The sequence below is a fragment of the Apium graveolens genome, chromosome 4, assembly GCF_009905375.1.
Source record: "Apium graveolens cultivar Ventura chromosome 4, ASM990537v1, whole genome shotgun sequence".
NCBI lineage: Eukaryota > Viridiplantae > Streptophyta > Magnoliopsida > Apiales > Apiaceae > Apium > Apium graveolens.
The window spans coordinates 255,752,378-255,824,466 of NC_133650.1; positions in this window are offsets into that span (position 1 = coordinate 255,752,378).

Genomic DNA, 72,089 nt, shown 5'->3' on the forward strand with positions numbered 1-72,089 from the left:
AGTTACAAGATAATCGCTAATTGATATGGAATATAATTCTGCTTCCTAAAATATATCAATCAGATATCTTTTCTTCCAAGTATTCCATTCTTCACAGAACTCCTTCTTCATGCATATCTCTTCTTATATTTATCTCGATCTTCTTTCCTTTAATCAGCTACTATCCTTATCTAATCGTCCTTCAGCACTTAAGTTCTGATATCCATCTTCTGATGATTATCTCCTGATAATATAAGTACTGATATCCTTAAGTCCTGACTTCCAGTATAAGTACTGATTCCCAGTTAAGTACTGATTTGTCCTGTTAAGTAAGATCTGAAAACTAAACATAAATCATATTAGCCATGACATTATCAAATATATCTAACAATCTCCCCCAACTTGTAAATTAGCATAATATAAAAGTTTAACAGATATTTGATGATGTCAAAAACATTAAGTACAAATGCATGAGAATTAGACTAGATAACTACAACTTACAGTCCTTGAAGCTTTACCAATATTTAACTTCTGATAACAACTTCAGTATGTACAAATATCAGAATTTAAGTAGTTGTAGATCTTTGACTTGGCTTCATCTTCTGATCTCTCTGATGTCAGGAGTTGTTCTGAGATAGTTCTTCAACAAACATCTCTCAGCATATCTAAGTTCATCAATCATTCTCCTTTTGGCATCTTTAAGCTCTGCAGTATCTTCACCAATTTGAAAGATTGCAGCCCTGAGATCATTAATCTTTGCTTTTCTTATATCCTGATCCAGTCTGATCAAATAAGCTTTATCAGACTCAAGATTGAATTCCACAGCCCTGTAACCCAGAAAAGTAGTTATAATTTTAGCAGTGTTGGGCTTCATTTCAACTATATCACCATTGTGATCTCTGTACTTTGGAACATATGTGCTGTCAGATTTAATAGAATAAAGCCTTTTCTGTCTCTGAATATGATCCTTCAAATAGTTTGTAGCAGTTCCTGTCAATCTGTCATCCACTTGAAGTAAGAATAGTACATGCTCCAGTTCTTCAAAATACTTCAATGGAATGGCATTTTGCCTTATATGATAAACCCTACCATCTGTCATGAAATACAACAAGATGTATTCTTTCAAGTAGGTATGGTAAACCATTTGTACAGATTCCAGTTGATTCAATCTCTCAGGAGTTGCTCCAATACCTGGTTCACTCAAGGAAGTTGGATTATTGGTAGTGTTCTGTATTCTCCTTTCATCAGCACTTCCCAATCCAGTTTTATCTCTTGCTTCCTTTCCAGTAACTACTCTAGCTTCAAAACCACTTGCAGTGTTCTTCAAAGATTGAGTCTGTTTTGCTTTAGTGAATCCTGGTAAGAGTGTCTTTGGTCTATCTTCTGATATCAAGTTAACTTGAGCTATGTCAGAGGTTACTTGCTTCTTCTGAATATCAGAACTTACAGTTTCTTGACTCTGAACAACTTGAGCCATGTCAGAGGTTATTTTAAGAACTTTTCTTGAAGTCAGAGCAAGATCATCCTTTTCATCAGTAATTTCTTCATCCTCAGGAGGCACATAAACCTTGATAGGTTCACCAACCTTTTCTTTACCCTTGGATCTTGGATCTATCTGTGGTTGTGATTTAGCCAATGTTGCTTCAGTATGTGTCCTTTCTTTGATCACAATGCCTTTGAGTTTTGGAAGTGGCTTTTTACCAGAAGCTTCAGATTTAGATGTGACTTTCTCTGATTTAAGTCTGGCTTCTTCTTCCATTAAACTCTCCAAGTCCATTCCTGGATTTTCCTGAAGAAATAACTGTCTTGACATTTCCTCATCAAGATCTAAAAGTTCATCAGAACTTATCCTTTTACTAGTAGCAGAACTTATTCTTTTCCCAGTATCAGAACTTGTCCTGTGACTTGTGATTGCAGCTTTTCTTGATGTGAAACCTCTACCTTGACTATGACCTTTACCCGTTCCAGAGTTTCCTAGATCATCCTTTTCATCATCCTTCCCTTTCAGTGTCTTGTCAGTCTTGCATTTGGACTTAATTACTTTCTCCCCCTTTTTGGCATCAGCAGGTAGTAGAAGAGAGACAAGCAATTCCACTGAGGCTTGGATTTCATTAAGTTGTGATTTCTGAGAAGTTGATTTGTCAGAATATCATCAATCTGAGCTTGTTGTTTCTCTTGAGTCTTCTCAATAAAAGCAATCCTGTCAAAGGTAGGCTTGAAGAATTGTTTCTTATCAATCTTGTGAATTTAATCTTGTTTGATAAATTCTTCCCGAATCTTGTGTAGCTCTGCATGAGTAGTTGAATGAAGACCTTGGAGATGTTTAGTACTCAATGCAGTGACTCTAAGCTGGGTTTTGAAATCATCAGAATTTAACATTTCATCAGCTTTAGTCAAGTGCTCAGCAAGATGCTTTTCAGTTGGAACACAGGAAACTGAATTCCATTCCTTAGTCCACTCCTGACCTGCAGGAGTTTCACTCCAAGGCACTGGTACTTCTCCGATAACAAACTTCTTAACAAGTTCAGACTTAAGAATAGTTTGTTGAGGAGCATGTCCTGAAGGACCTGCTTCATCAGCATCTGCAGTTGGAGCAGCATCACCAGTATCTCCAGCATGTGCAGCATTAGAACTTACAGAATCAGTATCCTCTGATAAAACAATAGTGTGAGTAGCAATGGAGGCTTCAGCATCCTCTAATTGCTGATCTGGTTCTAAGTTCTGATCAACAGCCATATCCTGATACTCACCTAAAGTCTGATCATCAGCATCTAGATGCAGAGAAGGTGTTGTAGATAACTCTGGAGTTTGAACAGCATTAGTAACAGGGGTTGTTGAGGGATTAGTTGCTGTTGGAGCTTATAAGAGAATTACTTCAGGCACAACCAAGTTTTGAACATCAATATCATCACTTGTGCCTGGATCAACAGGAGATACAGATGGTGTGATAACATTTTCAGAAACAGCTTCCTTAGATGGAGTTGATGGAGAAGAAGTAACGTTAGCAAATTCCTTTTCTTGTGAGATCAGAGATTCCTGATCCCCTTCCTTAGCTGCTTCATCTTCATCATCTGAAACTGGCCTATTTGCCCTCTATTTCTTGTATCTCTTTATAGATTTGGATTCCTTGGGAGTTTCAGGAACAGTCATTCTTCTAAGCCTCTTGAGAAGCCTAGATCCCCCAATTCCAGAATCCTTCTGAGAAGTCTCTTTCTCAGCTTCACCAATAACAGGTTCTGAAGAAGGAACCTGTTCCTCAGTATCAGATTCATCTCTCAAAGCAATCTTCCTTTTTCTTCTAAAGTGTTTTAGGAACAGTCTTTGTCCTCTTTGGTTTGGAAGATGAAAGCTTCATAGTAGGTGCTGATGATGAGGGTTGAACTATCTGTGAAGTGGAGAGATAGGATTTGATATATTGTCTGAGGGTTGGTTGAGTAGAATGAGTGGTAGGTGCTGATGGTTGTTTTGATTTTTGGGAGGTTGTTATTGGTTGGACATCAGAATAAACAGATCTATAAGTATCAGGATCAGCATTTACTAAGATCTGTTTTACAGACTGAGGAATCTGTAAAGGTCTAACCACTGATTTCTTAGTGTCAGCATTTACCAGGTCATTAAAGTAGCGTTTTGCAACTTTAAAAGGTGGAGTTGAGGAACTGACTAATTGAGGTTCATCAGTACAAAAAGTATATATAAGTTGACAGAATCTAGCAAAGTACACAACATTCCTATCCTCTGTCATCCTATCTCCAATAAAACCAATTATACCAGTTGCAAAGTCAAAATGAGTTTGGTTTATAATAGCATACCCGATGTGCTGACTCAAAATTGGGATAGCATCAAAATTCGAACATTTGTTCCCAAAAGCTTTAGTGATGCAGTGAAAGAAGAAGCTCCATTCTCTTCTGATATGAGCCCGTTTCAACTGCCCAAGTTTTGCCAAACTCTTTTCATACCCCAAATTGACCATTAACTCCTGAAGAGCTGATTCCTCTGGAATTGAAAAGGTACATCCTTCTGGGAGATGGGAGATAGGATTTGATATATTGTACCAGGAGTGATTGCATATGAAGAATCACCCACTTCGAAAACAATACTAGGAGTGCCATGTCTACCACCATCATCAAAGTGCCCAGTCCGCCAAAATGTCAGAACTTGTTGGCTTGAAAAGACTGAAGGGTGGGTCAATGCATACCCAATCTCACTGTGTGCAAGAAGATCTTGCACAAAATACAATTCAGATGGAGCTTCAGCATGATCAAGAATTGCAGCATAGTTGTTTGGAACAAACTTAGCTCCATCAATGATTAAATCCTTAGGTGCCATGTGAAAAATTGAGATTTAAGCGTGCCTGTTAGGTGTTTGATAAAATGTCTGTATGAAAAACCAACGTGAGAAGAAGAAAGAGAGTAAAAGCAAGGAGAAAAAAAAATTTGAAGGGAAATAAAAGATTAAAAAAAATTCTCTCTTTCTTACTTATACTAAAAAAAATGTTACCGTTGGACACCTGTCAGACATGCAGTAATAACGGATAATTACTGGGCTCGAAAAAACAGTAATCATTACTTACCCACTTGCCGTTTTTCAAGGAAAAACCGTTCCACTTACCCAGATATTCCATTAATCAAGGTGAAACAGTTTTAATTCAAAATTGAAACCGTTCCCACTTATTTAATTATTTTTCACTGCATCATTAATATTCTGAAAATAAATCAAGTGAAAATGACCAAGATAAATCAGATGAGTAAGTACTGATAAAGGAAAATCAGAACTTAAATTAAAACAGAAGTTATATGGTCACCAGAAAATGACTATGTATCAGGATTTATCAATGCATTACAAAAGAACTTAGAGACAAAATCTTGAAACAAAAACAAATTTCATTAATATATCAAGTGAATACATTCATGAAATTGAAATTACATCAGAATTTATACAAGATTTCCCTAAGCTGCTAAAACTAACATCAACAGCCTTAGTCCTAGCTCAAGAAGCAGGGCAAGGCTGACGATGAAGAAAAACAGGAAGAAGAAAATAAATTATTTCTTCTTCCTACTCTCAACAAACAGAATGGCGAGTCGAATGATTCGCTCTTGCTAGCGGAGAGCTTCCAGCCTTTCCTCCTCCAATCGCTCCAGATGGTGATGGTAATCCATATAGAAGAACAGGAGGTGGGTGAGTACCTCCTGTGGGATAGAGTCCCATATCTCATCAGGAATGGCAGTGGCGTGCCATTCCCCCTGCCAATCGGCACAGCTTAGCTCCATACTGAAGGTTTCGTAGTTCAAAAACATGTTGTATCTGACCATGGTGTTTTTGAAAGAAAAAGTATGAAGGTAAGGTGAGGTTGGGAGTAAAAATTTGATGGGAAGGCTGATGTGAAGTGGTTGCTTATATAGGCAAGAGAATGCCAGAAGATGCAAAGGAATTTAATGCTGACAGGTAGAATTAATTCTACCTCGTCTCCCCAGACTTGGAAAAAGAAAAATATTCATTGGAAAGAGAAAACATGGTTTAATGCGCACAAGAAGCAAGTAAAAGTTGACTGTTCAAGTACGAATACCATTAACCCTAACCAAAGTGACTATTAATCTTCCACTTCAACATATTCTAGTTTGAACCGAGACTGTTATCAAATTTTATCCACAGATAAGTCAAGTAAAGAATTAGACTGTAATATCAGAACTTAGACTTATATCAGAACTTAACAGTCATCAGAACATAATTTCTTAACTCGAAAAAGGAATGCCTATCTTAGTAAGTCCTCATACAAGTTCTGAGTTATATTCTTCAGAACTTAATCATCAGAACATGCAATCAGAACTTGTCATCAGAATTTGTGCAAAGTGACACAATGACTGTTTATCTAAAACAACATAGACCACCACAGAAATTTTCATCATTCATATGGAGTGATTAATGTGTGCATTAAGCTAAATGTCAGACAAAGAGTAAAGTCTAAGTCACTTCAGTACATCTTAGAAATAAGGCATAACTAAAACTTTGCTAAAGAGTTGTCATTATTCTGAAACCTATTGTTGAATAAGTTCATGCTTGAGTCCACCTCAACTATTTTGTGCTAATTTTATGCATCTTTTTAAATTCCATTTCACAGTGGCTTCTCAGTGTAAGTGAGTCACGACTGCTTATCAGAATTTATGCTATTATCAGAGTATTTCTCCAGTAATCATATAGTGTGAAAAGTCACCAAGAAAATATTTTGCTTTTCTAATGCATATTTACTTAATACCAGCAATGCACTTGGGTCGTCCCTTCCACATTTTTATTCTAGATCTCAAAGGAGTACCTGATTTTATTCTTTGATCCTTTTGCTTTTTCTTTTGAAAAGTGAGGTTTATCAGCACTTAGTGCATTCAGCAGATTTACTAGTATCAGAACTTAACAGATGAGTAGCATTATTCTAATTTGTGACTTAGTAATAAGATAAAAAAAGTAAACTCAACTAAGCTCAATTACCAGAATTTGCTTGTGTCATTAGATTTCCACAGAAATAATTACTTCTTACATGGGATCATTTGTTTATTGAAGACTACTAGGTCAGCATCTAGCACAGTTATCCTCATAGGATTGAATAGTTACTTAAACAGACATATCACTTATCAGAGTTTAGAAACATATATCAGACAACAGTCAGTACTTAAACACATTTATCAATTAAGCACATAATACACAAAGAGATTAAATTCTGTAAATACTGATCATAAGGTCTGATATAACAGAACAAGACTAAGTAGATTTAGAGAAAGAATCTGAAACCATTCCAAGTTCATTTACCAATCTTGTAAAAGTGGCTTCACACAATGGTTTTATGAAGATATCTGCTAGTTGTTGATCTGTTGGAACAAAGTGCAATTCCACTGTACCTTCATCCATATGTTCCCTTATGAAGTGGTACCTGATGCTGATGTGCTTTGTCATAGAGTGTTGAACTGGATTACCTGTCATAGCAATAGCACTTTGATTATCACAGTAAATAGGGATTTTGAAATATGTTAACCCATAATCCAGTAACTGATTCTTCATCCAAAGAATCTGTGCACAACAGCTTCCTACAGCAATATACTCTGCTTCTGCAGTTGATGTGGAAATTGACTTTTGTTTCTTGCTGAACCAAGAAACCAATCTGCCTCCAAGAAATTGGCAGCTTCCACTTGTGCTTTTCTTGTCAATTTTGCAACCTGCAAAATCTGCATCTGAGTAACCTATTAGTTTAAAATCTGATTCTCTAGGATACCACAATCCCAGATCAGCTGTTCCTTTAAGATACTTAAAAATTCTTTTCACAACTGTTAAGTGAGGTTCTTTTGGATCTGCTTGAAATCTTGCACAAAGACAGGTAGCATACATGATATCAGGTCTACTAGCAGTTAGATAGAGTAGAGAGCCAATCATACCTCTGTAATCAGTAATATCTACTGATTTACCAGTATCATTATCCAGTTTTGTTGCAGTGGCCATGGGAGTGCATGCACTTGAACAATCTGAAAGGTATATGTCCTAAGTCCAATCATGTATTAGGATTTAGGAATAACTTCCTGTGTAATCTGTTTTGATTTCATTGATATTAATAAAAGACTTATTTTGTGACGCCCTCCAAACCCGGGGTCTAGATTTGGGGGTCACTCGCCAATAAACCAAAATAAAATAATCACAGCGGAATAATATAATAAATACGACCCCTTTACCTACACTGGATCGATCACAGGTTATAGTATGGAACAGGCACTAATACAAACCAACTGTTATTACAAACTATAAGTCTAATTAGTTTTACAGATTATTCAAATTTTATTACAAACCTCTAGACTATCCAAGCGTTCCAAACTGTCTACCTGTAAATATACCAACTATTTACAAGCACATAACCTCTGGTCAGACCTGGAACTTAAGCTTGCCCTGGCCTAGCTGAAATATTAGAATAATAAACAAGTATGAGCGAAAGAAATGTTCAGCAAGCAGAAAATAGCTTATGATTTGGAATAACAACAGTATATGTGATGAACAAAACCAACTACAATAACTGAAGAGTATCAAAACTGATATAAATTTGATAATAAACAACATTTGCAATATATTATGTTTTGGGATTGGAATCCTCGAACGACGGTGTGTTACCGCCGGTGATCAGCCGCGGAGCAACACCGGTATGCTGAAGCATATCCAACTAAACAAAAGGTACCCAAGGCACATATCGGCCTAGCAAGGTGTTATATCATGTATAACACATAGCTCACACTGGACCGCCGCCACGGCCTCTTACGCAACCATCCATCCCAAAAAAACAATTTTCCGTCAAAGGAGTCGAATCAAATGACATCCTTAACCACATAACTCCCCATTTCTCATGGTCCGGAGTTTTATCAACAACCAATGGCGAAATAACCAGAACAATTAGTTATTCGCTAATCTCAATTCAAAACTTCACTGTATAGAGTAATTCATAGCGAAACATAAAATGTTTAACTATTCTGAACTTAGAATAGTATGGATATTGAAAGAATAAAGTCCAGAGTCAATATCAATTGAATGATAAATAAAGATATAGGTACTTACATAATATGATTAGAAATAAACGTCACTTGAACAATAAGTGAAGTTAGGGGTACTTGCCTGGTATGCTCAATAACCTCTTACTATAACTCTGCTTATAACTGCTGGCTACTATCTTCGTCTAACACCTGACTGCACTCCTTGCTACTCGATTCTATAAACAAAAGGACTATCTTAAGTGACAGAACTAAACTCAATCGACGTAACTATACGTCTTGACATCTACCCGACCGTTTATAACTAAGCATGGCATATTAAACTGTAAACAGATAGCATACTTATCACATAACACATAATCATGACATTTTTAAATCACGTAATCACATATTTCATGTAACACAAACGTCAGATCATTACAAGACACGCCTCAGTGCGTTCAGAATGAAAATCAGGTCAATATTAGCATTTATCGATCAAATACCGACTCAAACTGATACACAAATCAAATGACATTGCAATACAAAAGAAATTAGGTCTTAAAAGTATTTTTATTGAAAGCGCAATATTTTTCTGAGTCTGTACGCGTTCGTTTCATATTAAACGGACAAACGGTTGATTTATTATGAATTTTTGAACATTTTTCAGAATAAAAACGGGTCTTCGAATCATTTAATAATTAAATAATAAGGCTCGAACACTCGAAAATAATTTTATAATTGATGGTTCCGGTCACGCCCAAATCTGTACCCCCAGGCTTCGATTTTAATGGTAATTGATTCTAAATTGCTCCTGAAACTCGACTAATAACTCAGCATCAACAGACAGCCCCGAGGTCGGTTTCTCCGACGAAAATCAAACAAAAACCGACGAGACCTTGAGTTTTCCGGTCAAAAACTCGAATTCACTTAATCCTCAACCAAAAATTACAGTAAATACAGCAAAATGAAGTTGGGAACACGTACAATCTAATCATATCATCACAAATAATCAAAAACCTCTAAATTATAAACCCCCAAAATTCGAATATAAACCCTAAATTACGAATTTTCACATCACTAGTCGTTTGAATGATTTGAGGGCATAAACAGAAAGAACATGAAAATCTGAACATTTTGGTTACTCATACTTCAAATTCTGAAGTCTGCATCACCCTCAAATTTGGGTTTGATTTTCAGAACTTTTCAAGAACACCAAGAACACATATTCAAAGAATTTTCAGAAAATTAAACCTCAATTTCTATATGATACCGAACCCTATTTTTGAAGTATAATATACCAAATTGACCAGAAAAACATACTCTATAAAATGGAAGCATCAAATCACATCAACAACATCAAGAACAAATTTTCATAATTTAATTATCAAATAATTCGAATATAAATAATTAAATAAGAAAATTACTGTGATTTCTGGGCAGAAACTGATGATTGATTCAGAAAGAAGATTTCGAGAGCTTCGTTTTGATATGCTGCACGCCCGAATCGGAATTCGATAACGCCTTCGTTCGTGTGTTTGATTCTCGGGAACGTATCGGTTTCTCGGGTTTTTCTCTGTATTTACGGTATTTTAACTGGTTGCAAATGAATAAACGGAATAAACGAAATAATAAATAAGCTATTTATATTTATGAAATATTGGATCATTCTGGATCGTTTTGGATCGTTAAATTAGTTGCTTAGCCGCTAAGTAACTGTAAAAATGATACAATTCAATACCAGAATTGGATAATTATCAAAACTGGGCTTTTTATAAAACACCATATACGAAAATAATGTAAGGATATCCCTTATTTTAAGAATACGGGTTTTGTTGATTACCGAAATGATTATCGTATTGAAAATATTGCGCCGGGTCGCGCACGGGTCAAACCCTAATCCGGATCGAAAAAGTCAAAACACGGAAAATGTCCGGAATTACCAAATTAGGTTAGGAAGGAGTTTTCGGAAGAGTTTCGGGTTTTAAAAACGCAAAACGGTTGAAGTTGGAAGATTCCCGGCTTTATAAATTTTTTTTATAATTATTCTGAAAATAATTAATAATTCATAAATCATTATAAAATCATATAATACTCCAAAAATTACCAGAAAAATACCACAATTATCTATATTTTATTCTGGACATATAAAAATTCAAATATTCAAATAATCTCACATATAAGCATTCAGATATCAATTCCACTTTTCAGATAATAGACTAAAATTCACATAAAATCACATAAACAATTCCGAATAATAATAATAATATTTGAAAATATATGGGATATTACAATCTACCCCCCTTAACAGGATTCTGTCCCCAGAATCAGCCTAGGAAAATAAATGAGGATACTTGGATCGCATTTCGCTTTCCAATTCCCAAGTCGACTCTTCAACCTTGGGATTCCTCCACAAGACTCGCACTAAAGATACAGACTTATTCCTATGTACTCTTTCTTTCTTATCTAAAATATGTACTGGTTGCTCTACAAAAGATAAATCTGGTTGGATCTCGATTGGCTCGTATTCTATCACATGGTTCGAATCAGGCAAATAACGCTTCAACATTGACACATGGAACACATTGTGAATATGTTGCATATGAGGTGGTAATGCTAACTCGTACGTAACTTTTTCCACACGCCTCAAAATCTCAAAAGGGCCAACATAACGCGGACTCAGCTTTCCTTTCTTTCCAAATCTTGATAAACCCTTCCAAGGTGAAACCTTCAATAACACTGCTTCTCCAATTTCAAATTCCATATCTTTTCTGGTAGGATCTGCATATTTATGTTAACGGTCTTGAGCTGCTGTTAATCTTTTCCAAATGAGTTCTATTTTCTCTTTTGTCTGCTGGATCAATTCTGGACCCAAAATCTTTCTCTCACCAACTTATTCCCAACATATTGGAGATCTGCATCTTCTCCCGTACAAGGCTTCGTAAGACGGCATTCCAATGCTGGCATGATAACTGTTGTTGTAGGAGAATTCAACTAATGGCAAATGCTCGTCCCAACTTCCTTCAAAATCTAGCGCACATACCCTTAACATATCTTCAATAGTCTGAATCATCCTTTCACTTTGACCGTCCGTCTGCGGATGATACGCGGTACTCATGTTCAGCTTCGTTCCGAGATAATCTTGAAAACTTCTCCAAAATCTTGAGTTGAATCGAGGATCTCTGTCTGAAACTATGGATACTGGAACTCAGTGTCGGGTCACAATTTCCTTAAGATATAACCGAACCAATTTATCCATTGAGAATCTTTCCTTGATAGGAAGAAAATGCGCTGACTTCGTCAATCTGTCGATAATAACCCAAATAGCATCATGATTTGCCCTGGTCCTCGGTAATCCAACTACGAAATCCATCGCGATATGCTCCCACTTCCATTCTGGAATGTCCAATGGTTGTATCAGTCCACTGGGCCTTTGATGTTCCTCTTTGACTCGCTGGCAAGTGTAACACTTACTTACCCATTCTGCAATTTCTTTCTTCATGCTTGGCCACCAAAAGTTTTCTCTTAAGTCTCTATACATCTTTGTACTCCCGGGATGAATTGAGTATCTAGAGTTGTGAGCGTCTCGAAGAATTTCATCTTTCAGCTCGGCTACGTTGGGTATCCATATTCTGGAAAAAAATCTTAATATCCCTTTATCATCCTTTTGACTCCCTATTTCTTCTCCTGTCAAACTGTCTCGTTCATGGCTCCTTACTTCTTCCTGACATCTTCTTATTTTCTCTAATAATTCTGGTTGAAAAGACATTGCACACAATACCTCTGTAGACATACTTGGAATACTAACCTCTATTTCCAGCTTCTCAAATTCCCTGATTAATTCCTCGGATGAAGTTATCATGTTTAACCTTTCTTTTCTGCTTAGAGCGTCGGCCACCACATTTGCTTTGCCTGGATGATAGTTGATAGTACAGTCGTAGTCCTTGATCAATTCTAGCCATCTTCTCTGCCTCATGTTCAATTCCTTCTGGGTGAAGATATACTTTAAACTCTTGTGGTCCGTGTAGATCTCGCACTTTTCCCCATAAAGATAATGCCTCCAAATCTTCAATGCAAACACTATAGCTGCCAATTCTAGATCATGCGTTGGATACTTTTCTTCATGTGGTTTCAACTGTCTTGAAGCGTAGGCTATCACCTTGTCATGCTGCATCAAAACACATCCCAATCCTTTGTACGACGCGTCACTATAAATCACAAAATTTCCTTGATCATCTGGCAAAACTAGCACTGGAGAAGATACTAATCTATTCTTTAATTCCTGGAAACTTTCTTCGCATTTCTCATCCCATTCAAATTTCTGGTTCTTCCTGGTGAGCTTTGTCAATGGCGTAGCTATCTTTGCAAAATCTTGCACAAATCTTTTGTAGTAACCTGCCAATCCCATGAAACTTCTTACTTCTGTTGGTGTTTTTGGCCTCTCCCAGTTGATTATAGCTTCAATCTTTGCTGGATCCACTTCCACTCCTTTATTGCTAATCACGTGCCCAAGAAATCGTACTTCTTTTAACCAAAATTCACACTTGGAGAACTTTGCGTACAATTTCTCCTGTCGCAGTATTTCCAGAACTATCCCCAAATGCTCTACATGCTCCTCTTCTGTTTTAGAATAGATCAAGATGTCGTCTATAAACACGATCACGAATTTATCCAAATACTTCTTAAATACTCGATTCATCAGATCCATGAAAGCTGCTGGTGCGTTGGTTAATCCAAATGCCATCACCAGAAACTCATAATGCCCATATCTGGTTCTGAACGCGGTCTTCGGAATGTCTTCAGGCTTGATCTTCAGTTGATGATATCCGGATCTTAAATCAATTTTAGAAAACCACACAGCGCCTCGCAATTGGTCAAACAAATCATCGATCCTTGGCAACGGGTACTTGTTCTTAATGGTTAGCTTATTCAGTTCTCGATAGTCGATACACAGTCGCATACTCCCGTCCTTCTTCTTGACAAACAGTACTGGTATGCCCCATGGGGATACACTGGGTCTTATAACTCCTTTCTCCAAAAGATCTTGCAACTGAGTTGCCAATTCTTTCATCTCCACTGGTGCCATCCGGTACGGAGCTTTAGAAACTGGTTCTGTTCCGGGTGCTAGATCAATTGCAAACTCAATTTCTCTGTCGGGAGGTAATCCTGGTAGATCATCTGGAAAGACATCTGAAAATTCGTTGGCAACTGGAATCGTTTCTAGTGCTGGAACTTCTTTGTTGGTGTTTACCACATGAGCCAAATATGTTTCGCAATTCTGGCGTAATAACCTTTTCACTTGAGCGATCGTTAAGAACTTCTTCTCTTGCCTATTTCCTCGAAATATCACTTTCTTCTTACTATCCAAGGTCTGAAGTCTTACTTTCCTATTCTTACAATCAATCTGAGCGTTATTTTCTGACAACCAATCCATTCCTAAAATAACATCAAATTCTCCTAACTTAAAAGGTATCAAGTTGGCATAAAAATGATGTCCTCATATTTCAATATCGCACCTCGGGCACACTCGGTCGACGAAAACTTGATCCTTATTAGCTAACTCTATCATCAACGCTTGTTCTAACAACTTAACTTCGCAATGCAGTTTATCGACAAAACTTTGAGAAATAAATGATCTTGTAGCTCCAGAATCAAATAAAACTTTAACATCTATGGAGTTGACTGGAAGCGTACCTGCCACCACGTCTGAACTCTGAACAGCATCCTTCATAGTCATATTGAATGTCCTAGCCTTTGGCTGGTCCTTTGCTGGTGGTCCTTCAATCCTTGGCACCTTAGCAGTTGGTTCAGTTGTCTGGCAGTCCCTGGCAATATGCCCCATCTTTCCACATTTAAAGCACATTGTTCCTGATTTCTGAGCTGTAGTCTGACTTCGACACTCATTAGCATAGTGTCCCTTCTGATTGCACTTATAACACAACACATTAGCCTTACAAATCCCAAAATGCCTTCTACCACAAAATTTGCACTCTGACGCAGGTGGACAATTGGGTCTACGCTGATTTGAATTCTGAAAACGGTTCCCATTTCCTGGATGTGGTTTCTTAAATCCCACACTCTTATTGTCCTGAAACTCTGGCCTTTTATTGAAACGGCCCTGAAAGTTACCTTGTTGCTGGCCTCCTCCTGAGGTTTCTATTTTCCTTTTCTTCCCATCCTTCCCTTTCTGATACATATCACTCTTACTTTCAATCACCATCGCTTTCTGCACTACTGCCACATATGAAGTCAATTCAAACATGGCCACCCTATTCTGAATCCAAAATCTCAATCCCTGTTCAAACCTTCTTGCTTTCTTTTCATCCGTGTCAACCTGGTCTGGCACGAACCTCGCTAATTCAGTAAACTTAGCTTCGTACTCAGCTACAGTAAGATCTCCCTGGGTCAAGTTCAAGAATTGGATCTCCATTTGATTCTTCATATACCTCGGGAAATACTTTTCCAGAAACAGCTCTGTGAATCTCTCCCAAGTTATAAACTCACCTCCTTCCAATGCTCGTGCGGATTCCCACCAATAGTTCGCCTCACCCTTCAGAAAGTAACTTGCAAACTTGGTCTTCTGCTCAGCTCCTGCTCCGACCAATTCAAAAGCCTTTTCCATTTCCTTGAGCCATGCATTGGCTTCCACAAGATCAGCACTTCCCTTGAACTCAGGTGGCTTCACTGCTTGAAACTGCTTAAAAGTCACTGCAGGTGGTGCTGCTTGCTGTTGCTATTGTTGTTGCTGCTGTTGTTGCTGCTGCGTAAGATGTAACATCTGCTGCTGCATCAGTCCCAACATCTGGATAATCGCTGGATCTGTACGGCTCTCGGTACTACCCTCTCCTGAATTATTCCTTCTCTTGGGTGCCATTATTCTGGTAAGAAACAAGCAACATATATAATAATCTGTCAAGCATTGTGTCAAATATGTAGCAATTCCTTAGCATATCAAAATTCGCAAATAGTATCTCTTCCCTGAATATCATAAACTTGCTACCATATTAACACAAGCGACATGATTATCACATAATCCTGCTTATTAACTCAAGAATAATAACACAAAGAAAATTACTCCGAATTATCCAACCCTTTTAAATCCTTGCTCGAAATCTTAACTAAACCAACAAAATAGCAGGGCAATGACACAAGGCCTAAAGCTAAACGCAAAATAGGAAACCTAAACAATTTAACTACAACCTAACCCAATAACCTAAATTTAATCCTATAAAAGCTAAACTACACGCGCCTATCTTATGTGATCTTCCTATGACTCATCTATGACAATCCTACGCCTGTTTCAGTGACCATAACCTGTAGCTCTGATACCAACCTGTGACGCCCTCCAAACCCGGGGTCTAGATTTGGGGGTCACTCGCCAATAAACCAAAATAAAATAATCACAGCGGAATAATATAATAAATATGACCCCTTTACCTACACTGGATCGATCACAAGTTATAGTATGGAACAGGCACTAATACAAACCAACTGTTATTTCAAACCATAAGTATAATTAGTTTTACAGATTATTCAAATTTTATTACAAACCTCTAGACTATCCAAGCGTTCCAAACTATCTACCTGTAAATATACCAACTATTTACAAGCACATAACCTCTGGTCAGACCTGGAACTTAAGCTTGCCCTGGCCTAGCTGAAATATTAGAATAATAAACAAGTATGAGCGAAAGAAATGCTCAGCAAGCAGTAAATAACTTATGATTTGGAATAACAACAGTATATCTGATGAACAAAACCAACTACAATAACTGAACAATATCAAAACTGATATAAATTTGATAATAAACAACATTTGCAATATATTATGTTTTGGTATTGGAATCCTCGAACGACGGTGTGTTGCCGCCGGTGATCAGCCGCGGAGCAACACCGGTATGCCGAAGCATATCCAACTAAACAAAAGGTACCCAAGGCACATATCGGCCTAGCAAGGTGTTATATCCTGTATAACACATAGCTCACACTGGACCGTCGCCACGGCCTCTTACGCAACCATCCATCCCATAAAAACAATTTTCCATCAAAGGAGTCGAATCAAATGACATCCTTAACCACATAACTCCCCATTTCTCATGGTCCGGAGTTTTATCAACAACCAATGGCGAAATAACCAGAACAATTAGTTATTCGCTAATCTCAATTCAAAACTTCACTGTATAGAGTAATTCATAGCGAAACATAAAACGTTTAACTATTCTGAACTTAGAATAGTATGGATATTGAAAGAATAAATTCCGGAGTCAATATCAATTGAATGATAAATAAAGATATAGGTACTTGCATAATATGATTAGAAATAAACGTCACTTGAACAATAAGTGAAGTTAGGGGTACTTGCCTGGTATGCTCAATAACCTCTTACTATAACTCTGCTTATAACTGCTGGCTACTATCTTCGTCTAACACCTGACTGCACTCCTTGCTACTCGATTCTATAAACAAAAGGACTATCTTAAGTGACAGAACTAAACTCAATCGACGTAACTATACGTCTTGACATCTACCCGACCGTTTATAACTAAGCATGGCATATTAAACTGTAAACAGATAGCATACTTATCACATAACACATAATCATGACATTTGTAAATCACGTAATCACATATTTCATGTAACACATACGTCAGATCATTACAAGACACGCCTCAGTGCGTTCAGAATGAAAATCAGGTCAATATTAGCATTTATCGATCAAATACCGACTCAAACTGATACACAAATCAAATGACATTGCAATACAAAAGAAATTAGGTCTTAAAAGTATTTTTATTGAAAGTGCAATATTTTTCTGAGTCTATACGCGTTCGTTTCATATTAAACGGACAAACGGTTGATTTATTATGATTTTTTGAACATTTTTCAGAATAAAAACGGGTCTTCGAATCATTTAATAATTAAATAATAAGGCTCGAACACTCGAAAATAATTTTATAAAAATTATCGAGCCGGGAAAATAATTTAAAATAATATTTTAAAGTTCGAAACTATTTTTCAAAATTTTTAAATCAAAAATAAATAATTAAATCTAATTAAATAATCAATTAAAATTAATTAATAACTAATTAAAATAATTAATCAATTAATATTTAAATTAATTGACTAATTAAATAATTAATTATCAACTAAAATTTAATTAATTAAATAATTTGGATTTATTTTTGAATTAAAAATAAATTTTCAGAATTAGAATAATGATTTTCAAAATAGAAATGAATTTTCAGAAATTATAAATAGGATTTTGAATTATTTTTAATAAGAAAATCTAAAAACAAAACTCAGTAATTGGGTTGGGGGTTCTGTGGATCGAAACCGGGTCAAAACCCCGGGTCGTGAAGAACACAACCGGGTTTTGAACACCCGGTACCTCCCCAGAATCCGGCAGCCGGCCGGTTAACCGGCGATGGTTCCGGTCACGCCCAAATCTGTACCCCCAGGCTTCGATTTTAATGGTAATTGATTCTAAATTGCTCCTGAAACTCGACTAATAACTCAGCATCAACAGACAGCCCCGAGGTCGGTTTCTCCGACGAAAATCAAACAAAAACCGACGAGACCTTGAGTTTTCCGGTCAAAAACTCGAATTCACTTAATCCTCAACCAAAAATTACAGTAAATACAGCAAAATGAAGCTGGGAACATGTACAATCTAATCATATCATCACAAACAATCAAAAACCTCTAAATTATAAACCCCCAAAATTCGAATATAAACCCTAAATTACGAATTTTCACATCACAAGTCGTTTGAATGATTTGAGGGCATAAACAGAAAGAACATGAAAATCTGAACATTTTGGTTACTCATACTTCAAATTCTGAAGTCTGCATCACCCTCAAATTTGGGTTTGATTCTCAGAACTTTTCAAGAACACCAAGAACACATATTCAAAGAATTTTCAGAAAATTAAACCTCAATTTCTATATGATACCGAACCCTATTTTTGAAGTATAATACACCAAATTGACCAGAAAAACATACTCTATAACATGGAAGCATCAAATTACATCAACAACATCAAGAACAAATTTTCATAATTTAATTATCAAATAATTCGAATATAAATAATTAAATAAGAAAATTACTGTGATTTCTGGGCAGAAACTGATGATTGATTCAGAAACAAGATTTTGAGAGCTTCGTTTTGATATGCTGCACGCCCGAATCGGAATTCGATAACGCCTTCGTTCGTGTGTTTGATTCTCGGGAACGTATCGGTTTCTCGGGTTTTTCTCTGTATTTACGGTATTTTAACTGGTTGCAAATGAATAAACGGAATAAATGAAATAATAAATAAGCTATTTATATTTATGAAATATTGGATCGTTCTGGATCATTTTGGATCATTAAATTAGTTGCTTAGCCGCTAAGTAACTGTAAAAACGATACAATTCAATACCAGAATTGGATAATTATCAAAACTGGGCTTTTTATAAAACACCATATACGAAAATAATGTAAGGATATCCCTTCTTTTAAGAATACGGGTTTTGTTGATTACCGAAATGATTATCGTATTGAAAATATTGCGCCGGGTCGCGCACGAGTCAAACCCTAATCCGGATCGAAAAAGTCAAAACACGGAAAATGTCCGGAATTACCAGATTAGGTTAGGAAGGAGTTTTCGGAAGAGTTTCGGGTTGTAAAAACGCAAAACGGTTGAATTTGGAAGATTCCCGACTTTATAAATTTTTTTTATAATTATTCTGAAAATAATTAATAATTCATAAATCATTATAAAATCATATAATACTCCAAAAATTACCAGAAAAATACCACAATTATCTATATTTTATTCTGTACATATAAAAATTCAAATATTCAAATAATGTCACATATAAGCATTCAGATATCAATTTCACTTTTCAGATAATTCACCAAAATTCACATAAAATCACATAAACAATTCCGAATAATAATAATAATATTTGAAAATATATGGGATATTACATATTTTGTTTTTATTACGGGCTTTATCTATTTAAGTGTTTAAATAAGGTATACCATAGTTTAGAGTAAAGCTTTTTATGGATTATGATGAGATCATAATAGTGAGACCTAAAAGATGATAACTCTAAACTTAAATAGTTTCTGGTCGTAGGATTACTAACTGGTAATTAATAATCCGCAGAGATCGGTACATACTATGCTTGCTTCATTATGAAGGATGTCTGTTCTCATAGACATTTATGTGGTGACACTATAGCTAGTATGTAGGTGCTTATTATAGAATAAGTTCACTGAACATGACTCGCCCAGCTGAACAACTGATGGAGTTCACTCACGTGTCAGCAGTTGTTCACATAGTGATAGTTGTACAAGTATCCTTAGACTTGAGGTCATCATAGTCATCTTGTGTACACTGAACTATGCTTTGGTTTAGTTCTTAGTCTCCAGGGACAATTATTAGGGTTCTACTGGGTATAGGAATTTATACACGAAGATAGTGTATGATCAATAAAGGATCTACCCCTTCCAGTGAAGGAAGCGAATGTTCAAGGCTGATCCACTTATGCTAGTTCAAGAATCTCTGGCCAGAGTGAATGAAATTAGAAAGGAGTTTCTAATTTGCATGGAACTAAGCATAGTAAATGGTAAGCAAGTGATTGAATTAGATAGGCTTGACACGAGATCCATGCCTTGTATTTAATCGGGACATTGTAGGGTAGAAGGAGTTTATTGTACGGTAACTATTCACTGAATAGGTTCTTGGTATTCTAAGCAGTGAATTCATATTATCCGGATAGTCGTGATATGCTGGGAAGTATCCCTCACGATATAGAATAAATGTGATTAATTAATTAATCATATTTAATAAATTAGAGAATTTATATAAATAATGATAAAATAGTTTTATTATTATTTATTTCTACTACCGGCTTAATATTGAACCTACAGGGTCACACCATAAAAAGAGAATGATTTAATGGTGGAGGAATTAATTAATAATGGCTAATAATTATTTATTTATGAAATAAATAATTAATTGGAAAATTTAATAATTGATTAAATGAGATTTAATTGATTATAAATTAATTAAGAAAAGTTCTTAATATTATTAATTAAAGGATTTAATTTTTGGAAATTAAATCAAGAGAAAGAATTATTTCTAAAGTGTTTAGAAAAAGGATTAATAATTAAAAGGTGTTTTAATTATTAATGAGAATAATAAATGGGATAATAATAATAATATTTATGGGAAAATTTCAGCTGAAAATTTTGCCTATAAATATACTATTATAAACCCTATTTTTATTCTAACCCCAAAATTTTATAAAACCTAATTCTCTCCACCTCCTCCTCCTCCTTAACGTCGTTTTCTTGGTGGATACCGGTGGAGTGCTTAACGTTTGAGGAGTAGCTGCTAAGGATCTCTGATCGTTGCTTTTGGATCGCATATTAAAGGTTAGTAATCGATCCCTACGTTTTTACCACGATTTGTATGCTTTTATTTGGATTTTATGTGTGCAAAAGTGTTTTACCATGCCTCCGCTGCGATTAAAATCCAACACAATCTTGCATTCCAAATTTCTTCAGCAAATTTCTGGTGTACTTAGTCTGACAAATAAAAGTGCCTTCTTCATTCTGCTTGACTTGAAGGCCCAGAAAATAGCTAAGTTCCCCCATCATACTCATCTGATACCTTGACTGCATCAGTTTGGCAAACTTCTTGCAAAGTCTGTCATTTGTAGACCCAAAAATGATATCATCAACATAAATCTGGACCAGAAGTAAGTCCTTTCCATGGTTGAGGTAGAACAGTGTTTTGTCTATTGTTCCTCTATTGAATCCACTTTCCAAAAGAAACTGAGCTAAAGTCTCATACCATGCTCTAGGAGCTTGCTTAAGTCCATAAAGTGCTTTATCAAGCCTGTAGACATAATCTGGATGTTTGGAGTCTACAAAGCCTGGAGGTTGTTCAACATATACTTCCTCCTCCAATTTTCCATTGAGAAAAGCACTTTTCACATCCATTTGAAAGACAGTAAACTTTTTGTGAGCAGTATAAGCCAAAAATATCCTTATGGCTTCTAACCTAGCAACTGGTGCAAATATTTCATCATAATCAATTCCCTCCTGTTGAGAATATCCTTTTGCAACCAGCCTTGCCTTATTCCTTGTAATTATGCCATCATTGTCAGTTTTGTTTCTGAATACCCACTTTGTACCAACAACAGATCTATTCTTTGGTCTTGGCACTAGGGTCCAGACTTTGTTTCTTTCAAATTCATTTAACTCTTCCTGCATTGCTTGCACCCAATCAGCATCTTGAAGAGCTTCTTCCACTTTCTTTGGATCAGTCTGAGAGAGAAAAGAATTGTAAAGATATTCGTTTGAAGTACCTGTTCTAGTTCTGACACCTGCATCAGGATTTCCAATTATCAAATCAGGTGTATGTGATTTTGTCCACTTCCTTGCAGATGGAAGGTTTTCTCTAGAACTGGATGCTCCCCCATGATCCATGCTGTCTTCATTTTCATTTTCTGATGCTCCCCCTGAAACTATTCTCTCTGAGTTGGATTCCTCAGAATTTAGATTTTCAGCACTGTCAGAACTTGGCTTATCAAAACTTGACGAATCAGAACTTGAAGATCTAGACGTATGCTCTGATGTTTCTTGAGATGTGGTAAGATCTTGAGTATGCTCCCCCTGCACAGGTGCATCTTCCTTTGGCGTAGTCACCACAGTTTCAATAACATCAGAGTTTAATCCATCAGAATTTACAGTATCAGGACTTAGACTGTCAGGATTTTCAGCATCAGATTTTGAGTCTTCATTTTCAAATCTCAGCTGATCATGGTTAATAAAATCTTCAAGACCAGTAATCTTCTTGTCATCAAAGGAGACATTGATAGATTCCATGACCACTTTTGTTCTCAAATTATAGACTCTGAAGGCTTTTATGGAAAGTGGATATCCAACAAAGATTCCTTCATCAGCTTTTAGATTAAACTTTGATAGCTGTTCAGGATGAGTCTTGAGAACAAAACACTTGCATCCAAATACATGAAAGTACTTCAGATTTGGCTTCTTTTTCTTCACCATCTCATATGGTGTTTTTCCTTGCTTGTTAATGAGTGTTGCATTTTGAGTAAAACAAGCAGTCTGCACAACTTCAGCCCAGAAATAGGTTGGAAGCTTTGCTTCTTCAAGCATTGTACGTGCAGCTTCAATGAGAGTTCTATTCTTCCTTTCAACAACTCCATTTTGCTGTGGAGTTCTAGGAGCAGAAAATTCCTGCTTTATTCCATGGTTTTTGCAGAACTCTTCCATTATCAAATTCTTGAACTCAGTGCCATTATCACTCCTTAAGGTTTTCACAGAATCTTTGACCAATTTATCCAGATGTTTGACATGATCAATCAAGATAGATGCAGTTTCACTTTTTGTGTGCAAGAAATGCACCCATGTGTATCTAGTGAACTCATCCACTATGACCAATGCATATTTCTTCTTTGCAATAGACATGACATTTACTGGACCAAATAGATCATTATGTAGTAGATAATAAGGCTCAAGAATTGATGATTCGGTCTTGCTCTTGAATGAAGATTTTCTTTGTTTGGCCTTCTGACAAGAATCACAAAGGCCATCAGGAGCAAATACTGACTTTGGCAGTCCTCTCACAAGATCTTTCTTGACCAGTTCATTTATGTTGTTGAAATTTAAATGAGAGAGTTTCTTGTGCCAATTCCAGCTTTCTTTAATTGATGCTCTACTCATCAGACAGATTACAGAACCATCAGTACTTGTTGAAAGCTTAGCTTCATAAATGTTACCATGCCTGTATCCTTTCAGAACAACTTTGCCTTTAGATTTACTCACAACTTCACAGTGTTATTCAAAGAAATCAACATGATAACCTCTGTCACAGATTTGACTTATACTCAGCAGATTGTGTTTAAGTCCTGAGACCAGAGCTACTTCTTTAATGATGACATTCCCAAGATTGATATTTCCATATCCCAATGTTTTTCCAATGTTGCCATCTCCATAAGAAACACTTGGGCCAGCTTTCTCCACAAAGTCTGATAGCAGGGCCTTATTTCCAGTCATATGTCCTTAACATCCACTGTCCAGAACTAGAATATTTTTCCTGTTGCCCTGCAATCACAGAGACCACTAATGATTAGTTTTAAGGACCCAGACTTGCTTGGATCATTTGGCCTTATCAAGTTTGTTAACATTTGCAGCGGATTTAGCCTCAGATTTTATGTTAACATTTTTCTTATCAGAATTTACACTATCAGACTTTGTATCAGAATTTACACTAGAATGAACAATGGAAACTTTCTTCAAAGAAGGTTTTATTTGATAATAATCATAGTACAAACTATGATATTCCTTATAAGTATAAATGGAATGCCATAAACTACCACAATGAAAACAAGGATTTTGTGGTTTATATCTAACAGACTGAATCTTAACTCCTGATTTTGAAGGTAAGGAGTTAATGTTCTTATTCTTCCTGCAAAAAGAAGCCAGATGGTTAAAACTTCCACAGTTATGACATATTTTCCTGGGAGCATCAGGAACAGGTTTATAATCATTGCTTTTATTCACACCTTCCTTTCCATTCCTATTTTTCCTAGGTGATTTTACCTTGTTTGCATTCTTAACATCTTTCAGCTTATGCTTAAGCTGCTTCTTAGTCATTAAGCCTATGTTTACTTCAGCTGTCTTTTCATGTTTTAGTTTGTCAGAAGTTAATCCCTCTCTAACTTCTGATTTATCATTATCAGACTTTTCAGTTACAAACTTAACAGGTTTTAACTTTGGTTTTTGCTTAACAACAGGCTTAATTTCTACAGTTCCTTTATCATTCTTATCCTCTCCATAACCTAAGCCCTCTTTCCAATTTTCACTACTTAGCAAATTTTGAGTTGTTCTGCCGGAGTTAGTCCAAATCCTGATTATTTCTCTTTCCTTTTCTAACTCAATTTTTAGAGATTCATTCATTTTTAGCACTTCATCCCTAACATAAAGAGCATCATCTCTATCCTTCTAAGTTTGATGGAACATAACTAACTCTTTTTCTAAGAAATCATTTCTTTTCTTAAAAGCAAGATTTTCAGAGGTTAATCTTTCACAAGTTAAAGTTTGATCTCTATAACTAACAAACATGGTTTTAAGATATCTTCTCAACTCATTAATATCATCAGTATGAAAAGCATAAGTAGTCCGAGGTACCTTTGTTTCAGCAGTTTCAGAACTGCTCTCAGCACTTTCTTTATCAGCATTTGCCATCAATGCATAGTTCTCCTCACTTTCAGAGTTTGAGGTGTCTGTCCAGTTTTTCTGCTTTGTGACAAGAGCCTTGCCTTTGTCACCCTTTACCTTCTTGCAATCAGGAGATATGTGGCCTTTCTCACCACAGTTATAGCATTTGACATTGGTATAATCTCCTCTATCAGACTTTCCTCCTCTGCCTTCAGATCTTCTGAAATTCTTCTTATCAGAATTTATGCCTTTCCTGGAAAACTTCTTTCCCTTCCTGAACTTCCTGTATGCAATCTTTGTGATCCCTTTCACCATAAGAGCACACAGCTTCATCATCTCCTCATCAGCATCAGTCTCAGGCAAGCTTTCAGAATCTGAGTCATCATCACTTTCAGAACTTGATGACTCAGTATCAGACTTTGTTAAAAGAGCTTTACCCTTGTCTTTCCTTGAGGTAGCTGCCTTGGGGGATTCTTCTTCAGCCTTAAGAGCAACTATTCTTGACTTTCCTCCTTTTCTCTTGCTTCTTTGTTCCATCTTAAGTTCATGAGTCTTGAGCATTCCATAAATTTCATTAAGAGTTGTTTCATCAAGATTGTAATTGTCTCTTATTGTTGTTGCCTTCAAATCCCAACATTCAGGAAGAGCTAACAGGAATTTAAGGTTTGAATCTTCAAGATCATACTCCTTATTAACCAGTGACACATCATTCAAGAGTTTGACAAATCTATCATATAAATCAGTCAATGATTCATTAGCCTTTGAATCAAAGTGTTCATACTCTTGAGTGAGTATTGTCTTTCTGTTCTTTTTAATCGTATCAGTTCCCTGACACCTTGTTTCTAGAGCATCCCATATCTCTTTAGCAGTCTTGCAGTTAATTACCCTGTTTGACATTACATTATCAATGGCACTATGCAGTAAGTGTCGTACCTTAGCATCCATAGCAATTGATGCGATATCTTCAACAGTATAATCACTCTTTTCCTTTGGTACGGTTTTTGCTGCTTCACCTGCAACTGCAATAGCGAGCTTGGTTGGTTTGTGAGGCCCTTCCTTGATTCTATCAAGATATTCTGGATCTGTAGCTTCCAGAAACATGGTCATCCTCACCTTCCATATGGCATATTCAGATGGTCTCAGTATGGGAACTCTGATGGTTTCATACCGACTTTGAATTTGTGTCTTTGGAGGTTCTTCACTTTTGGTAGGCTTAGTTGGAGTTTCTGTGTCAGACATGATTGTGTTTGGATCTTTAACTGTATGTGTGTTAACAGATAGGCTCTGATACCACTTGTTAGGTCACACACACTATAGAGGGGGTGAATACAGTATATAATACAATCAAATCGAACTTTAATATCTTAAGTAACAGAAAATAAACTTTATTGAAACAATAAACTCTGTTACAGTCTGGAACTGTTACCTCTCAGTGATGAACAAATATCACGAGAGCTGCTAGGGTTTCAATGAATAATCTTCTCGAATATGATAACACTTATAGTGTAAACCCTATGTCTGTGTTTATATACTACACAGTTACAAGATAATCGCTAATTGATATGGAATATAATTCTGCTTCCTAAAATATATCAATCAGATATCTTTTCTTCCAAGTATTCCATTCTTCACAGAACTCCTTCTTCATGCATATCTCTTCTTATGTTTATCTCGATCTTCTTTCCTTTAATCAGCTACTATCCTTATCTAATCGTCCTTCAGCACTTAAGTTCTGATATCCATCTTCTGATGATTATCTCCTGATAATATAAGTACTGATATCCTTAAGTCCTGACTTCCAGTATAAGTACTGATTCCCAGTTAAGTACTGATTTGTCCTGTTAAGTAAAATCTGAAAACTAAACATAAAGTATATTATCCATGACATTATCAAATATATCTAACAAAAAACTTTCTGGTGGATTTGAATGATTCCACCAGAGATATATCTTATATATCGAGAGAACTCTATGTAATGTTCACAGCTGCTTACAAATGTTGAACTACTGATAATACAGAGAAATGCTAAGAATTCTGCCTACAAATGTTTCTCTATAGTTTTATCTCAGATTCATATTTCTATTTGCTACTTCTGGGTTTATATATATTACCAAGATTACAAAGTCAAAAGACAAAATCATTGTAAAAACTATAGGGTCTAATGCCTCTAATGCTTTGCTACTTTGTTCTCTATTACCCAGTTAATAGGCTTCCTCATTTCATTTGCATACACTTCGACGCATGTGACTATGTTGTCACTATCAACTGATATTTGAATACTTTATCCGTTGAGTACATGATCATCCGTCGATTTTATGATCATCCGTTGATGGCTTCATTGATCATCCGTCGACTGCTATATTGAACATCCGTTGATATCCATTTGATCATCCTTCGATGGCTTTGTTAATCATCCATCGGTAGCTATTTTGGCACTTGACTTCAATTCATTTATGCAGAATTACAAGACATCATCTATGTACAATTAATCAACCTATTCTGCATATCTAGTTAAAGTCGACATGATTTATATGCTACCATAGAATCTATACAAAGGTGTATGTAGAAATGTGCTACAGACTCATTATTACATAAGATACTCACTCGATGGATAATAAGTCATCATCTGTCGGGACTGTAATGAGTTATCCGTCGGGACTATAATTCTTATCCATCGAGTGCTACATAATTTTACTAAGTAAAATCTACTAAGGTGTTTTGTTCATGTAATCATCAAGTACACAACATATGCACAACATTTCTAATCCCCTTTACCCACTCTGGTTTATCTTCCTTCTTCTTTGGTTCATCAGCTAAAGTCTTCTCAGTTTTAGTTGAAACAGCTTGCATCTCAATTTTTCTTTTCATTCCTTTAATGGCCCGCTTCTTCCTACATCTCTGAGCTCTAAGTCTTATATTTTCTTCTCTTTAGCTTCCCCAAACTGAGGGTGACCAGTCATCACACAAATTATTTTACCATATCTGTAAATTCTTGTAATTTTTGGTCTCAGCGTGGCATCCTTGGTGACTTTGAAGCTTTCAATTGATGCACCCATCAGTTTTCCTTCATATGGCCTAGGAGGAGAATAGTCAACCAACATTGGGTGCTTTGTTGATAGTAAGACATTAGCTTGTTTGGGTTTCAGCACCATAAAATTATTGAACTCATTCTTTGGTGATGGTAAGGAGTACAATTATCACCATTTCAACTCCACAATGTTTAAGCTCATTTCTCAGACTCAATAAGCCATTCAAGCCATCACTAATGCTAGTACCAGACATCTTCTAGAAGCCTGTCTTGAATCTCTACAGCTGCATAAAATTCAGACTCTTAAACAGAATCAAGATGTGGATGAGCTCAAACAAGCCATTGATACACTCAAGAAAGACATCAATCACAAAATAGAGGTCAAGCTTCCTGAGTCCACTATGAAGGATATTCATCAATATTCTTCATTTTCTCTTTTAACTTGAGCATAGTTGCTGCTAGATTGATCAGATCAACATTGTCCAAAGCTGGTAGCTTAGAGATAGTAATAGCTGGTACTATCACATTGCTGACTAGAATATTCACATCCTTCTCCTCTTTTTTGTTATCATCAAGTGAAGCAGGGTTTGAAGTGTGAGAAGCCACCAACTGTTGAAGTAATTGAGTTTGAGCTTCTTGGTTTGAAAGTATCTTGGCTACTAAATTCTCAACAGCTGTCATTCTGGAACCCAAGGCCCCAACCTTCCTATTTAGATAACTGTCCTTTCTGAGTTTCTGGTGATGTCAAGCGGAGAAGAAGTGATAGCATCAAAATTACTAATTTTTCCTAAAAACACTTTGAACATCACACATAAAACTGCACTCTTTCCTAAGACCCTTTTTCCTAATATTACCTAAACTAGTAGTTTCAAGAGTAGCCCACAGAATTGAGCAAGTTAACCACATCAGTGTTAGTGTGTGCAATAGTTATATTATTTTCAGGTATTTTGAAGCAAGATTGAATAACATATGAGTTAACACTATAGTTGGTACCTTTGAGACTAAAGGTAATTGTCGTGTCTGAAGAATTGAAAACAGCAGATGACCATACTTCCTCCACAACTTCGCAGTAAATCACCGGAGACTCGAGCATAGAATATTTTAATTTGCAGTTGCTAATGAATTCCATCATCTTGTGAAAGTCTTCAGAGTTAACAACATTCTTGTCCACAAGTGCGATGAAGTTATTCTTCTCATAAATGAACCCAGACTGAGTCATTATTTTAACTACAGGTTCCATTGTTGCTAAGTATGCAGTTACAGAGAGAGAAAAGGTTTTGGGGATTAAGAGGGTAAAAGTTGCTAAGTAATTCAGAGAGAGATAAAAGTGAAATACAGAAATGAATTGGGTTTTATACTCACTCTGGAAAAGATGAATAAATAATTAAAAATAAAGTAAAGTATCCAATGATATTTGCCAAAAATAACCGTTTAAAAATAAAGCAGAATGTAGAAATTCCAAAACTTATCCATCGATATATACATACACACTTTAAATAAAGTCGACGGCTAGGGTTTGGAATTAACGGATAAGATTGAATTAACTAAACGGATACATGATGCACCTTTAAATGTCGAGAGATAAAGTACCCAGATATATTTTGACTTTCAACGGATAATCTTTATCCGTTGAATGCTATCAATAATTACCTTTAGTAAATCCTGATTTTGGTGTCAGGGTCTGACAGCTAGGAAATCCTGATTTTTAATGTCAGAATCTGACCACTTGCAAATACTGATGCCAATGTCAGGATCTGATAACTTGCAAATCCTGATTTGTATCTTTAATAAAGTCAAGTTTATTTCTGGTTGTATCACAGATTGCAAAGACATCAAAAAGAGATTAAGAGTAATTAAACATACATAACTCACTTACCAACCTAGTAAAGGTTGATTCATCAAGTGGCTTGATAAAGATGTCTGCAAGTTACTGCTCACTTGGAACAAAGTGTAGTTCCACTGTACCATTCATAACATGCTCTCTAGTGAAATGGTACTTGATGTCTATGTGCTTTGTCCTTGAGTGCCGCACAAGATTTTCAGTGATGGCAATGACACTTGCGTTGTCATGGAAAATTAGGATCTTGTCCACATGTAGACCATAATCCAACATTTAATCTTCATCCACAAAATTTGTGCACAACAGCTACCAGCAACAATATATTGAGTTTCGCCTGTAGAAGTAGAAACTGAGTTCTATTTCTTACCAAACCAGGACACAAGCTTATTTCTTAGAAACTCACATGTGCTAGTTGTGTTTTTCCTTTCTATCTTGCACCCTGCATAATCTGCATCTGAATAAACAATTAGATCAAATCCAAAATCTCTAGAGTACCAAATGCCATGTTTTGGTGTACTCTTGATATATCTGAAGATTCTCTTAATAGCTACTAAATGAGATTCTCTAGGATCAGCCTGAAATATAGCACAATGACAAGTAGTAAACATTATATCTGGCCTACTGGCTGTTAAATATAATAGTGAGCCAACCATGCCTCTATAGCTTGAAATGTCCACAGACTTTTCAGTATGTTCAATTCAAGTTTAGTGCCAGTGGCCATGTGAGTTTTTGCAGATGAGCAATCCATTTAGTCAAACTTCTTCAAAAGTTCATAAATAGTTGGTTTTACTTATGAATATTCAATCACTAACTTGCTTAACTTGTAAACCAAGAAAGTAAGTCAGTTCTCCCATCATGCTCATTTTATATTTACTTTGCATCAATTTGGCAAACTTTTTGCAAAGTTTCCCATCTGTATAGCCAAATATGATATCATCTACATAAATCTGAACAAGTATACTAGAGCCATTAACATTTCTAAAGAAAAGAGTTTTATCAACAATACCTCTTGTGAAATGATTTTTTAAAAGGAACTTTGATAAAGTGTAATACCAGGCTCTAGGTGCTTTCTTCAAACCATAAAGTGCTTTCAAAAGATAGTAGACATAATTTGGAAAGTTGGAGTCTTCAAAATCAGGAGGCTGACTGACATAGACTTCCTCCTCCAAATCTTTATTTAGAAAGGCATTCTTTACATCCATTTGATAGACTTTGAAATCAGCATGGGCTGCATAGGCTAAATTTTTTTTGATAACTTCAAGTCTTGCAACAGGAGCAAAGGTTTCATCAAAATCTATCCCTTGCTGTTGACAATAGACTTTAGTAGCCAATCTTACTTTCTATGCCATTTTCATCCATCTTGTTTCTGAATACCCATTTGGTGTCGATAGGATTCTTGCCTTTAGGTTTGGGTACCAACTTCCATACTTTATTCCTTTCAAATTGGTACAACTCTTCCTACATTGCTAAAACCCGATCAGGATCCAAAAAGCTTCTTCTACCTTCTTTGGCTCTTCCTGAGATAGAAAGTTGTTGTATAGATATTCTTCGTGAGTTGTTATTCATGTTTGTACTCTTGAAGTTGCATCACCAATGATCAGTTCAAATGGGTAATCTTTAGTCCATTTCCTTTGTTGTGGTAGATTAGCTCTAGATGAAGAGGCCTCATTGTTGTCTTAATGAGTGACTCAGTTTTGATTTGAAGAAACTCCCCCTAAGTTTATAGATCTTTGATTTGAGGTTGGGGTTCTTTCAGTCTATGATCTAGAATGACTTTCAGCTCCTGTTGAGGGTTCAACAGATAATGAATTTTGCCTTCCAATGGATAATACAACTTTTCTGTCAAATCATGATGCATCATGTAATTCAACGGATGTTGCACTTGATCTTTCAACAGATGCAGCATTTTATCTTTCGATAGATGTAGAATTTTGTGCTTGATTTATTGATCTTTCTGTATATTCCCTGGAAATCATTTTTTGATCACTTTCATCATCACTGTCATCACAGTTCATCTCAATATTGTCAAATTTGAGGCTTTCATGGAAACATTCATCTTGCAGTCCTTTAGTCTTCTTATCATCAGACACAACATATACAGAGTTCATAAAAATGCTGATTCTCAGATTGTAGACTCTGTATGCTTTTCCAACTGCATATCCAACAAAGATACCTTCATCTTCTTTGGCATCAAACTTTCCATGTTGCTCGCTTTGATTCCTTATAATATAGAATTTACATCCAAAGACATGAATAATGTTTAGTGTTGGCTTCCTATTCTTGAATAATTGATACGAGGTCATGTACTTTGCTTGATTAACCAAAGAAATGTTCTGAGTGTATCATGCAGTATTAAGAGCTTCAGCCCAGAACTAAGTTGGTAACTTTTATTCCTCCAGCAGGGTTCTTGTAGCTTCAATTAGAGATCTATTCTTTCTTTCCACCACTCCATTTTGTTGTGGAGTCCTTGCTGCAGAAAACTCATGCATGATCCCTTTCTCTTCACAGAAAAACCTCATCCTTGATTTCTTGAACTCAGTTCCATTGTCACTCTTGAATGATGCTTTTAGATCATGATGATTGTTGACCTGCTTTACATGATTGATGATTATTTCACTAGCTTCATCTTTGGATCCTAGAAAATAAGTCCATAAAAACTTGGAAAAATCATGCACAATCACTAGGCAGTACTTCTTCTTTGACAAAACATTGACTAGTCCAAACATATCCATGTGTAGTAGTTGTAGAGGTTCATCAATTGTTGAATCAAGCTTCTTCTTGAATGATGCTTTCACTTGTTTACCTTTCTGACAAGCATCACACAGTCCATCCTTTGAGAACTCAACTTGAGGAATGCCTCTAACTAGGTCTTTCCTGACTAATTCATTCATAGTCTTGAAGTTCATATGGGACAGCTTCTTGTGCCACAATCAACTTTCATCTTGACTTGCTTTGCTCAAAAGACAAGTAATAGAATCTACATCGGATGAGTTGAAGTCAGCTAGGTACACATTTCCTTTTCTCACTCCAGTTAGAACCATTTTGTTATTTTCTTGCAGGTAACAACACAGGCTTCAGAATTGAAAGTTATAGAGTTGCCTTTATCACAGAGTTGACTGATACTCAAGAGATTGTGTTTGAGTCCTTCAACTAAGGCAACTTCTTCAATGATGACATTGTCTTTTGAAATCAAGCCATATCCCCCAGTATACCCTTTGCTATCATCTCCAAAAGTAATACTTGTGTCAGCTCTCTCCTTGAACTCAGTGAGCAGGGTAGAATCTCCAGTCATGTGCCTTGAGCAACCACTATCCATATACCAAGGATTCTTTCTATTTCCCTGCACACATCAAAATCAAATCAAGTTGATTTTGGTACCCAAGTTTCCTTAGGTCCTGCATTGTTAGCCCTTTTCTTAGGTTTCCTAGGCTTTCCACCATCAGACTTAGGTGACTGAGGATCAACCTTAGTCCTAGGGGATTGATTGTGAATCCCAAGATCAATTATAGAAGTATCATTCACATTTTGATTAACATGATATGGCATAGATTGTGCAAACATGTTATTCCAGTAAGCCATGCTAAATGGCATTTGTGACATGTTGAATGCAGCATAATAAGAATTTTTTGCAAATGGCATATTAGAAAATTGTGCATTTAAATTCCGTGCAGGCATAACAGGCATGGCATTCATTGGTAATGTGTGCATGTTAGGAAAAGTGGGTGGTGCAGACATGGGTGCAGGCATAATAGATTTACAATTAGCGAATAGGTGATTAACACTACCACACTTCACACAAGTTTTTCTAGGTGCATATTTATCAGGTGTGTAGTTGCTGTGTTTGTTAATTCCTACTTTCTCAATCCTGTTGTTCTTCCTTTTAGAATTTTCCTTGACCTCAATTTTCTCCAATCTGTCACTCAACTGCTTCATTGACAGATGCCCCACATTTACTCTCTTTGCTTCCTTGACTTGACATGATTCTCCTGTAATAAAGTTCTTAGAAACTGATCCATATTTCTTATTCAGCTTAGCTAGCTTGGCTTTGCTAATTGGCTTCTTTTTCATAGACGGATGTGGTTCCTTGACTTTCGATGAATGTTCATTTTCAGCTTTCGACGGATAAACTTTATCATCCATCGACTCCACATCAGTTGATAAGCCTTCAATCAATACAGGATCCAGTTTCTTCTTTTCTTTTTTCCAGGCTTCCTCACAGATGACTCGATTCCTTGAACCTTGGCAATTTGGCTACTCACATTTCTTAATGATTTCCAGGCCTTGATCACCTATTGTTCTCGTTCAGGCTGTTTTCTTTAAATCTCCCATTTCTTCAAAGATTCAGTCAATTCCTCTTTGGCAATCTTACACTCTAACTTCAATTTCTCAAACTCGATGAATTAAGTTTCTAACACAACATCTCTCTCACTTAAAAATAGAGTATTATCTTTAATTCTATTATTAACCTTGGTGAGTGATTTAAGTGTAACATGCAAGTGATACAATTCTATAGACATGTCGTTTATAGCATCATTACACTCATCTTTAGAAAGGTGTGCTAGGTTGGTGGTGATTACCTGATTTCTTGAGGAGTGACTTCTATTTCATCTAATTTAGCCATCAGGGCTAGGTTGACATAGCTTGGTTCTTCATCTTCGTCTTCCCCAACTACTGCCCAGTCATTTTCCTGAGTCACAAAAGCCTTTTCCTTTTGTTTGAGCAATTCAAAGTATTTCTTCTTATAATCCACTGGCTCAAACCTCTTTTTCTCATAATTGGGTTTTCTGCATTCATTGGAAAAATGGACACTCAAGCTTTGAACTTTAACTTGTCTACAATGTTTATGTTTGGCTTGGTAGCTCCAAAATTCTTCTTGAATTTCAGCTTGGAAAATCTTCTCGATAGGAAAGCCAGATGTTCATCAAGATCCTCCATTTCATCCTGACTGGTACAGTCTTCAACATCTGCTATTAACCCTTTGCCCTTGCCTTCACAAACTCTTGAGTTTGGTGCAGATTCCACAGCTTCAACCTTCATCTCTTTCACTCTGTCCTGTTCAGCTACAAGTGCAATAGATCCACCCTTCATTCTTCCTTTCTCCAACTTCTCATCTTGTTCCATCTCGAGCTTGTAGGTCTTTAAGATGCCATACAGTCTCTTTAAAGTAAAATCTTTATACTCTTGACAATTTTTAAGAGAAACTGTCATAGGAATCCACTCCTTTGGCAGAGATCTAAGGAATTTCATATTCGAATCTTTTGTTTGGTAGATCCTCCCATATAGCTTTAATCATTTTAATAGTTTTTGAAATCTACTAAAAGTGTTATTCAAAGACTCACCTTCCTCAAAGTGAAAGTGTTCATACTACTATATAAGGAGTTGCATCTTGTTTTCCCTCACTTGTTCAGTTCCATCACATATAATTTGAATTGGATCCAAATATCCTTAGCAGATTTATAGTTTATAATATTGTCAAACATATCACCATCAAGACCATTGAACATAATTTTCATAGCCTTTTTATCTTTGGGCACTTGCTCAATATCTTCATCTTTCCATTCTAATTGTGGCTTTGGAATGGTTTGCTCATTGCCAACAGCTCCTTCAACGTCTGTTGCAGCTTTGTGAGGAACATGAGGACCTTTCTCAATGCAATCAACATATCTTTCATCTTGAGAGGGAAGATGCAGGTGCATTTTCACCTTCCAATGGTGATAGTTGTCTTTGTCCTGAAAAGGGATCTTCACTCCAATATCCTTTCAACTCATATTGTTAGTTTATTTTGATCTTTAAACTCTTAGTGTATCAAGAGCTTGCTCTGATACCAAGTGTTATTCCTGAACAATCTAACAACAGAATTACAGAAGGGGGTTGAATAGAATTCTGGTTTCCTTTGGAAATTTAAAACTTCTTACGAATATATATAACAGTGTTTGAATAAGCTAGTTGCGGATAAAAAGTATTCAAGTATTCAAACACAAAGTAAATAAACACGGGTGTTTAAAAACTTTCTGTTGGATTGATATTTTCACCAGAGATATATATAAATGAAGAAGATCTATGTGATGCAAAAGCACACAGCTGCTTATAAAAAAATCTTATAAACCGAACTTGAGAGTTCTAAAGGATACAGTTTACAGATGCTCTCTAGTTCTTGCTTGTGTTGACTGTGTCAATCGATTCATTAACTCTTTGCTACACTTGGTTTATATATCACCAAGTTACATATGTGATACGACAAAACTTAACTCTATTATTTGGGTCTCATCACATATTTCTTCATTTCGCTGTCCCATACAATCCAGATAGATATAACATCTTTGAATGTCCCTGTTTTGCATGAAAATGAAAATGATTCTTGATCTTCATAACCCTAATTATATGCTGCCACATTCCTTTTGTATACAATCAACCCATGTGACTGTCAAGTCACTTTCAACTGCTATTTGAATATGATGTTCCTTGAGACTTCACCATTATCCGTTGAGTCTGTTATGGATCATCCATTGAAGGTTCCTTGAGTCATACGTTGAGAGATTTGCTGCTTATCCGTTGATAGTATTTCATTAGAAGGCATCATTTATTTACAATTAGCAAACATGTTCTGCATATCTTGCTGGTAGCCAACATGACTTGGAATGTATAACAATTTCTAAACCTCTAAGATATTATAGTACACATGAATGAGCTACATACTTGTTTAATATAAGCTACTCCATCAAAAGATGGTTACACAAATCATTTAACTTATCTACTTAGAGTGTTTTGTTAAGTTATCATCAAGCCCACAACATATTCCTAACAAAGACAAACTTAATTAATATAAATTAAGTGAGTTTTGAAATATTGCATTTGTTGTGCTTGTTGTTTTAAATCTCTAACATAATATCTCTACAATTAAACTGCTTTGTTCACACACCATTATCCAAACTTTAAAAAGTCTAAAAATCAAGAAAACACATTCACCCCCCCCCCATGTTGTACTCAATAGCTAACAAGTGGTATCAGAGCAAAATTTGAAAGAAAACAGAAAAAGATCTTGGAAGTATGAGTGCATAAAAGATAAGCAGTATCAAGATACCAGCCTTTGATAAAATCAACTACATATTTTGGAAAAAGAAGATGATGCTGTTCATAAGGATGACCAACCCATTATATATCCAGATTCTCAAGAATGGCCCCTTCACCCCCATGGAAAGGGTCGATTAATCTACTGGTGGAGATATAGTCATCTCAACCCATTATGCTCCTAAAGACCCTTCAAAATACACTGAAATTGAAAAGAAAAAAGTCTCCATGGATAGTAGCCTGAAACTAAATATGATTGAGTCACTTGAAAATGTTATGTATAATAATATTATCGACTATGACACAGCCAAACAGATTTGGGAGAAGATTGAGATTCTGTGTGAGGGTATAGAGGAAGTTAGATCAAATCAAAGGAGAATATTGGTGTCTCGGTAAGAGGGATTCATGGCAAAGCCTAAAGAAGGAAATACTGAAGTTTTTGAAAGGTTTAACAAATAGATAAATGACTTCCAGCTTCATGATAAGTATTATGAAGCTGAGGAGGTTAATATAAAGTTCTTGCTAGCTCTTTCTGACCATCTTGAACAGAAAATATCAGCTATTAGAGAAGGAAGAGACTTGAGGAGAATAACCCTGGAAGTCTTATATGGGATCTTGAAAACTTATGAGCTTGAAATATTGCAAAGAAAGTCATTAAAGGAAAACCAAGGACATGTGGTTGATGGTTCCAGTGCCTTATTTGTGAATGACAGTGAAGCAAGTGAAGATGAACAAGATGCTTAAGTTTCAGTTATTCAAGCTGTGGAGCAAAAGAATAAAGGACCTCAGAAGCAAGTTATTTTGAAGCTGGGGGAAGATGAGTTTTACAACTTCGATGGGCTAGATGAGATGGACCAATCCATGGCTTACTTGGCTAGGAAATTCTCTAACATTAGAGTTAAGAAGCCTAGGTTTTTCAAGAACAAGGGAAAGTCTTCCAACAACAATAATTGGAAACCAAAGACTCATTATATCTCAGCTAGCAAAGGTGACTACAAGACTGGATCTGTTGACAGATCAAAGATAAGGTGCTTCAACTGTGATGAGTTGGGTCACTTTGCTACTGAGTGTAGGAAGCCTAAAAAGGTGAAGAAGGATAAAGCCTATTTGAAATTGGAAGCAAAGTATGAAGCTCTCTTGAAGAAACAGCAAGGAAAGGCTTACATTGCTGATGGCAAAAGTTGGGATGATACTGATGATGAATATGAGAATGAAAAGTTTGAAAACTATGCACTAATGGCTCTTGAGCAAGGAGAATCATCCTCATCAAAATCTGAGATACCAACTCTAACCACTATTGATCTAAATACAAGACAATATATATATATATATAATGTTAAAAAGATGAGTATAGAGATGTTTCATATCCACATAAGAATGGTGGTAGCTACTGAGGAAGTGAGTAGGCTGTCAAAGTTAAATGAGTACCTTGAGATTGAGAAGCAAGATTTTGAACTGTAGCTTGTTGAGATCGAAAATGTCAAGCAAGAAAATTAATATTTAAAGAACAAACTGAAGTGTTCTAGTAAAATAGAAGTTGTGTTGAGGAAAAAGCTAGAGAAGAATGAGGTAAAACTGAAATCTTTCAGGAATGCATCTCAGCTAGTTGGTCAGTACCATGAGAAGAACAAACCATGTGCTAACATAACCATTGGTTTGGACTATGATGCTTTGAACAACAATAAGAAAAGGGAAGGTGACAAAGGGAAAGCAATTGCAAATCAAGATGTCCCAGTTATGCTGAGAAAAGTTGATGCACCTTTGTTCAAAACATGTGAAGTCAATTTCAGTAAAGTTGAGTTGGTTATCAATAAAGAGCTTGCAGATGAGGATAATGAGAAGAAATGCACAGAAATAACTTCAACTCCTAAAACTGAAAAGAAGCCCATGGTAGATCAAGTTTCTAATAAGCCAATCAAGGAAATTAAGATTGAGAATGCAGGAAGGAAAAAAAAAGAACGGGAATGGGAAAATTGGAGTAAACAAAAGCAATAACTTTGCATTTATTGTAGATGCTCCCAGGAAATAATGTCAGAAGTGTGGCTCTACAAATCACCTAACTCACCTTTGCAAAAAGGCTATTAGTGATCCAAAAGTGGGAGCCGGCAGATACAATGAAGCAAAGGCCGAAGATCCCTATTCCTTTTGTGACAAATTTGATTACATTACTTGCAATATGAAAGTAATGACAAGTTGTCATAGAATGAGAGTAAATCTCAAAGATGCAATAATTGAGTCTACAACTGAGAAGGAAACTGTAAATCAAAATTTGAACACTGTTCATCACATTCTACTTCTGCAAATTATATTAATAAGATGAAAGTACCCAACACTCCTTGGGTAGCTAAACATACTCAGTCCTCATTGTGTGCAGAGCAAAGTGAAGAAGGTTATATGGATCACAGACAGTGGATGCTCCAGATATATGATGTCATAGACAGTGGATGCTCCAGACATATGACGGGTGATAAGGCCCTGCTATCACAATTTGAGGAGATGGTTGGTCCATTGGTGACTTTTGGAGACAACAACAAAGGATTCACAATGGGATATGGCAAGTTAGTTTCTACAAATGTTGTCATTGAAGATGTAGCACTGGTAGTTGGTCTTGAGGTGAATCTCCTGAGTGTCAGTCAATTCACTGATAAAGGATTCAATGTTTTATTTGAAAATGGAGAATGCTCAATTATCAGCAAAAAGACTGGTAAAGTTACTTCGAAAGGAGAAGAAAAAGGAAGTTTTTTGTTGCAGATTTATACTCAGCAAATAAGGATGGAATATGTTGCCTCCACACCAAGGCATCTGTTGAGCAAAGCAAGCTCTGGCACAAAAAGCTCTCTCACCTGAAATTTAAGGCAATCAATACTCTGGTGAAAAAGGAATCAGTAAGAGAAAAAAATGAAGAGGTCTAGTCAAAATGAAGTTTGTGAGGCTTGTCAAAAAGGCAAAATGAAGAGGTCTAGTCAAAAGAGAAAAACTGTGAATTCCATAAGTGCACCTTTACAACTCATTCACATGGACCTGTTTGGACCAGTCAATGTCTTATCTATTTCTAGAAAGAAATATGCACTTGTAATGGTGGATGACTACTCAAGGTACACATGGGTAGAGTTTATGCATTCTAAGGATGAAACTCCACACATCATAATTGAACACATCAAAAAATTGAGAAGCAGGCTGAAGATCAGAATTGTGTAAAGAGATTGAAGAGTCACAATGGCATTAGAATTCAGGAATGCAATTCTGCATGAATTCTGCAATGACAAGGGAATTGTTCAAGAGTTCTTAGCTGCAAGGACACCTCAGCAAAATGGGGTAGTTGAGAGAAAGAATAGAACAATAGTAGAAGTTGCTAGAACAATGTTGCAAGATGCTAAGTTGCCGATAAATTTTTGGGAAGAAGCTACCAATGTTGCATGCTACACTCAAAACAGATATCTCATCAACAAAAATCTTGGAAAGTCACCCTACTCAATTTTATCAAAAGGGAAGCCTACTGTAAAGCCTCTGCATGTGTTTGGAATAAAGTGTTTTGTGTTAAAAAAACAACTCTGAATATGTGGGAAAATTTGACTCTACAGTTTTTGAAGCATTTTTTCTGGGATATTCATTGGAAAGAACTACCTACAGAGTTTATGTGCTTGAACAAAAGAAGATTATGGAAAGCACATATGTGACTTTTAATGATGGCAAGTGTCCAACCTTGGAGTGCCTTGATGAAAATGAAGCTGAAGCCCTTAAGTTTGAAAATTTGAACATTGATAGTGATTCTGAAGATGAAGCTGAAGTTAACACAAGCAACAGAGTGAATGAAGAGTTAAATGAGCAAGTGAATCATGAGAATGGAAACTCATCTCAAACACCTGAAATTCATAAACTTATAGGGAGAAAGAGAGGAAAGTTCTGCAAGTCATGCCAATGGTGAAGAAAATGTAGAAAATTCAAGTCAACAAAATCATTCCAGAAAGTGGGATGAGAGTCACACAAGGGATGCAATTATTGGTGACCCAAGTGATGGTGTGAGGACTAGAAGTACAACTGCTAATGAATGTCTATATGCATGCTTTCTTTCACAAGTTGAGCCTAAGAAAACTGAGGAAGCTCTACTTGATCCTGAATGGATATCTGCTATGCAAGAAGAGCTAAATCAGTTTGAAAGACACAAAGTTTGGAAGTTGTTCCTGCCCCAAAGAACAGAATATAATTGAAACAAAGTGGGTGTACTGGAACAAGATGGATGAAAATGGAATTATAATAAGAAACAAAGCAAGGTTGGTTACAAAAGGCTACTTACAGGAGGAATGAATTGATTATACTGAAATTTTTGCTCCAGTTGCAAGACTTAAAGCAATAAGGATCTTTCTTGCATTTTATGCACACTCAAACTTTAAAGTATATCAAATGGATGTAAAGAGTGCATTCCTTAATGGTGAGCTGGAAGAAGAAGTTTATGTGCAACAGCCACATAGCTTTGAAAATCTAGAATTTCCAGACTTTTATGCAAATTACTCAAGGCTCTATATGGATTACACAAAACACCTAGAGCTTGGTATGACACACTATCAGAATTTTTGCTTAAACATGAATTCACTAGAGGTACAATTGATAAGACACTCTTCTACAAGTATCATGGTTGTGATATGATCCTAGTTCAAATTTATGTGGATGATATCATTTTTGGTTCTACTAATGAGAAGCTATCTCAAAGATTCTCAAAATTCATGCACAGTGAATATGAAATGAGCAGATAGGAGAATTAAGTTACTTTCTTGGACTTCAAGTTAGTCAAAGAAATGATGGAATCTTCATCAGCCAAACCACGTATGTTAAAGATTTATTGAAGAAATTTGGAATGATTGATTGTTCACCTACATCAACACCTATGTCTACAGCTACAAAGTTAGATGAAGATAAGAAAGGAAAAAGTGTAGACATTTCAGGTTATAGAGGAATGATTGGATCTTTGTTGTATTTGACTGCTAGTAGACCAGAAATTATGTTTGCAATATGTCTATGTGCAAGATTTCAAGCCAATCCAAAGGAATCACGTTTGATGGCTGTGAAGAGAATTTTCATATACGTAAAGGGAGCACCAAACTTGCGATTGTGGTATCCTATTGGAACTGGATTTGAAACTGTTGGATATACATATGCAGATTTTGCTGGATGCAGGATTGACCGGAAGAGTACTAGTGGAAGCTGTCAATTTCTTGGATAAAGACTTGTATCCTGGTATAGCAAGAAACAACAATCTATGTCAACTTTCACAGCTGAGGCTAAATACATAGCTGCTGGAAGTTGTTGTGCTCAAGTGCTTTGGAGTAGAAATCAGCTAATGGACTATGGTCTAGTGTTACACAAAATTCCAATTATATGTGACAATACTAGTGTTATTTCTATTTTGGCTAATCCAGTTAATCATTCCAGAATAAAGCACATTGATGTAAGGTACCATTTTATTAGAGAACATGTTGCAAATGGTACTATTGAGCTTATTTTTGTTCCAACAGAAAAATAATTACCTGATATTTTTACTAAATCTGTGGATGAAGCAACTTTCAATAGACATGTTGGTGAAATTGGAATGTTAAATTCTTCATCCTAAAGGTAAGAACTCAGCTAATATGTTGCAGCAGATTAAGTTCTAGGGAATCAAAATTAATTTGATTTAATTAGAAATTATCTGGAATATGAGTTATAAATATTTCAGGATTCTCTGTATATATATTTTTCAAAATTCAAAATTTAGCTTGGAATTTTTCAAATTCTAAGAAAATTGTCTAAGTGTTAATTTACATTTTCAATATGTGAACTTAACACAAGATAGAATCAAAAAAACAAAAGTATATAGAGAACCGAGTTTCTCGATAAGTCTAACTGACTTCTCGATAAGTCATTTTGAGACTTCTCGATGGAGTTCTCGATAAGTCATTTCCCTGACTTCTCGAAGGACTTCTCGACAAGCCTTATTTTGACTTCTCGATAAGTCATTGTAGAGATCTCGATATATGTTAACTCATAGAGTTCTCTACAAGTGTATACTTTTTAGACTTGTCGATAACTTAGAATTGAAATAATTTAAATCAATAAATTATTCCAATAAAATACTTTTGATATAAATCATTCTAATTTTATTTTGATTTATTCAAATAAAAATTAGAAAATTCAGTCCATTCAGGACAAATTGGGTATTTATTTGACATCTCGGTAAGAGTCAAGAAAGTGACATATCGATATGTATCTATTCTTACACGTGACTTCTTGATAAGAAAATCCCAAACGTTTATTTCCACTTCTCGACATGTCACTTACCTTTTTCTATAAATACCCAGATATCTCGACATAACCCCTCTTTATGCTTTCGAGATCTTAAATGACCTAATTTTCGCAAATCCTAACTGTTCTCTCTCGATTCAAACTCTTTCTCTCTAAATTTTCTTACCCACTAAACTTCAAACACTTCAAATGGCATCAAACAATATTAGAGCTTTTATCCCAAAGGAGGGCACCAACTACCTTGCATTTACAGATGCTAACCAAGCTCCTGATAGCTTCAAGAGTTTTTTTAAGTTCCTTTCTAAGACATTCTTTGCAGGCGCTCTAACTGTAAATCCAATTATGTATATGGATGTTTTCAATGATTTCTGGAACACAGTTGTGGTTAGGATAGTTGTGCATGAGAACCAAGCTGCATCTTTGGTGGTAAACTGCTCAATTCAAGGGCAACGGGTGGAATTCAATAAAATTGATGTAAACAAAGCTTTGGGGATTCATATTGACAACTTGGTGGAGGTGCCTACTCAAGAAGAATTGGCTAAATTCATGGATTTTATCAATTACAATGAAAGGATCAACCTAGCCAGCCTGAACAAGAAATATTTGAGGAAGGAATGGTCATTCCTGTTTGCTGCATTGTGAGAGCTTTCACTTGTAGAAAGACATGGTATGATAATATTTCAAGTGTGGTCCAGAAGTTGTTGTTCTCCATGGCTCACAACAGACACATAAATGTGGGGCTTCTGATTCTGCAGGAACTTAGCACAAGGCTCACAATGCCTTTGGCTACAAGAGGTAAGGAAATTTTCTTTCCTAGGTTTATAATGTCTACTTTAAACCATAAAGTTCAAGACATCATTACTTAATGGCATATATAGAACACAGATAAGCAATTATGAACATGTGTCCAAAATTCTATTTGGCTCAATTACTACAAAGAATAAGGTAACTGTAGGTCTCAGAATCACTCCATTTATGAAGTCCAATGTTCAATCTAGTACAATAATGGCTCATTTGCCTGTGGAAGAACAAATACAGTAACACCAACAGGGGCCTTCCCAAACTGAGACCCTTCCTTCTTTACCATTATAATCTAGGAAAATAACCACTTCATCCACTCAAAAGGGTGAAATGAGTAAAAAGAAAAGAAAACAGGAACCCTTGACTATTATAAATGAGAGTGGTGAGGACCAAGTCCAAATAGAGTCTAAACTGGTCAAGAAACCAAAGAAGGTGAACAATTCTAAGTTGACCACTATCTCTATTGAACAAAGCACTCTCCGTGGTGCATCTTGTAAAGAGTCTGCGCTACAAATTGAATACATTCAAGTTTATGAAAGAAGAAATAAGGATGACATACACTCTAAGAGCACATCTTTTGAAACTCCCTCATCTATTCAGGGGGAGCTGCCAACACTCAATTCTCAAATCACTAATCTAATCTCTCAAATTTCTTTTACATACAATGAAACACTTGTATCCACCTCACAAGTATTGCCAACATTAAGTGACATAGTTCATGAAACTATGCTCACCACCCAGGAACCACATTCAGTTGAGGAGAGGCTACAATCTGGGGTAGACCTTGATGACACCAACAAAAACACAGGCTTTCATCAGTTATTACTGAATATAATATCTGGGATATATCGTGTAATTATTTTTGCTAATAAATGAATATTATGCATGTTTCGTATTTATTCTGTGAAGTATTTGTTAAGTGGTATATGTCTTTGGATGTTTAAAAATAATATCAATTGAGTATTTTAATTTTTATATGTCCAAAATAAAATATAGATAATTGTCATATTTTCCTATTTATTTTTATGTTGATTTATGATTTTATAGGAAATTTATGGATTCTATAAATTCTTTTTCCGAGTATTTATAAACTATTTTATTTAATCGGGAACCAACCGACGTCACCCGTTTTTACATTTTTATAACCCGAAACTCTTTCAAGAACTCCTTCCTAAACTAATTGCAATATTCCGAGCATTTTCCATGTTTCGACAGGTATTGGTGGGAGGGTTCTTTAGATCTTTATTACTTGGGAGCATTTCTATTTCCTTTTCTATTTGAAGATTGAGGCCACATATTGGTGGGAGACTGTGAAGACATTGGAAGGTACAGATGTTATTACTTAGGAGAGGTTTAAGGAATTGTTTTTAGAAAAATATTTTCCCCAGTTTGTTCAGGATCAGATGGAGCTGAAGTTTTTAGAGTTAAAGCAAGGAAATATGTCGGTAGCTGATTATGAGAGTAAGTTTGAGGAGTTGTCAAGGTATGTGCCATCATATGTAGATACTGACAGGAAGAAGGCTAAGAGATTTTACCAAGGTCTGAAGCCATGGATTAAAGGGAAGGTAGCTATATTTGAATTGGATACCTATGCAGGAGTTGTACAGAAGGCCATGATTGCAGAAACTGAGAGTGAGATGTCATAGAAAGAAAAGGAAAGTAAGAAGAGGAAGTTTGAAGGTAATGAAGGACAGTCACAACCAGGGAAGTTTCCAAATTTTAAGAAAAGCAAGTTTCAGCCAGGGAGAAATTTTAATTTCAAGAGGCAAAATGTAGGCGATGGAGGTCAAAGCAACCGTCCAGTCAATGTGAATCAGCCGAATCAGTTAAGGTTAACTTTTCCAGATTGTCAGGTATGTGGGAAGAAATATGGAAGAGTCTGTAATAAGTTGAATGTGGTTTGTTTCAAGTGTAATCAGAAAGGGCACTATTCGAGGGAGTGCCGCAATCAGCCAGCGAGAGAGCCAACAAACAAGGATCAGCCTATCCGGAATCCAGCGGTTAAAGTTCCAGCTATTGGATTTACATGCTTTAAATGTGGGAAGCCAGGACATATAGCCAGGGATTGCAAGACACCAGCCCCAGTCAGCAATGCATTGAGAATTATGGGATCTACTCCATCAGTAAATGAGACTCCAAGGGCTAGAGTTTTTGATATGTCTATAAAAGACGCTATCAAGGATACTGATGTCATGGCAGGTACACTTAATGTGAATTCTTTATGTGCCAAAGTGTTAATAGATTCGGGAGCAACTCGATCGTTTATTTCTCAAGATTTTGTTAGTAAATTAAATTGTCCGGTTGATTATTTAAATGAAATAATGACTGTGAAATTAGCATATCAAGAACGTATATCTGTTAATCAAGTTTGTGGGAATTGTGAGATTGAGATTTCTGGTAAAAAGTTTTGTGTAGATTTGATACCATTTAAGCTAGGAGAGTTTGATGTTATCTTAGGAATGGATTGGTTATCTAAGCACGATGCCCAGATAGATTGTCGAAATAAGAAGGTAATGGTAAAGACGCCAGACGAAAGAATAGTGACGTTTAAGGGTCAAAAGCAAGTAAAGAAGTTTTTAACAATGATTCAAGCTAAAAGGTTACTACGGCGAGGATGCGAGCATTTCATTGCTTATGTGATTGATAGAAGTCAGGAACCAGCAAAACTTGAAGATATTCCAGTAGTCAATGAATTTCTAGACGTGTTTCCCGATGAGTTATCAGGACTTCCTCCAGACAGAGAAATTGAGTTTGCAATCGACTTAGCACCTGGAACGGAACCAGTATCCGAGGCCCTGTACAGAATGGCGCCCGTTGAGATGAAGGAACTAGCAAAGCAATTGCAAGAGCTGTTAGAGAAATGAATAATCAGACCCAGTGTATCCCCGTGGGGTGCACCTGTACTATTTGTCAAGAAGAAGGATGGAAGTATGAGACTGTGCATCGACTAACGGGAGCTCAACAAGCTTATAATTAAGAAAAAGTATCCGTTACCCAGAATTGATGATTTGTTTGACCAATTGAAAGGAGCCAAGTACTTCTCCAAGATCGATTTGAGATCGGGATATTATCAAGTAAAGATTAAGCCAGAGGATATACCAAAGACAGCTTTTAGGACAAGGTATGGACATTATGAATTCTTAGTGATGTCATTTGGATTGACCAATGCCCCGACAACATTCATGGACCTGATGAACAGAATTTTCAAGGAATACTTAGACAAGTTTGTTATTGTGTTCATAGACAATATTTTGATTTATTCAAAGACAGAAGTGGATCATGCAGAACATTTGAGAACAGCTTTGGAGATTTTAAGGAAAAAGAAGTTATATGCTAAATTCTCAAAATGTGAGTTTTGGTTACAGGAAGTTCAGTTCTTAGGACACATAGTCAATAATGAAGGGATCAAAGTGGACCCAGCGAAGATTGAAGCAATTACAAATTGGGAAAAACCGAGAACACCAACAGAGGTAAGAAGTTTCTTGGGATTAGCGGGATATTATCGCCGATTTGTTCAAAATTTCTCAAGAATTGCAACACCATTGACGAAGCTTACACGGAAGAATGAAAAGTTCATATGGAACGATAAATATGAAGAAAGTTTTCAGGAATTGAAGCGAAGATTAATTACGGCACCTGTTTTGTCACTTCCAGATGATCAAGGGAATTTTGTAATCTATAGCGATGCTTCTCATAAAGGACTCGGATGTGTTCTGATGCAGCACGATAAGGTTATTGCGTATGCGTCAAGGCAATTGAAACCACACGAACAGAAGTATCCTACCCATGATTTGGAGCTAGCAGCCATAGTATTCGCTTTGAAGATTTGGAGACATTATCTATATGGAGAAAAGTACGAGATTTATACGGATCACAAAAGCTTGAAGTACATATTCACACAGAAGGAGCTTAACATGAGACAAAGAAGATGGTTAGAGTTGCTTAAGGATTACGACTGCACGATTAACTATCATCCCGGTAAAGCAAACATTGTGGCGGACGCGTTAAGTCGGAAAGAAAAGTTGAATGTATTATTAGCACCCGAAGAGATATACAAGGAATTTCAGAAACTGGAATTGGAGATTAGAGTTTGCAAGCTTGATGAAACAAAAGTGTATAGTATGACTTTCCAGCCGGAGTTGTTAGAAAAGATAAGAAAGTGTCAAGCAGAGATAATGGATCAGGACATTAATCATTTGGTAGGAGAGGAAGGTATTCTTAGGTTTTCTTCTAGAATTTGGATTCCACCAGTAACGGAGTTGAAGAATGAAATTTGACAGGAAGCTCATAATTCAAGGTATGCAATCCATCCAGGGAGTACCAAGATGTACAGAGATTTAAAGGAAAATTATTGATGGCCAGATATGAAAAGGGAGATTGCGGAATGGGTTAGCAGATGTTACACATGTCAGAGAGTTAAAGCAGAGCATCAGAGACCAAGTGGATTGTTGCAGCCATTAGAGATTCCAGAATGGAAGTGGGAGCATATTGCCATGGATTTCATAGTCGGATTACCAAGGAGGAAAGCCAATCAAGATGCCATTTGGGTTATAGTGTACAGACTTACCAAGTCAGCTCATTTTCTGCCTATAAATGAAAGATTTTCATTAGACAATTTAGTCCATATGTACCTGAAAGAAATCGTAGTTCGTCATGGAGTCCCTGTGTCTATCGTATCCGATCGAGATCCGAGATTTAATTTGAGGTTTTGGAAAAGTTTTCAAGAATGTTTGGGAACGAGACTGAATATGAGTACGGCTTATCATCCACAGACGGACGGCCAGAGTGAAAGAACAATCCAGACAATCGAAGACATGCTATGTATTTGTGCTATTGATTTCAAAGGAAGTTGGGACGAGCATTTACCCTTGGTAAAATTTGCTTACAATAACAGTTATCATGCCAGTATTGGGATGCCACCCTATGAAGCTCTTTATGGACGCAAATGTCAATCTCCTGTATATTGGGACGAAGTAGGAGAACGCAAAATACTTGGACCTGAATTGGTGCAACAGACGAAGGTAGTTGTTGAAGTTATCCAGAAGAAATTGATAGCAGCACAAGACCGTCAAAGGAAGTATGCAAATCAATCAAGGAAAGATATGGAATTCGAAGAAGGAAATCTGGTATTACTGAAAGTATCACCATGGAAAGGATTGACAAGATTTGGAAAGAAAGGAAAACTGAGCCCAAGATATATCGGACCTTTTGAGATTTTAAAGCGCGTTGGCAAAGTAGCTTACGAGTTGGCGTTACCTCCGCACATGGAGCACATTCACAATGTTTTTCACGTATCGATGCTTAAGAAATATAATCCAGACTCCAAGCATGTAATCGAATATGAGCCAATAGAGCTTCAAGCAGATTTGTCATATGTGGAGAGTCCGATAGAGATTCTAGAAGAAAGAGAGAAAGTGTTAAGAAATAAAGTGGTAAAGTTAGTAAGAGTATTGTGGAGAAACCCAAAGGTTGAAGAGTCAACCCGGGAGTTAGAAACTGATATGAAAGAAAAGTACCCTCATTTGTTTTCTTAGGAGATTCTGAGGACAGAATCCTTTTAAGGGGGGAAGAATGTAATATATGGGATATATCGTGTAATTATTTTTGCTAATAAATAAATATTATGCATGTTTCGTATTTATTCTGTGAAGTATTTGTTAAGTGTTATATGTGTATGGATGTTTAAAAATAATGTCAATTGAGTATTTTAATTTTTATATGTCCAAAATAAAATATAGATAATTGTCATATCTTCCTATTTATTTTTATGCTGATTTATGATTTTATAGGAAATTTATGGATTCTAAAAATTCTTTTTCCGAGTATTTATAAACTATTTTATTCAATCGGGAACCAACCGACGTCACCCGTTTTTATGTTTTTATAACCCGAAACTCTTTCGAGAACTCCTTCCTAACCTAATTGCAATATTCCCAGCATTTTCCATGTTTCGACGCAATATTTTCGATACATTATTCATTTTGGTAAATCAATAAAACTCGTATTTTTGATAAACGGGATCTTTTTATTAAACTATTATAATTATCATCTCGTAAAACGTGTAACCAGGCGCTGAGACCAAGACCGCGGTACAAATTGTACTGATTTGGATAATTATCCCAAAAACCGGTACCGTTTGGATCTGTTTTTATAAATAAACGTACCATTTTATATCCCGAATGATCCAACGGGATACTAATTTTCCGTAATTATAAATACCCTTTATCGTATTTTATTTCGTACCAAAAATCATTTGCAAACAGTATTTATAGAATTTTATAGAGAAATTTCATATATTCATATAATCTTCTGAAAATCAAACCAGCTTTTGAAGGTGTTAGTGATCTCTGTTTTCAAAGCTCGAGTAACAAAATCGAAGGGTTTGAGGAGTACTATCTGATTCTGGAACTCGTTTTACTTCAGAATCAAAGGTTGATTTTATATATTTTTATTTATTTTTGAATTATTATGATTAAAAATATGAATTTTTGTATGGATGATTGTTTGAATGATTTGATGCTTGCATGTTGTAGAGCTTGTTTTCTAGATGATTTTCATATGTCATATGACTGATTTGGACTTCAATAACATGTTCAAAATTGAGTTTAATTTTTGAATTTTAAAATTAGGGTTTATAACCCGTAAAAATGTTCTTAATTGAAAATTAGGGCTTTTTGTTCTAGGGGTTATTAGCTGTTGAAATATAGTGGGTTGTGATCCTTATAAAATTTGCAATCGATTGCTGTATAGCTCGTTAACAGACGATTCATGGTTTGAAGGGAGTTGTGTTTTTAAAGTTACGTCGAGCTCGCCGGAAACCGCTGAACTTCCCAGCCATTTTTCGGCCAACTCAGGGGTTATCTGTGTGATTGAATGGTATGGTTAAATTCCTTGTGAATTGTAGATTAATTCTGGAGCTTTTGATGATGGGAGGATTCCGGGAACGAATTCTTCGGCCATCCCCGTAATTTTCTGGCGACTGAACTGCAAAATTGCAGTTTAGTCCCTGTACTTTTGAAGATGGTGAAGTTTAGTTCCTGAAGTTTCTGGAAATTGCAAAAATAGGATTCATATTTTTAAAAATGTTTAAAAATCATATTTTCTATTTATTTTAATTATAAAAATTCATTTTTAATTTCTGAAAATTCCAAAAATTATTATTTTAAATTCCAAAAATTATTTTTAATTCGAAAATAAATCTGAATTGATTAGTTAATTAATTTTAGTTAATAATTAATTGATTAATTGGTCAATTAATTCGAAAATTAATTGATTAATTGATTTAATTGATTTTAATTAATTATTTAATTAGATTTATTTATTTAAAAATGATTTAAAAATTTTGAAAAATAGTTTCGAGCTTTAAAATATTATTTTAAATTGTTTTCAAGGCTCGATAATTATTAGAAAATTATTTTGAAGCCAGATTTGGCCAACCGAACCCTGTTTATTGCTTCAACATTAATCCAACGACCCATTTTAATTCCGAAAAATGTTTTAAAAATCATATTAAATACTCGAAAGCCTGTTTATGACCCGAGACTCCTTTATAAATGATATATCATTGATTGTTTGACATGTTACGTGTTATATGTGACTTGTTGTTTAACTGTCGGTCTATATGTTCAGTGTTTACTTGTTTATAACGTAACTTTCAGTCCGTTAATCGGATTTGGGTAAAACGAAGGGTAGATAGAAGTGTATATCGAATAGAATCGTACGATTTGAGTATTGATAGATGCTTATAATATATGAGCAGAAAAGGCAAGGCTTAGGAAAGGGAAGCAGATAGTCGAGGAGTAAGACGGTTGTGATTGGAAATTAGTACAGTTTAGCAAGCTAGTGCAAGGCAAGTGTTCTGAACTTTCTCGAGATATATTGTAGTTGATTAATGGTCTTGTTTTATATTGCATGTGCTTTGAAGCACTGAACCCTAAACCTTATTCTTTCTGAACCATTGATTGTTGTATACCCGAATATGAATCACAGATATACGATACTACTCCCCAAATACATACAAACTAAATGCCAAACACTGAATCAAATTGCTTACATATTTAAGCCATTATACCTTATGCTTTGAAAGACCAAATCCTTGAAATCTTGAAACTTTGATTCCTTTGTTATCCAATTCTTTCATTACCTAACAGCCATTCTTTGAAACTGACATATTGATCCCTTGTGAAGATTACAACTATTTCATTATTGAATATCCAATGTTGCTTATGATTTTGTTTATGGCTTTACATTGTTTATTCTGTTATTATGTTAGAATTGGATTGTTTTATAAAATTATGGATCAGATTGGTGGTCAAGTTAGGCCAATGTGTGCCTTGGATCCAGTAATTAGAGCAGAGCTGTGTGCCTTGCTCGGGATTAGTGCGTGACTGATCAGCAACCTAACCTTGGTTTTTAAAATAAAAATATAACATCCAGTTTTAAATCATTAATCATTGTTCACTTGATACCTTAATCCTTTTCACTTGATGATCATTATTCTCAGTCTTGTCATTGTGACTTGCTGAGCTAGTTAGCTCATTTGTGCGATATTGTTTATGTTCTTTTCCAGTTAAGAAGGAACCAGTTGGTAGCGAGGATCCCCAATCCAGTGTGAGAGCTAGGGGTCCAGGTTGATCGAGTTAAGCTAGCAGACAGCTTTTGAGATAGTTTAAGTTTATAAAAGTTTGTAATAATGTTTAATATTCAGTTATAAGTTTGAATAGTTGGGATTTTGGCATTTGTAATATAAGTGCGTGTGTGGCTTGTGTACATACTTTAACCTGTTGTGATTCGTGGTAGTTGGTAAGTAGGGTCACTGCATGTTATTATTATCTTTATCATTGTTATAGGCAGGTTATAAATAAGGGGTGTGTGTGGACCCCAAACTTCTGACCCGGGTTTGGAGGGAGCCACACTGAAGACCCTGTGGTTGTAATAAATACACCTACATGTGTAAATAAATCTTCACAGATTGAAAGGTTTGAGAGTATTACTCCTGAGGGGAGCTATCTAAATCCTCTCCAATTCATTGGAGGTTCCTCAGGTAGGGACAACTCCCCTCAAAATCCTGGGTGAAATTTCATTAGCAATTGAAGCTAGGAGACCAATTGTCAATGATCCAACCATTGAGGATACAAGTCAAGCACATTCAGGTGCCAGTTCTTTGCAAGAAGAACATGGGTTTGAGGCCATGGTACATGAAAGTAACCTGGTCAAATCCCCTCGAATTCAAATGGAGGTTCCCATTCTTGGTGAACAACCTATGGTCACAACCACAGTTTCTACTATGAGTTCAACTATGATTCCAATCACAGGGTTACCAATTTCTCAACCCTCCACCTCAACCCAAACAGATATACCATCTACCTCTAACCCTACACAACAACCTTCACACCTCATATCCCAGTGGTTACAGGATTCTCAGGCTCAGCCAATAACCATGAATGATCTTCTAGTGGACCAACTTTTTGGCCTTGTTAACATTATCTAACAATTCCTCACAACTGATATGTCCAATCTGGATTATCAAGCTATCTTAATTTCTTACAAAATAGATGTTAAAGAACAACAATAAAATATTATCAATGAAGCTGAGCAAGATGGCAATGTAGATGCTTGGCTAGACAAAGATTTCAGTTTGGAGATGGAAGAGGTTTTGGATAGGTTTAGAGAAGAATACATAACTATTCTAGGAAGCAATTCCAAAACTCTCAGTCCCTAGGAAGTTTATGATACTATTACAGAGGTCTACAAAGCACAACTCAAAGCTTTTCACCTTATTGGTAAAGAACTACAATAGACTCTGAATAGTCATCAAGATATTATAAGAAGATTGGTGAAGGACAAATTGGATGACCTTGTGCCAACTCAGGTGGAAATCAAGAACAAATTCCAGAAATTTGTTGAGAAAATGGCAAGGTTTGATGTCACCGGTATAGATCAGAGCATCAAAAATCTAAAGCAATCATTTGTGGCTCTGCATAAAGTTTTCCAGAATCACATCACCGGTAATAATGATATAAGGGTCAAACTGGAGCAACTGCATTAAGCTAGGTATGAACCTTCAGCTCTTTTGATAGAGGGAATCAGGGAATCTGTTCAAGCCACATTAGGTGCTTCTGTCTCCTCAAGCTCCCAACCACCCATGTCAACATCCATTAATCTGCAAATCCAAGCTCTTTAAGCTTAGGTCTCATCTCTACAGTCATCCAATAATTCTCTCATAAATCAAGTGTCTCAACTGAAAGAACTGGTACAAAGTCAACAGGTAGATATCAAAACTTTGGTAGACTCCCACAATCACTTACAAATACAATTCAGTCTTATTGGGAGCTATCATGGGTGCTCTAAATATTCCCTTGCCTGCACTTCCAAAAGTTGTTAGGCTTAAAATTCCTACACCTCTCATCTTGCCTGCTACCAAGACTAAGGGGGAGATAGAGGCCAGGTTGCTAAAATTATATGTCCAAACACAAAGAGCCAAATCCAAAGAAATTGAACAAGCCAAAGCCAAAACTAAGGAAACTGAAAAGCAAGTTGATGTTGGGATGGAGAGGCTACTAAAAGCAGCTGAGGGACCTAGTCTGAGAAAAGAATTTGATGAACTACTAAGGGCTCTCAGGGCTTCTCTATCCGATAATTTCTTCACCTACAAGAAAGCTTTGGACAAGACTATCAATTTTATAAGGGTGATCATGGTGGTGACTAAGGATGGTTTTCAAGAGAGAAGAATTGTTGTCAATATAAATGATTCAAGTGTGGATAGGTGCATACAAGTGTCCTTCAACTATCTCATAACCAGAAGGGCATCTGAATTGGACATCCTATTCAACAAGGTTAACAGGGTGTTTCAAGAAGACACTCTATTGCTTATTAAATTGAAAAAGGCTCAAGAAGCTGCTTTTCCAGAAGCATATTTCCAACCAAGCAAGGGAGTGGCATACATATGTCCATCCACCAGACATTACAAACATTTCCAGATCCCAAAGCAATGTGTCATGGAAAACAAGAAGCTGATAATGATTTCGGAAATATATTTGAAGACAAAGCAAAACAAGACTGTTGAAAATGAGGAAATGATCAAGATACTGGGGAGATACTTGAGAGATACTGAAACCATGTTGCCTAAAACTCAAATCAACACTAAGGATGATTTGGATGATGATGAGCAGAAGAAAGATGATCAAAATCTAAGTCAATCCTCTAAGGCAACTGGCAGCAAGGTGTATGAGAAAAAGAAGAGCAAAGATGACAAGAAGAATGGTGGTAAGAGAAATAGAAGAGATGGATAAGGGGATTCTAAGAATAGAAATGTCCAAGAACTACAAGTCAAGATTCAACCTACTCAAACCTTTAAGCCTGAAAGCTCAAACACTCAACCACCTTTAACCTCTAAGCCTAAACTTTTGTACAAACAAATTAAAAACACCTTACTCAGAATAGAAATCACTTCTAGCCAAACCACCTTAAATAAAATCTCAAACCTACCTTCATTTAAGCCACCAATCAAGACTCATTTCAAGGTTGTTGGGAGAAAATAAAAGAAGCTGCAAGTTGGTAATGAGGTTATCTGGAATTTCTTTAATCAGACTGATTTTCTACCTTTAAACTAGTGCATCACAGATGATGACTACTTCCAACAATTATCTGAAGAAATGGTCAAAGTTTGGGTTGTATCATTGAGAGAAGTCAGAATTTATTATCAGGATGGCTCCTTCACTCTACTTTGCAAGGAATTAATGGATATACTTTCAACCACGGGATCTAAGAGGATGATTAGGTTAATGAAGGACAAGGACACAAGTACAAGGGCATGGAAGGCTGTGATGTGTGTATGGATGAGAGAAAGGGATGAAAGAAATGCAAAAGCAATGGATGAGAAGGAAGAAAAAGATAGGAAATATGCAGAAGAAATTGCTATGTTTGAACAAAGATCAAATGAGCTCAAGGTAAAGGGAATGAGTAGAATTTCAAAAGATGGACACTTTCTAAACATAAATATTGGCAGTTACTCAAGATTCAGAGTTAATTACCTTAATGGTTATAAACTGGATGATTGGCTCAAACTGGTAGAAGCCTTGAGAGGGACAGAAATTATTGAAGAACTCAATGTGCTTATAAATACCAAGGACATCATTGGGAAAGAACAGGGTTATGAAGATTTCACCTAGTTTTTATACTATTGAACTAATGTAATTGCTCAATGTATAAATGTTGAAATTTGTCAAATCTGTCAGTTTTTATGTATTTGATTTTAGCTTAGGGTTAGTCTTGTTATCAGACATGAATTTGTGATAAGCAATCTTCTCACAAATTGGGGGAGATTGTTGTGCAAGACATGCCTATACAATAACAAGACTAAGTGTTAGGTAATGAATTACACACAGAGGGGGGTGAATGTGTTTTTGTGATTTTATGATTTTCTTGAGGTATTTATGGTTTGAACAAAGTAAATATAAATCTTGCAGTGATATGTGTTAATACTAAAATTAAACAAGCAATAACAGTGAACACGGATCTTTTAAAACTCACTTAATTTTATATTAAAGTTTCGAATATTTTACTATAAAATGCTTCTTCCTTGAGAGAAATACAAGATTTTTCTTATCTAAATTGTTATATCTAACAAAGGACCATTGTTAACTTTATATAATAATTAACTACTAGTTTACACAGTGTACAATAAGAGATGTTATTCACTTTAATAAACTGTCACTTATCATTTCCATTTTAGGAAAAGTATATCTTTCATTTATGGCTTAGCATATCTTTGCATACTCTGTTAATCTTGAGCTTTCCTTTGTCAGTTAATCTTCACCCTTGATCTTGCACACTCTTCAAGCTGCTTTTTGTGGACTTGTCAATCCAACTGGTTGGATTGTTTGTTGATTGTTTATCTTGGATATTGAACTGGTCTGCAATTTTTACTTTGAGATTTTACCTTGAGATCTCCAGTTAGGCATATAGAGATCTTGACATCTCGATAAGTATATTAACTTATCGATATCTCTAATACTCCATAGTTGATTTGGCTTGTAGAGGTCTCTGAGTTCTCTATAAGAGAATTTGGCTTATCGAGATATCTCATCTTCATATCTTCACTTTGGCTTATCGATATCTCTAAGTTCTCTAGTGACTTATTGACTTGTCGATAACTCAGAGTTCTCTAGTCAAATTTGATGATAACTTAGAGTTCTCTAGTGAATTTTGGCTTTTCGATATCTCTGAGTTCTCTAGTGAAATTTGACTTATCGATAACTCAAAGTTCTCTAATGAATGTTGACTTGTCGATAACTCTGAGTTCTCTAGTGAAGAATTGACTTGTCGATATCTCCAATCTTCATGTCTTCAATTTGGCTTGTTGATATCTCTGAGTTCTCTAGTAGCTTTCATGAGTTCTCTTTAAGTCATTCTGGAGTTCTCGATTGACTTCTCTATAATACTAAATCTGTGACTTGTAGAGATCTTGACTTAGAATATTTTTCCCAAAACAGATTTATTCAACTCCAAGCTTCTTCATAATTCTTCTGAGGTATGATCTTCTTGATCTTCTTTCAGATAGAATTCCTAGGCTTGATACTGTTTAAAGAAAAAGACTCTAAGATGCTCTTTTGACATTTTTACAGACTTTAAATGTTATAATACAAAATGCAAACTAAGATTACAATACAACTTACTTAGGGTTGTCAATTTGACTTAGTCTTGTTAAAGTACAGGCATGTCTTGCACAACAATCTCCCCCAATTTGTGAGAAGATTGCTTAACACAAACATGTTAACAAGACTAACCCAAAGCTATAATGGAAAATATGATTATTACATCAAAATTGACACAATTACAACATTTATACATTAGAAGATTTACAGAGTCTAAATGGTTACAGGCATCAGGTAAAAACTATTTTTACTTCTGCTTCTTCCCTACAAGTTTGATCCTGTCTACCTTTGGATAACCATTGTCTAGTAAATCAATCCTAAATCTTGAGAATTTACCAGCTTTAATGTTTAAAAACTTTCCATCCTTGGAGATTCTGCTCATTCCTTTTGCTTTCAGTTCTTCTGATCTTTTTATGAACATTTCAATCTCCTCATCATACTTCCTTTTTCTTTCCTCATATTCAGCCTCATTTCTTTTTCCTCTTTCTTCCCTTTCAATCAACCACTCAGCCAAAACTGATCTCCATGCTCTTGTAGCAGTATCCTTATCTTTTAGCAAGCTGATCACTCTTTTGATTTCTGTGGGAGAGAGAGAATCCATTAAAGCACAACCAAGGAATGTGAAGGACCCATCTTTATAATAAATTCTAACTTCCTTAAGAGATACAACCCAGACTTTAACTATTTCCTCAGCTAGTTTTTGAAAATAATCTTCATCTGAGATACACCAATTTAAAGGTAGAAAGTCATTTTGCTTGAAACAATTCCAGAGGGCCCTTTCAGTGACTTCTATTTTTTCTGTAGGCTTGAATTTCTTAGGTTTCCTCCAAACAGACTTGTAATTGATTTTGAGTGAAGGTTTGTCTAGAGGTAAGTTTGTGATTTTCTTGAGATAGGTTTGGTTTGAGGTGATTGGTGTTTTAAGAAAGGTGTTTGTAGTTTATTTGTATAAAAACTTGGGCTTAGAGGTTTGAGGTGGTTTGATGTTTGAGATTGTTGACTTTGAAGGTTGAGTTAAAGGTTGAGCTAGTTTTGTTTGGATTTTTAGGGTTTGTTGTGGTTCTGAGTCATCATGTCTCTTCTTGCTTCTTCTCTCACTTCCTCTCTTCTTCTCATCATCCTTCTTCTCATCCTCCTTCTTCTCTCCTTGACTCTTGTCCTTTCTACCAGTTGCTTTAGAGGCTTGACTTGGATTTGAGCCAGAAGGCTTTTGTTTGACATCCTTCTGCTCATCATCATCCTCATCTTTCCTTAAATTGTATTGAGTGTCTAGCAACATGGTGTCAGGATTTACAAGATATTTGTCCAAGATTTTTATCATCTCCACATACTCCTGCTTCTTGTTCCTTTTGTGCTTTAGATCAGACTACAAGGTCATGATCAGCCTCATGTTTGATTTGACAAAATATTTAGGAATAATGAGATGTCTTGCTTGACTGGTTGTTGGACATACATAAACTACTCCTTTGTGTGGATATAGATAGGCTTCTAGAAAAGCTGATATATGTGCCTTTTTGAGCTCTTGAAGAAGTTGAGTGTCTTTTTGAATAACTGGATTCACTCTGTCAATCATTACATCTAGTTCAGATGCTCTTAAAGTTTGAAGATATAGAAGAGTCACCTGGAGACACCTGTCCACACCACCATTATTGATGTTCATGATAATCCTTTTCTCTAGAAAATTATCAACATTCACCACCACTGCCCTTATAAAATTTATATTTTTTCTCAAAGCTTTCTTGCAGGCCATATAATTGTTGTGAAGAAACACTCTCAGTGCTGCAAGAAGGTCTTAAATTCATGATCTTGATTAGGTCCTTCTACAGCCATTTGAAGTCTTTCCTTTCCAACATCAATTTGAGCACTCGAGCTTTGACCAATTTGAATAGGCTCTTTAGCTTTAGATTTAGCATCCCTGGATTGTTAAATCCTAGCCTCAATCTCCCCCTTAGTCTTAATGACAGGCATGAGTAGGGGAGTTGGAATTTCTGGCCTTATCTATTAAGGAAGTGATGGTAGTGGGATGTTGAGCTCCCCATGATGGCTCCCAAAGCAACAGAATTTTGCATTTGGAGATGTTTATGAGATTCCACCAGGGTCTTGATGTCTGACTGTTGACTCTTGACTAGAGAGGTCAAAGCTTGTACTTGTGCATTGAGAGAAGCATTAGAGGTCTGCAATTCTGAGACTTGGTTTTGGAGAGATTAAATTTGCAAATTTATAGATGTTGGGCCAGGCTGATAAGAGCTAGTAGATGAGGAAGGGCCAAAATTGGCTTCCACAGCCTGTTTGATGTTATCTATAAGCAAGGCAGAAGGCTCATATCTTAATTGGTGGAGTTGGTCTAGCTTGATTTTGGCATCATTGGAATGAGTGATTTGTTGTTGGAGCACTGTATGAAGAGAAATGAAGGATTGTTTGAGATTTTTAACTTCTTTTTCAATGGTGGTCAGATCCATCCTTGACATTTGATTAGAAAAATGCTTGAACTTGGTGGTGATCTGTACTTGAGATGGTATAATCTCATCCATTTTCTCTTTCACCGGCTTTCTTATCTTGTCTTCATGACCAGTCAGCCTGAGTTCTAGAACTTTACCAAATATGTGAAAAGCCTTGAGTTGAGCTTTGTAGACCTCAGTGACTGCATCATAGACATCCTGTGGAGTTAAGGCCTTGGCATTGCTCCCAAGAATTGTAATATATTCATCCCTGAATCTAGCCAAGACTTGATCCATCTCCAATACAAAATCTTGAGATAACCAGGCATCTACATTCCCATCATATTCTACATCATTCACAATCTTCTCTTTCTATTTTTCAACATCTTCATTTTATGTGAGCATGATGGCTTGATAGTCTTGATTCCTCATGTCAGAAGTGAGTAGATATTGTGAGATGTTTGCCAATCCTGAAATCTTCTCAACAAGAAGATCATCTACAGATGTAGGTTGAGAGTTAGAATCTTGCAGCCATTGAGAAAGAATGTGTTGTTGTTAAGGTTGTGAGGTTGAAGGTTGTGTTGTTGAAGGACCAGAACTACCTGCAACTGAAGTCACAATTTTACTCACAGATTGCTCGGTGTTTTTGATAGTGTGTTGTCCTCCACTTGTAGTGGGAACCTCCAATGGAATTGGAGGGGATTTGACTGGGTTAATGTCATGTACACCAGCCTCAAACCCTTGTGCTTCTTGCAAAGCACTGTCACATGAATGTGATAAACTTGCCTCCCCATAGCAGGATTATTAGAAATTTTACTCCTAGCATTAACTGTTAATGCAATTTATGCTAGGGTTTTGAGGGGAGTTATTCCTACATGAGAAACCTTCAATTAAATTGGAGAGGATTTAGATAGCTTCCCCTCAGGAGTACTACCCTCAAACCTAACATTCTGTGAAGACTGATTTACATATGAAGGTGCATTTAGGATTTCCATGAGGTCTTCAGTAAAAAATGATGAATCCCCCATGGTTTTGATGGTGTCATGAAGGTCTACCCCAGCTAGTAGCCTCTCACCATCTGATTGTAGTGTCTGGGTGGGGAGCAAGGTCTCTTGAACCAAGTCATTTGATTTAGCTTGCACTTGAAAAATAGATTCAAGTGCAGTATGGGAAGAAGAAATTTGAGAGATTGGAAGTTTTTGTTCAGAAGTGAGTGTTGGAAGCTCCCCCTGAATAGGTCAGGGAGCTTCAATAGATGTGCTCTCACTGTGTGTGTCATCCTTATTTCTCCTACCATACACTTGAATTTCTTCAGGTGCAGGCTGTGTAGACTCTATACAGGATGCATTAGGGTGAATGCTCTTTTAAATAGACACACCCTGTTGAGAGGATGTATCTAGAGTCTGTTTAGTCTCCATTTTTACAACTGCATCCTTTTGGGAGGATACAGAGGTGGCTTGAGTGGTCATCTTAGATTTCTTACTCTTCTTTGATCTCTTGACCAATGGTGACTCAGCTTCCGTATGGTCCTCACCACTCTCAGTCAAAATAGTTAAGGTGATCTCCTTTCTCTTATTTTTACTCATTTCATCCTTTTTTGGAAGATGAGGTGGTTGGTTTCCTAGCTGCTATTGATTGCTTTAAAGAAATGGTTTTATCTTGGAAAGGTCCCTGTGGGTGTACCTGTGTTTGTACTTCCAAAGGTTCAGGCACCATAGTTGTGCTAGATTGTGCATTGGATCTCATGTCAGGCATTGGGTAAGGGTAAGTCCTAAATCTCTCCATCATAAATGGAGTTTTTAAGACTCATATTTACCTTATTCTTTGTAGTAAGTGAACCAAATATTGTTTTTGACACTTGCTTACAATTGCCTATTTTAGTGCTATCTATACCATTCAACAAATGTATGTCTGCTACTTTATGATCTAAAGTAGATATAATGAATCTAGGAAAGAATATTTCCTTAACTCTAGCAGACAGGGGCATGGTCAGCCTGGTTATAAGTTCTTCCAGGATCAATAGACCAACATTCAAGTGTCTGTTGTGGGCTATTGAGTACATCAACTTCTGCACCACACTTGAGATATTGTCATACCCTGTCTTCCTGCATGTGAAGGCCCTCACTACAGAATCAAACATAAAGGACCATTCTTTCCTTAAGTTTGTCTTGTTCAAACTTGACAAGTTGATTCTTCCACCATAGTTGATGAAGTCCATAAAACCAGTCAGTTCATCCTGGGTTGGCACCTCCACCAAGTTTGCAGTTGAAAGACCCAAAGCTATATTCGAATGTGTAAGTAAGTATATGTATCGAGATGTCTGGGTATTTATAGTAAAAGCAAATGACTTATCGAGAAGCCAAAAGTAGACATTTGGGTTATACTTATCGAGAAGTCAGTTTGGGAAGGTGAATTACATATCGAAAAGTCATTTTAAATTAATCTAATAGAGAACTAAAAATTGACTTGTCGAGATGTCAAATAAATACCCAGTTTGTCCAAAACGGACTGAATTTGATTCCAATTTTTATTTGAATAAATTCAAGATAAAATCATATTAATTTTGCCAAAAGTATTTGACTAAAATAATTTATTAAATTAAATAATTTTAGTTCTGAGTTATTCATAAGTCTAAAAAGATACTTGTAGAGAACTCTGTAAGTTTACATTACTAGAGAACTCTACAATGATTTATCGATAAGTCATAATAATGCTTATCGAGAAATCACTCGAGAAGTCAATAAATTGACTTATTGAGAACTCACTCGAGAAGTCTTAAAATGACTTGTCGATAAGTCAGTTAGACTTATCGAGAACTCAGTTCTCTATATACTTTTGATCATTTTAAGTCTGCCTTGTGTTAATTTTACATATTAAGGATGTAAATTAACAACTTAACAGTTTACTTAGAATTTGAAAAATTCCAAGTTAAATTTTTATTTTTGAAAATAAATATGCAGAGATTTCTGAAATTTTATAATTCATATTTTAATTAATTTCTAATTAAATCAAATTAATTTTGATTTACTAGAAATTAATCTACTGCAACACATTAGCTCAGTTCTTGCCTTATGATGAAGACTTAAGCATTCTAATTTCACCTACAAGTCTAGTGAAAGTTGCTTCATCCAAAGGTTTAGTAAAAATGTCAGCTAATTGTTTTTCTGTTGGAACAAAAATGAGCTCAATGGTACCATTTGTAGCATGTTCTCTAATAAAATGGTACCTTACATCAATGTGCTTTGTTCTAGAATGATTAACTGGATTAGCTACTATAGATATAGCACTAGTATTATCACACATGATAGGAATTTTGTGTAACACTAGGCCATAATCCATTAGCTGATTTATAATCCAAAGAACTTGAGCATAACAACTTTCTGCAGCTATGTATTCAGCCTCTGATGTAGAAGTTGATACAGATTGTTGTTTCTTGCTATACCAGGATACAAGTCTTTGTCCAAGAAATTGACAGCTTTCACTAGTACTCTTTCTGTCAACCCAGCATCCAGCAAAATCTGCATCTGTGTAGCCAACAGCTTCAAAACTAGTTCCTTTAGGATACCATAATCCCAAGTTTGGAGTCCCCTTCAAGTATCTGAAAATCCTCTTTACATCCATCAAATGTGATTCTTTTGGATTGGCTTGAAATCTTGCACATAGACATGTTGCAAACATGATGTCTGGTCTACTTGCAGTTAAGTAAAGCAATGATCCAATCATTCCCCTATAGCTAGAGATATCTACACTCTTGCATTTTCTATTTTTATCCAACTTTGTTGTTGTAGACATAGGTGTAGAAGCAGGTGAACAATCAACCATACTAAACTTTTTCAACAAGTCTTTGACATACTTAGTTTGGTTAATGAAGATCCCATCACTTCTTTGACTAACTTAAAGTCCAAGAAAGTAACTTAATTCTCCCATCATACTCATTTCATATTCACTCTACATAAGCTTAGAAAATCTTTGGGAAAGCTTCTCATTTGTAGAACCAAAGATAATGTCATCTACATAGATCTGAACTAGGATCATATCATCACCATGATTTTTGTAGAAGAGAGTCTTGTCTATGCTACCTTTAGTAAAACCATGTTTAAGTAGGAATTCTGACAATGTATTATACCAAGCTCTAGGTGTCTGCTTTAGTCCATATAGAGCCTTGAGTAACTTGTACACAAAATCCAGAAATTCTGGATCTTTAAAGCCAGGTGGTTGTTGCACATAAACCTCTTCTTCTAGCTCACCATTTAGAAAGGCACTCTTGACATCCATTTGATACACTTTAAAATTTGAATGTGCAGCAAATGCTAGAAAAATCCTTATTACTTCAAGTCTTGCAACTGGAGCAAAAGTTTCATCATAATTAATTTCTTCTTCCTGTGAGTAGCCTTTTGCAACCAACCTTTCCTTGTTTCTGGTAAATATACCATTTTCATCCATCTTGTTCCTGAACACCCATTTTATTCCAATTACACTTCTATTCTTTGGTGCAGGAACTAGCTCCTAAACTTTGTTCCTTTTAAACTGATTAAGTTCCTCTTATATTACAGATATTCAATCAGGATCCATTAGAGCTTCTTCAGTTTTCTTGGGCTCTACTTGAGACAGAAAGCATGCATGTAGGCACTAATTAGCAGTTGCACTTCTAGTTCTCACACAAGCAGTAGGATCGCCAATAATTGCTTCTCTAGTATGACTTCTATCCCACTTCCTTATGTGAGTCTGTTGACTTGTGCCTTCATTATTTTCTTCATTATTGGTATGACTTGTAGATCCTTCTTCTCTTTCTGCCCCTGAGTTTGTGCTATCAAAATCATGTGTTTGAGATGAGCTTACATTTACATGATTTTCCTGTTTAGTAGTCTCTTCATTCAATATCTGTTGTACATTGACTTCATCTTCACCATCAGAATCACTGTCAATATTGAGGTTTTCAAATGCAAGGACTTCAGCTTCATTTTCATCAAGGCATTCCAAGCCTAGACACTTGTCATCATTAAAAGTCATAAATGTGCTTTCCATAATTTTCTTTTGATCAATCACATAGACCTTGTAGGCAGTCCTCTCTAATGAATATTCCAAAAAAATTGCTTCAAAAACCTTTGAGTCAAATTTTCCCACATATTCGGAGTTGTCTTTTAAAATGTAACACTTACTTCCAAACACATAAAGATGCTTTACAGTAGGATTTCTCTTAGACATGATTGAGTAAGGTGATTTGCCATGAGCCTTGTTAATAAGATATTTGTTTTGAGTATAGCATGCAGTGCTAACAGCTTCCTCCCAGAAACTTGTTGGTAACTTGGCATCGTGCAGCATTGTTCTAGCAGCTTCAACTAATGTTCTATACTTTCTTTCAACTACTCCATTTTGTTGAGGTGTTCTAGCAGCTGAGAATTCTTGAACAATGCCTTCGCTTTTGTAGAATTCACTCAATGTTGCAATCCTGAATTCTGTTCTATTATCACTTCTCAATTTTTTTACAAAATTATGATCTTCAGCCTGTTTTCTATCTTCTTGATGTGCTCAGTTATGATGTGTGGAGTCTCATCTTTAGAGTGCATGAATTCTACCCAAATGTATCTTGATAAATCATCTACCATCACAAGTGCATATTTGTTCCTTGAAATTGATAAGACATTTACTGGCCCAAACAAGTCCATGTGAATAAGCTGCAATGGTGCACTTATAGAATTCACAGTTTTTGACTTGTGACTTGATCTTTTCATTTTTCCTTTCTGACAAGCTTCACAAACTTCAAGTTAGGCAAACTCCAGATTATGCATGTCTCTTACTAACTCCTTTTTGTCCAATGTGTTAATTGCCTTGAAATTTAAGTGGGACAACTTTGTATACCATGGCTTGCTTTGTTCTTCTGATGCCTTGGTGTAGAAGCAACAAATACCATCCTTATTTGTTGAGTCTAAGTCTGCAACAAACAAACTTCCTTTTCTTGCTTCTTTCAGAGCAACTTCACCAGTTTTCTTGCTGATAAAAGTGCATTCTTCTTTGTTGAATAAAACTTCAAAACCTTTGTCTGCAAATTGGCTAACACTGAGAAGATTCACTTCAAGACCAGCTACCAGTGCTACATCATCAATGACAACATTTCCAGAAACAATCTTGCCATATCCCATTGTGAATCATTTGTTGTTGTCTCCAAAGGTCATCAAAGGGCCAGCTTTTTCCTCAAATTGTGATAGCAGGGCCTTATCACCTGTCATATGTCTAGAACATCCACTGTCAATGATCCATATGACCTTCTTCATTTTGCCCTGCACACATTGAGTTTTAGGTGTATTTAGCAACCCCAGCAGTGTTGAGCACTTTCTTCTTGTTAACTGATTTAGCAGAAGTAGAATGAGTAGTTTAAGATAAAATAGAATTCATTGACTGTTGTGCATTTTCCCTATCTGATGTAAACCCAATTTTTGTTTCTTTAGGATCTAATCTCAGTTTGTGGCAACTTTTCATCACTTTCAAGTTGCAAGGAATGCAATCAAACTAGTCACAGAATGAGTAAGGATCATTTACATATGCTTCATTGTATTTGCAGGCTCCTTCAGCTGGCTTGCTAATAACCTTTTTATAAAGGTGAGTTAGGTGATTCACATAGCGACATTTTTCATATTTCTTTCTTGGAGCATCTGCAATATAAGCAAAATTATTACTTTTATTTATCCCAATTTTCCCATTTCTATTTTTCTTCTTCTTTTTTGCATCTTCAGTTTTGGTTTCTTTGGCAGGTGTCTTGGAACCTTGGTTATCCATGAGCTTCTCTTCAGCTTTGAAAGATTGAGTTACTTCTGCATCTTTCTTCTCATTGTCTCTATCAGCAATTTCTTGCTTGATAATCAACTCTTCTTCACTGAAGTTAACTTCACATGCCTTGAACATAGGTGAATCAACCTTTTTCAGGATTGTTGGAACATTTTCATTTTCTGTTGCTTTCCCTTTTATCACCTATATTTTTCTTCTTGATGTTCAAGGCATCATAATCAAGACCAATAGCAATATTTGCACATGGCTTGTTTTTGTCATGGTATTGTCCAACTAACTCAGATGCATTCTTGAAGGACTTCAATTTAACTTCATTCTTTTCAAGCTTCTCTCTTAACACTACTTCAATCTCACTTGCACACTTGAGCTTGTTCTTCAGATATGCATTCTCTTGTCTTACAGCTTCAAGCTCTACTAACAACATTCAGCTTCTTATTTCTCATTTTCAAGCTTCTCATTTATCTTTGTCATTCTACTAACTTCTTCATTAGAAATAGCCATACTTGTATGAATATGATACATTTATGTGCTCATCTTCTCTATAATTTCCTTATATTGACTCACATTTAAATCAATGGTGGTGAGAGTTGGTACCTGTGATTTTGATGAGGATGACTCTCCTTGCTCCATGGCCATTAGTGCATAATTTCCAACTTCCTCATCTTCATCATTATCAGAATCATATAATTTTTTCCCTCTGCAATATAAGCTTTGCTTTGTTGTTTCTTCAGAAGAGCTTCATACTTTGCTTCCAATTCAAGATAAGCTTTGTCTTTCTTTGCTTTCTTGGGTTTCTTGCATTCTGTAGAAAAATGGCCTAGTTCATCATAATTGAAGCACCTTATCTTTGATCTATCAACAGATCCAGTTTTGTAACCATTTTTTCTATCAGATGTGTACTTCCCTTTTCCTTTCTAGCTGATGTCTTTGTTGAATGATTGTCCTTTACCCTTGAAGAATCTTGGCTTCTTTACTCTAATATTAGAGAACTTTCTTGCCAGATAGGCTATTGACTGATCAAGCTCATAAAGTTCATCCAGGGTGCAGAACTCATCTTCTTCCAATTCCAGAATGACTTGTTCCTATGAATTATTGGTTATTTGCTCACTTGTTGAGGCAACTAGAGTCTAGGATCTTGGCTCATTATTGGATGTCTAGCTTTCATTGACAATTAGAGCACTTGAACCATCTACAACATGCCCTTGACCAGCTCTTAATGATTTTCTTTGAATCATTTCTAATTTATATGTTTTTAAGATTCCATAAAGAACTTCCAGAGTTATTCTGTCCAAGCCTCTCGCTTCTCTAATTGCTGAAATTTTCTATTCCAAATGATCAGGGAATGTAAGCGAAAATTTTAAGTCCACTTCTTCAGCTTCATAATATTTGTCATGGAGTTGCAAGTCATTTATCAGCTTATTGAACCTTTCAAACACATCAATGATACTTTCTTTTGGCTTAGCCATAAAACCTCATATTGTAACATCAGTATCCTTATTTAATTAGATCTAACTTTCTCAATTCCTTCATAGAGTATTTCAATCTTTTCCCAGATCTGCTTAGCAGTGTCACAGTTGACAATATTTTTGTACATTACATTGTCAAGTGAAACTCATCAATATCAGCTGTAAACTATTATCCAGGGAAACTTTCTCTTTCTCAGGCTCAGTGTACTCAGAAGAATCTTTTGGAGCATAATGAGCTGGAATGACCATATCACCATCTATAGATTCCTCAACTCTAACCATAGGAATGAAAGGCCCATTTTTTAGAATCTGAATGTAGAGTGGATTGGCCATCCTGATAAACAGCAACATTTTCTTTTTCCAAAGAGTGTAGTTAGCTTTGTCAAAAGTAGGAATTTTGATGCTACTAATTTTCTGTGTATTCATTCTTCCAAGATCTTAAATCTGGTTACTTTCAGATTTTACTCTGATACCACTTGTTAGGTAATGAATTACATACAGAGGGGGGTGAATGTGTTTTTGTGGTTTTATGCTTTTCTTGAGGTATTTATGGTTTGAACAAAGTAAATGTAAATCTTGCAGTGATATGTGTTAATACTGAAATTAAACAAGCAATAACAGTGAACGCGGATCTTTCAAAACTCACTTAATTTTATATTAAAATTAAGAATGTTTAACTACAAAATTTCTAGGCTATTTGTTAATAAAGAGCTTAGCTTCTTTCTTGAGAGAAATACAAGATTTTTCTTATCTAAATTGTTACATCTAATAAAGGACCAGTGTTAAATTTATACGATAGTTAACTACTGGTTTACACAGTGTACAATAAGAGATGCTCTTCACTTTAGTAAACTGTCACTTATCATTTTCATTTTAGGAAAAGTATATCTTCCATTTCTGGCTTAGCATATCTTTGCATACTCTGTTAATCTTGATCTTCTTTTATCAGTTAATCTTCACCCTTGATCTTGCACACTCTTCAAGCTGCTTATTGTAGACTTGTCAATCCAACTGGTTGGATTGTTGTTGATTGTTAATCTTGGATATTGAACTGGTCTGCAATTTATACTTTGAGATTTTACCTCGAGATCTCCAGTTAGGCATATAGAGATATTGACATCTCGATTAGTATATTGACTTATCGAGATCTCTAATACTCCATAGTTGATTTGACTTGTAGAGGTCTCTGAGTTCTCTATAAGAGAATTTGGCTTATCGAGATCTCTCATCTTCATATCTTCACTTTGGCTTATCGATATCTCTGAGTTCTCTAGTGACTTATTGACTTATCGATAACTCAGAGTTCTCTAGTCAAATTTGACTTTTCGATAACTTAGAGTTCTCTAGTGAATTTTGGCTTTTCGATATCTCTGAATTCTGTAGTGAAATTTGACTTATCGATAACTCAAAGTTCTCTAATGAATGTTGACTTGTTGATAACTCTGAGTTCTCTAGTGAAGAATTGACTTGTCGATATCTCCAATCTTCATGTCTTCAATTTGGCTTGTCTGTAACGATCGAGAATTTTGCGTCGTAATTAAGAAAGTAAAGTATGTGTTATGTGATGAGATTATGTGATTAAGTGGTGATTATTTGTCTTATCTGTATACTAGAGTTAAGGAGCGTGGATAAAAACGTTCCAATTTAAAGAGTCAGCTTATAAGTCAAGCTGTGGTTTCGGGCCGTCAGGTAGAACGGAACCCGCCCTAATATGGAAATTAAATAATATAAAATGTGAATTATATGTGAAGTGAATGAATGAAGTATTTCATCTTAAGAGACGTGTTGATTGGCAAAGGTAATGAGAAGCGTATTCGAAACGCTGAGCGTCGGGCCGTCAGGCTGAACGTGACCCGGTACGCGTAAAAAGGGAATAAAGATTAAAGAGGGATAGATTCTATGATCAGACCTGAGTCGTTATGTGACTATATGCATGTGATTGCTTGACTGTGTGCATGATTATATGTTCTGTGTTAATTTCTGTGAATTTTAAAGGAATTATGAGATTTATATAAGGGTTTATTTAACCTTCGTGCATTTTTATAAAATCATCTGAGATGGATAAAAACATGGGATTTGTTCTGTTATTTTCGTAGAGGTCTTAGAGACTTTTTAAAAATGATAAGTGAATTTAATTGTGGGTCTTTGCATTTTTAAATTGATTTTATGTGGAAAAGGTATTTATTAAAGCGAGTTTGCGAAATTCATATAAAATCAACCGCTCGCTCAAATTCTTATTATGAGTAATGGATGAAAAGCTAATTTCGAGACCTACGCGTTAAAAATGTCATTTTCAATAATTCTCGACTTTCCGAGAGAGATATATTTTGTATTTGAATTTTATCGCATTTAAGTAAAAAGAAAAGGGATGAGTGAGTAAAAGGAAGTTGGTAAATTACTAGATTGCCCTTGTTTCTAAGTGTTATATATAACCCACTTTCTTTTCTTTTCTTTCTTTTGTGCATTCATTCTCTCTTTTCTCTCTTCTCTCTTTCTTTCTCTCGTCTCTCTCCCGAACACTCTCTCTCTCTTTCACTCCCTCTCGGCCCTCTCATCTCTCATCTCTCTCACTTGCATGCAACCCCCAAATCTTACTCAAACTCAAAGATATTGCTACCTTTAGCCTTTATTTTCAGTATAATTCTTGATTCCTATTTGCATGTAAGTATTTGCAAGGTTTTGTTGAAGTGATCGCTATGGTTGTGCTTAAGAAAAACAATTTCTTGAAGCATAACTATAAGAGTGATTTTAAGAGGTTGTGGAGGTCATAAACTTGAGAGGAGATCCGTCATGGACTCTCTCAAGTTCGACCACCACCGGCCATGATCCAAAGGAGAGCCGGTGGGTTTTCCATGATGTGATTGTTGGATTTTAATGTTGCATGTTATGATTTCTTGAAAACTTGAAAAAAAACGGTTTTGCTTCTTTTGTTGAAAATTGAGTATGTAATTGGTAAAATGATTTCCTTGGTTGTAAAATGAATGTGTGCAAGTGATTGTTGCTTAGAAAATCAAATTTTATGATTTGCATGTGAGTTTTGCTTCAGCTTTATGCTAATAAAAAGGGAAATTGAATTTTGTGACTTGATCTTGGTATGAACTAAGCTTAATTAGTAGAAAATAGAGTTGCATGTTGATTTAAAAGAGGAGTTAGTGATGCATGTCAATGTTTGGTTCTTGGATTGTGAGTTTTTGAATTTTTGCCGAATAGAAAATGGTTTTAGAAGAGATTGATTTGTGAATAAGTGAATGCATGCATGTTGATTGAATAGTTTGATTAAGGTTTGAGTCATTAGGTGATATTTGGTTTTGTGCTTCGAAAATCTTGATGAAAATGAGTTAAATGACTAAGTGAAGGCTTAAAACAAGTTAAAAATGTGATATAGGATTTTGCATGTCAAGATTGATCTTTGTATGTGTGTTTTCTTGATAAACCCGAATGGGTTGAATCTTTAAAGTGGTTTGTTGTGAGTAGACTTGATCAAAGTGATGATGGATGGTGAATAGACTAATAAGGAATGAATTATTGTTGCATGCTAAGTTTAGGTTCAAATTTTTGAGTTAATAAGAAAGGAAATTGAATTTGGTGAGATAATCTTGGTAAACACTAAGTTTGTATGATTTAAAAGCAATTGCATGATAGTTTTAAAGGAGATCAATGAGTGCATGCTAGTAATTAGTCTTTGAGTTGAAAATTATGTTCTTGCCGAATGAAAACAAGATAAAAAGGGGATAACTTGGTGATTAAGTGTATGCATGTTGATTTGATGGATTGATTAAGTTGAAATCACTAAGTAGTGCATGGTTTGGTGACTTAATGAATGGAATGATTTAATAGGGGATTAAAACAAGAAAGAAATGTGGTATATAACCTTGCATATCAAAATCTATTTTTGCATGTTTGATTCTTGATTGTGATAAGTGTTAAGGCCGAATAGGCCATAAGAAATAAAGGTCAAAATTTGATTTTGGTAATTGAAAGAATGATTGAGTGTTATATGTGAAAATCTTTGATTTTGCTTGATTG